General features: G+C 45.7%; 1 protein-coding gene across 1 annotated transcript; it reads right to left on the bottom strand.

The window, feature by feature from the left end:
* Positions 1-18052: 18052 nt before the first annotated feature.
* LOC138516947 (zinc finger protein 605-like) lies at positions 18053-42508 on the bottom strand. The gene is made up of 2 exons (XM_069632426.1): positions 42360-42508; positions 18053-21500 (listed from the first exon to the last, which is right to left on the bottom strand). Exon 2 carries the CDS (start codon positions 20903-20905, stop codon positions 19745-19747), a length of 1161 nt encoding a protein of 386 aa, XP_069488527.1. The 5' UTR covers positions 20906-21500; positions 42360-42508; the 3' UTR covers positions 18053-19744.
* Between the last annotated feature and the right edge of the window lie 29581 nt (positions 42509-72089).

A 72089-nucleotide genomic window follows, 5' to 3' on the forward strand; every position in this document is an offset into this window, starting at 1 on the left:
TTAGATATGGTACAGACACTAATGGCCCCAGTAAAACCTCTAGGGGTAATAATTGACCTTCTAAGGAGGCATTAAAGCTAACGATGGCCTGATTAGGGAGCCAGTTTAACTAATAATCGCCCAATTATTAAGGCAATATAGTTAATGATCTCATTAGAAAGGCAGTAGAGATAATAATGGATGCAATAGGGAGGTAGGACAAGCAATATTTGTGCTGCCATCTGGACACAATAGGGAATAATCACTGTTAGCTGGTTAAATAACAGTTTGGAGGCACCTGCTTGTGAGGAACACATTTCCAGAGCAGACATTGAGGCAGGACTTCATTCAGCTCTACAATCTTGGCTTGCACGTCTCCAAATGAAGTGTCCACTAGGCCACCTATGACTTTGAGCTCTGCCGCATAAGAAGCATTATCAGGGATGACATTTCCGCTCATGTTGCAAGGGTAGGTGAGGATCAGGTGTTTATGAGCCTGGGCTGATTCACTCCATTAATTGGGCCTGTGGTGCTCTGGCCTGAGCCTCCAAGCCCCGTATGGATGCACACTGTTTTGGAAGGGTTAATTTTCTAGCTTAGAGTTGGGATTTATTCAGGGTCAAAACACACAGCAAATTTTCCATTTCTTCAATCAGACTACTTCATTAAATAGGGTGCATGGAACTACTGGAGGTTTTTAGATCTACCCTGTGAGGTGAGAGGCAAAAGCTCTGTTCTTTTACCCATCTTATTTTCAGTGGAATATGTGGTAACCTAACATGTTAGTACTTGCCTTGCAAATCTCAATAAGCACAATACATTCAGTAACTGACATACATTTATAGCAACAAACTAAATATTTCCTTAAAAAAGGAGCCAGTACATGTATCATTCTTGAATGAGAATCTTGCATAAGTCTTAGTCACCCCCATGGTTGAAAGCCACATGCTCAAGTGCACCCTCTCTTGTCTTATCTTCTCCCTCAAGGTAGAAGTAAATAGCGCCTTGGTCCCCTCAAGCACTCCAACAGTCTTTATTTTTTATTGTACATGGTTTACATATGAAACCTTTACATTCATATTTAATCAATAAGAACACAATTGTTAAAAGGGGACAGTGAAAAAGTTAGAACACATAACATTTTTCAATACAGTACAAAACGGTTTTAACAAGTATTCAGTACATAGTAATTTAAAACAATGTCACATAGCTCATTGTATAATTGAGTGATGATCGATTATAGACAGCCCGCATTCATATACAGAGTAACCGGGATATAGCAATGTAGCAGGAAAAAGAGTAAAACCAGAGCCTAAGGAGAGGAAGGCCAGACAGAATGACCATCCAAGACAGTCCAAGTCACTCTCAAGACTAAGCAGAGCCCAGTTCCAAAGGTTTAATGAAACTGACCACTGCCAGACCTTCCGACACATTGTTGACTGAAACACATCCAGTCCATATAAATTTATCATCTCCCAGGAGCCCTGAGACCCAAAGTTTCCTCAGGTATAAATTCCTGTTTTTTGTTAATTCGGGGCAGTCTAGGAGAAGATGGCAAGCTGTTTCTAAGACCCCTATCCTATTGCAGAATCTGCAAAGGATGTTGGAATCATCAATCAAATTCCTTCTTTTCAGGAGCTCCTTAGTTAATAGTGAGTTAATAGGAGGGAGCGGTAGTACCGATTGGGGAATTGAAACATCATAAACGATGGAGTTCCTCTTTTTCTGTGTTCGTCTTTGATATTAGTCATAGAGGAGTAGGAATGAAGACATGCAATCATTTTGGACCAGTCTAGTGTGTAAAGAAGTTTCTTAACCTTGTCTGGGTTAGTCATAAGTGTTTCCCTATCAGTAGAGAGATCGACAAGGGTTCTGTCACATAAGACCTTACATTTATTCAGATAGTCGTTCCCTACAATACCCTCCTGGGACAGAAGGAAGATCCCCAAATCCCCATATAGGGAATCAATTATGGGGCAGAGGAATGAGCGAAACAGGGCCAAGTGCTGCCACAGGAATTTGGCTCTAAGAGAGACCAGTCCCAGTTCGTATCTAATGCTACCACCGGGATACTATTAGGAACCTTTAAAACCTTTCTCCAAATTGTTCCTTCTATGGTGTTCCAGTATGGATGAATATCATTGTAGTGTAGCTCCATACCATATAACAGTTTAGGGACAACCTTCCCCTCATATAAATACACCACTGGCTTTACAGAGAATCTTCCAAATGGTCTTCTAGTTTTGTCATTTGAATGGCAATCAGAATCGCCTTTTGTTTAATAGCCAATTTCAACTCAGAGACTGATGGTTGAGCTAGAATTCGAAAATATAGGTACACAATTTTTTGGGCTCTCAGTATAGATTTCCCCTCTATTTTCTAAGCATTTGGTCTTTTTTCCTTTTGAAATCACCAAAATACAGGTTTTATTGGGATTAATCTTTAAACCATTAAGTTCAGCATATAGTTGAAATTTGTTGATCAGCCGTTGCAACCCATTTTTGATATGGTCAAACAAAAGGAAATCGTCGGCAAAGGCCAGCCACGAGAATCTAGAGGCCCCCAATTTGGCCCTCAACAGCCCAGCTTCAGAGAGGAATTCACCCACGTCTGCCAAGTAGAGGTTAAAAAGGCAGGGTGCCAAAGAGCAACCCTGTCAAACCCCTATCCAGGTTTTAATTCTTTTGGATAGAGTAGCCTCCATATTGAGCCTAACGTGAATCCCCAAATGTTCATACATGGCCATTCTTAGATTCAAAAGTCCTTCTGGAATACCCCACTTTTTAAGTTTGGCCCAAAGTCGACCTCTAATGACCAAGTCAAAAGCAGTTGACAGGTCAATAGAGGCGACATAAAGAGTTCCCCCATATTTGCTCCAAGTGGAGGTCTGGAGGGCCGTCACAATCAAGCCATTTAAGTTTGTAGAATGGCCCACCCTAAACCCAGTTTGACATTTATTAAGGATTTGGTTCTTTGTGATCCAGTCATTGAGATGGGAAAGCAACACAGAGGAGAAAAGCTTGCAATCAGCATCGATCAGTGTATTTGGATGTATTGATTTATAAAGCGCCTTATACCAAAGCGCTGTACAGTGGAACAACTTAATACCTAAAAACATAAACAATTAGTGCGATCGTCGATAGTTTTGAGCGACCTTTCTATCCCTTCTCTTAAATATGGGAACAATATGGGCAGTCTAAAACTACATTATTATATAGCTTGGTAAGTATATGGGCCCACCTTTCAGGCTGCCCTTTGAAGGTATTATTCGTAAGACCATTGGGCCCAGGCGCCCTGGAGTTTTTGGCTTTCCAAATGAGTGAAAGTACCTCTTGATATTCAATATTGGGTTCCCAAGGCGTCTTCTTGGACCCTCCCCCTATATCGAAGGCATGGCATTACTTGTAATCATATTTATAGAGATCAGAGAAAAAAATAACCCATTCAGCCTCCGAGACCCCATTCAGTTAGATAACAGAAGAGACAGGATTTTGTCCATTAATTGCCCCCCAGAACACCTAAGGTCTCTTTTTGCCAGGATATTGAGCATCAGCTCTGTGTCATCTTGTAACATACAATTTTCGTTAGAAATACAAAAATTCTTGTATTTCTGTCTGATCGCTATACACAACTGTTTGTTCAACGTTTAAATTCCGGGTCTCTCTATGCAACTTTCGGACCGAAGCCTTTTCTATGGCCACTTCTTCAAACAGTCTCGACCTCCTTGTGCCTAAATCACTAATTCACCATATGCAGGTCATTCTAAAGCCAGTGCACTGGTCCCTGGTTGATGCCTATATCTCTTTCATCTCTTTGCATCATCCACTAGGCCATTGGGGCACTAGCTCTATCTACCGCCACTGTAACGTGACTAGGTACTGCCCAGCTAGGCTTTTAAGATCTGCCTCTTCAGGTCCTGACTTTTTGGCACCCACAGAAAATGAACTCAGCGGTGTGAGTCCCTGGGGGTCTCTCTCTGAGGTGGCCACAGGGACCAGCCATCGCCTTTGGATCCAGACCCAGGGGGTGGCACAGTGCGGGAGGATCACCTGTGTGAGGGGTCTTCGGGGAGTGGGAGACCTTATGGCGACGAGACGTGGTATCCCCCATAACACCTTTACTCCATCCTACCCTACACAAACACTTTCACTCGGACAGCCCGCTCTGGGAGAAAAAAGACTGATACCTGAGCAGTGTACCCAACATGTCTGACTAATATGATCAGGGAATTACTGTTAACTCACACCTTACTTACATTAAGTTTCCCCAGACAGGTAAAAGGCGGAGCACGAGAGCACACTCTGAGCGAGGCAAAGCACATGAAAGAACAGCGTTTTCCAGAGGGCAGCTGAACAACGGGAGAAAGGCAGCAAACCGAGAAGGGAGAGCAAGGAAGGAGGTACCCTTGACCTTTCTGGCGAGAAACGGACTTTCCAGAAACCTTCAGCTTCAACAGCATAAGGCCAGAAACCATACTGAAGAATCATGCATTGTGTATCTGAGATATCCGGGACCCTCCTGCATGAATGTCTGAGTCGGGGAGAAGCAGCAGCTGCCTTGGTTCCATCCTTGGCTCTAGAATCAAAGCAGCGCTAGAGAGATCAACACAGCCGGTGAGTTGGGGAGACCGATGCAAGACCGGTCTGTGTTGAAGTCAAGGTTGAATCAGAAAAGGTACGGGACAAAGTAAAAGAGTGGTCCGGCGCAGCAGGTGTGCTCAATCCAAGGTCTTTGAGTGATGTACCCAGCCAGGAAGTGGCAGAAACAAAAGCAATAAAGTAAAACTCATGGATGGAGTGAATCAAAGCAGTCCTGCGATGGTTCATGAAAAAACCATCGCACAGTCTAAAGTCTTTGAATTTTGATAACAAAAAAACCCCAAAGAAAGTGAGATTATAAAGTCCGAGCCTGATTGAGAGAGACCTGTGGTCCAAACTCGACTGAGGGAGACCCGTGGTGAACAGTAAACTCAAGTACTTGTGAATGTGAAAATCCTGATGAGAAAGGAACTTTGGTACTTGTTTGCTATGCCAGGCACTCTGCAATAAGAGACTTTTATTGGGAAAGAGACTTTGGCGCAGAAGGCCCATATACCTATGTTTTGAACTGCATCCTCATGGCAGAGAAGCCAGAGTGTGTGTGAAGCTCGAGTGTGCCACCTTGTCCCGTGCGGAAAACGTGGGGAAGGGAAGCCAACTGCTCAACTATCCTGACATATTGTTTCTTGAACACTTTTCTTTTGCATTCAACATTTTCCCAAACCATTTGTATTTAGAAGTAAGGATTGGCAGTAGGTTTATCAGTATAGGTCCTTTCATGTTAACAGAGACTCCACCAGGACTGCTTTATTATTTGATGGTCGTAGCTTGCTGCCATCCTTAGATTTAGAGTTAGATGGATGTTCAATCAACCCATTGAAGTTCAATAAAAACCCTTGAACTGTGATTACATGTGTCTGTCTTCACTGTTTGATACCATGCCTTCATTACATGTGGTGTTAGTAGTGGGATGCAACTCAATTGAGACAAATAGGGGGACACTAACATTCCAGAAACTCAGGGCCTGATTCATGGAACATTTTCTTATGGGAATGCACCATTATAAAACACCTCCATGAATCAGGCCCTCAGTTGCAGAAACTCAGATGCAGCTACCGGCACAAAAGTATCCATAGGCGTTGTTATTTGTAGCAGCAGAGAAGCTACTATCCCTCCAGTGAAAAGAGGGATGATTTCCACAGAATTAGTCCTAATACCCCCTGCGGGATGTTATATAAGAAAGGCCCCAAAATATGTCCTGTCCTGGAAGTTTGGATGAAATGTCCTAGCAGGCAACATAGATCCAGACTTCCGGGCAGACAAAGGTTCTGCTATAGAACCATGGCGAAACGCCATTTGAAATACACCATGGGGACAACATTGCACAGGGAATTCCTGAGAAGGCTCAATTTCCCCGTTTTAAGGAAGAAAGTGAACCATTGGAAACAGAGAGGTAACTAAGGCTTTGGAAACACCCATCACTGAGGCCAAGAGGGAAGAAGAACCTACCACCCTTCCCGATCTCGCTTTCACCCAACGAAATGATCCAGCACTCGCAGAGGCATTCTTACAAGTGATTCCTGAGGGGGGAAGGACTAGAAAAGGGGAGCCCCTATTTCTTCCTGAAACAGGGATTACTATATAGAAAGAAAACCTCCAGAGAAGACCTAAGTAAAATTCAGTTAGTAATCCCCAAAACCCATCGCAAGATTGTGCTAGAGATTGCACACTCATTTGACAGGGAGTCATTTAGGACAATCTAAAACCCAAGCTCACATCATTGGGAAATCCTACTGGCCAGGTATCTATGCTGTCATAAAGAACTTCACTGAGACATGTGAAATATGTGGGAAAACCAGCGCACACATTCCCTTACCAGCCCCTCTGAACCCCTCACCAATAATAGAAGTCCCTTTCTCCTGAATTGAGATGGATATCATTGGACCGTTGGAAACCTCTAGACTGGGTAATAAATATGTTCTAATAATCGTTGATTATGTAACCCGGTACCCAGAGGCGTTCCCCATGCAGAACAATACAACCCAGCAAATCCTAAAACACCTACTACCATTCTTTTCTAGCGTTGGATTCCCCAAGGAAATTCTAACAGATGAAGGATCCATTTTCATGAGTGAATTCAAGGAATTACTACACATTACCACGTTAAGAACCTCCATTTACCACCCTAAATGGACGGATTTGTAGAGAGATTTAACAAAACCCTTAAAATGATTTTGAGAAAATTGGTAGATAAGGATGGGAAGGACTGGGATCGCATGATCCTATGGGCCCTATTTGCAGAATGAAAGACCCCTCAGTCATCTACCGATTCTCTCCTTTTGAACTACTTTACGGTAGGGAATTAAGAGATGTCTTAGACATGCTCCGTGAGACCTGTGAAGAGAGAGAAGAGGCACCTATTCCGCTCTCACAAAAAGCTACCCGATTGCGAGAGCACATGAAAGTCGTTCAGAATCTAGTCCACACTCACATGGAAAAAGCTCAGGCCCAACAGAAGTCCACCTATGACTGTTCAATCTTCTTCATAAAGCTCTCCAGTTCCAAAATCTTTACATTGGCCGCTGCATTAACTGTATGCAAGTCTTGTAGGGAGATATCAATGGCCTCATATAATTTTATGAAAGGAGCAACTGAGATCGTCTGAGATTGTCTGAGCTGCCATCATCGTGTTTTGAATATGAGCATATTCTTCCTTTTTCCTTTTCCGTTTTGTCAGATTTTTTCTTCACACTTTCTTCCTCCTCATCTTTTTGTTGGGGCTTCCCTTCTCTAAAATCACCAGCTCCCTATTACAGCTCCCCATAACTTACTTTTCTGCCATAGGTAGTCTTTGATATAATGGTAGGCTTGTAGGAGGGCTATCAGTTATTCGTTTCAACTTCTTTTTTTCCTCCCACTTGGGGAGAGATATCACTCATAGTCCAACGCTGCTATTTTTTCTTTTTTTTCTCCAGTACAATCCTTCCTGTAAGGCCAGATATATCCTGGATTAACTTTTCTGCCAGAGCAGAGTTACTTAAATCTTTCCTCTTCTCCGTGGCACTCTTAAAGGTTTCCACATTATTTATTGCATTAGGCTTCTCTCTAAGGCCGTGCAGCACATCACTCTCAGCCAAGATATTGATTGCTAGAACCTCTTCTTAGCAGCTCCTCTTTGTCTGCACCCCATCTCCGCATATCTTGCTCATCCAGATCTGGATACTGGAATATCGTGGATTCACCCTCCAGGGTGTCATGCATTCCTAAATGCCATGATACTTTCTTCATTTCCTCCATCATCTCCCAAGTCTGACTTCCTGAGTCTTCAACACCCCATATCTCTATCTGATCTTCCCACAATATTACTTCCAAGTCTATTTCAAGACGTGTTTTTCCTTTGGGTTTCTTTTCCATATCTATCAGAGCTAGGTAGCTGACCTTCAGTGCTAATGTCTTCAAGGCTAGAATGCAGCAATTCCCCCGACTTTTCTTCCAACTCCTCCTCCTCACCTGGTGACGTGGGTAAATCCGACTTCCTTCTTCGAAGTTTTTGGGAGAGTGGCTTTTTCTTTTCATGCAGATAAGGGCCCTCATTACAACTCAGGCGGTAAGGGGTTTACGGCGCCGTAAACAGCGCCGAGCCTTACCGCCTGAGTACGAGGTCCCTTAGCGCCATGGCGGATTTAACACCTGCTTTTAGCAGGTGTTAAAATCCATGGCGCTAAGGGACCATGTTGTTAATTACGCCACCGTAATTTACGGTGGCGTAATTAACGCCTTCCCCACTCCCATTATGCCCTATGGGGCAAAAATGGGAATGGGGAAGGGTAAATGGGGATTGGGGACTTACCGCCCCGCCGACCTCGGAATGGGGCGGTAAGTCCGCCTACCACCATGGCGTAAACGTAGTTTACGCCATGGTGGTAAAGTCACGGCCCAGGCGGTAACTTACCGCCTGGGTCGTAATGAGGCCCAAGGTCTGCCTCGGAAAGAAGCCACCGTGACCCAGAGTCTGGGACTCACCGTGACCTCCCTACATGACAGCCAGCAGGGGAAAAAGCCTTTGGCAGAAAAAACCCCTGGTTGGAATGGAGTTGGTTGATGAAGACTGTGCAGCAGAAACGATGACTCAAAGAATAGGATGCAGGCTGGTCAGGACCCGATGGTATAGCGTAGAAAGACTACAGGATACTCCGTGAACAGCAGAGAGTAAGCAAAGGGTAAACCCAGGCAGGACAAACGGGGAAAAAATACCCCTACGAGGGCTAAAGTGAAAGAACAGAATGGTAAGAGGAGCAGGGAGGGGTAAAAAATGAGGGCAGGAAAAACAGAACCCAAAAATCAAAGGAAAGGGCTAGCGGGAAAAATGGAAAAGATAAACTAGCAAAGGGGAGGACAGGAGCCAAGAAAAAAACTACAACAACAACAGGTGAAAACAAATGGCCAGAGAAACACACTATGGCGCGCAAGCAACGGGGAGGAAACAATTCGTTGCAACGCGCCGAGCCGCCAGAACGCCGTCTAGTAAATACTATCCAGCGGTGGCCATCTTGGAAAAAACACTAGACCGCTGCCTGCATGTAGCGAATATGTGGTGGCACGGTCTAATGGCGGCCCAACCTCCACCTCGTCCACAACCGCCAGCGGTCAACAGCCGTGACAGTATGCCCCCTCCAAAGGGTATGGCCCCCGGTTTTACCCGGATGTAATCTGTGAAACTTGCGCAGTAAGCGGGGAGCGTGAACATGAGAGAATGGTTCCCAGGTCTCTTCAGATGATGGGTATCCCTTCCAGTGGACTAGATATTCAATACGACCTCTGTTGTACCGGGAGTCGCGAATCTGGGAGACTTCGTATTCATCTGAGGATGGATTTGGTAAGGTCCATAGTTTTGGACGTTCCTGCTTCCTAACGTCTGGGAAATACGGGCGCAGCAGAGAGGAGTGAAACACAGGATGAATCCTTCTCAGTGCCTTAGGCAACTTCAGTCTGTATGCCCCTGGATTAATCCTTGACTGTATCTCAAAAGGACCAATGAATCGAGGGAAGAGTTTTGAAGGACGAACCCAACGAGGCAGGAACCTAGTGGATAACATGACTCTGGAGCCTTTACTCCACGCAGGTACAGGCCTCTGATGTTTATCCGCTTGCTATTTGTAATGTCTACTAGCTTCTAGAAGGCTATCTCTGGCGGTCTTTTGGGCTTCTTTAAGCTGTTCCAAAGTGGATTCAAGAAATGGTGTCTTGGTGTCGTTCCAATAGGTAGGTATGAAGGCTTGTGGATGGTACCCGTAGGTGCAAAAAAAAAGGGCTAATTCCGGTAGCCGTATGTACCGAGTTATTATAAGCAAACTCGGCAGTGGGGAGTAGGTCTACCCAGTTGTCCTGCTGCCGGTTGATAAAACACCTTAGGTACTGTTCCATGTCCCATTTAACCTTTCGGTTTGGCCATTAGACTGGGGATGGAATCCCGAGGACAGCGCTTTCTCAATACCCAACAAGCTAAACATGGCAGTCCAAAATTTGGAAGTATATTGGCTCCCTCGATCTGACACGATCTTCTGAGGGAGGCCATGCAGCCGAAAGATGTCTTTAAGGAATACTTCGGCCATCTTCGAAGCTGACGGTAGTTTGGCTAGAGGGGAAAATGAGCGAGTTTGGTAAAAGAATCCACGGTGACCATTATGCAGGTGTAACCCCGAGATGCTGGCAGATCTATGATAAAGTCAGTAGATATACGTTTGCAAGGACCAGAAGGGGCCTGGTCCTGTTGTAATAACCCCAACGGCCTTTGGGTAGAATGTTTACTTTGGAGACACTTCAAGCAGGCCTGTACATAAGTCTGAGTGTCGGCTCTCATCTCGGGCCATATAAACGACCTCTGAAGCAATTCAAGGGTACCCCGCACTCCTCGATGACCTGCAGTTTTAGAGCCATGGCACCACTGAAGGACCCGTTGTCTAAGTGGTTTGGTGGGGACGAATAGTCTTCCGCCTATAAAATACAAGCCGTCCTTCTCCTCGACGGGCTGGTCTCCGAGGCCTCGGACTGGAATAGCAGTGGTGGCTTCTCTAACATCTTGCAAAAAGGAGGTTGTTACAGCTAGGATCCGAGTATGTGGGAACATCAGCTGCTTCTTGTAAGAAGTGTCAACATCGTCTCGATGAGATAAGGCATCAGCAATCTGATTTTGAGAACCGGGAATAAAAGTGATGGAGAAGTCAAATTGGGCGAAGAAATGGGCCCACCTTGCTTGTCGAGTGTTGTAACATTCCTGCTGTTTGAGAATTTGCAGATTCTTGTGATCCGTTCGTATCAAGAAGGGGTGATAGCTTCCTTGTAGTAAATGCCTCCACTCCAAGCATGCTAACTTCATAGCAAGGAGTTCTTTTTCAATGACCAAGTAATTGCGTTGGCTGGGACTCAGTGTCTTAGAAAAATATGCAATCGGTTATTCCTGGTCTGGGTTGCCTTGAAGGAGAACAGCACCTACAGCAGCTGCCGAGGCGTCAGTCTCCACTATAAAAGGCTATAACTGATCGGGTTGACATAATATCAGTGCTGAGCAGAATCTGTGCTTCAGTTCAAGGAAACTGTCATTAGCTTCTTTGGACCAAACAAAGGGACCGGAGGACTTCTTTAGCACTGAGGTTATGGGAAACGTGAGCCTGGAGAACTCGGGAATGAACTTTGGATGAAAATTGGCTAGACCCAATAACCACTGGATGTCTTTCACTGACGCAGGGGCCGGCCAGGAGACAATGGCATCTACCTTTCTAGGGTCCATAATGATACCATCCTTGGACAGAATGAATCCCAGGTAAGACAGAGAAGATTGGGAGAAGGCGCATTTTTCTGGCTTAATCAACAGATGGTGATGCTGTAGTCGGCGTAAGACTTCCTTAACATGTAAGTGGTGTTCCTCCTGATGGCGTGAGAAGACCAGAATGTCATCCAGATAGACCAACGTAGTTTGACCCAACAAATCAGAAAATAGCCTGTCCATAAACCCCTGGAAAACCGAGGGTGCATTTACCAGACCAAATGGCATGACATGGTAATCGAATAGGCCGTAGGGTGTACGGAAGGCGGTCTTCCACTCATCCCCGGTTCTTATGCGGAGCAGATGATAGGCATTTCGTAAATCCAATTTTGTAAAGACTACCGAACCCTGTACGGCTTCCAGAATCTCTGATATGATGGGCATCGGGTAACGGTCCTTTATTGTCACTTTGTTCAATCCCCTATAGTCGATGCAGGGTCTCAGTTCTTTCGTCTCTCTTTTGGGAATAAAAAACAAAGATGCTCCAGCTGGCGATTTTGACGGGCGTATAAGTCCGTTGGCAAGGTTATCGTCCAGATATTTTCGGAGTACAGTCTTCTCGGACACAGAAAGAGGATACATTCTCCCAAAAGGAACCAATTCCTGGGGGACTAAGTCAATGGCACAGTCCTGGGGTCTATGAGGGGGAAGCTGAATGGGAACCTGCTCCTGCAAGACGTCAGCAAATTCTGAATAGCTCCCGGGAATGCAATGGATAGAACTCCCTTCGGTAACAGCCACGGTCCTTACTTCTTTAGATGAAGGCTCAGGCAGGCATTCTTTTTTACAATAATTTGAGTGAAAACTCAGCAGATTGTTGGTCCAATCCACCATTGGGTTGTGTCTCCAGAGCCATCCTATTCCCAGTATTACCGGAAAATGAGCTGCGCGGATTATGTCAAAGGTGATAGACTCTGAATGTTGCTGTATGGATACTACTACTTCTTCCGTAGTATGTGTAATAAGACCAGAACATAAAGGGGTTCCATCAACACCTTCCACCTTTTGGTCTTCTTTCTTAGCAATCCTTAGAAGACCCACCTTATCGGCCCATAAGGTATCCAAAAAATTTCCGGCTGCCCCACAGTCTAGTAAAGCTAGGGTGTCAACTTCCTTCTTTCGGAAGCGTATCTTAATGGCTATAACCATAAAACGTAAATCTTCTGTCACTTGAGAAGAGGTAACTGAGAGATTAGCATAGGAACAAGCATAAGCCCCTCGATAGTCCGTCCTATCAACTACCGAGGGCGTTCGTTTCCCGACCTCCTTGGGGGCACATCAGGATAATCTCGCAGCAGGTGGGTTGCAGAACCACAGTACAAACATAGATTACCTTCTCTTCTCCTCTTCTTCTCTTCAGCAGTTAAAGGTGCTCTAGTTGTTCCGATTTGCATGGGTTCTTCACTGGTAGCTCGTGTAGCAGATGAGGAGGTAGAGGAGCGTGGTTCAGGATATGATGACACGCTTCGGCTCTTCTTCTTCTCATTCTTCCGTTCTAGGAGTCGGCAATCTATCCTTTGAACAGCAGAAAGGAGATCCGAGAAAGTATCGGGCCAAGCCGTTCTGGCGAGTTCATCCTTTAGCTCCTCCCGAAGACCCCTACGAAATATGGTGCATTGTAGTTTCGGGCCAGCCGGCCTCTGCCGCCAACTTCTTAAAGGTGGATATGTATGTGAGTAAATCCGAGCTACCTGACGTACATCCAGAAGGTCTTCGCTGGCCACATGTGCGCTCTCAGTTCGGAGGAAAGTCTGCCGTACCAGATTTGTGAAAGCAGCATACTCTTGTAGGACTGGATCATCTCGGGACACCAGTGGGGTTGCCCAAGACAGGGCATTACCCGTCATGTGAGTGATCACAAACCCCACCTTTGTATGATCAGTTGAATATGCATTCTGTCTAAACTTAAAGTGAATGTTACAGGCTTCCAGGAAATCCTTCACCTTACATCCTGAGCCATCGAACTTTCCTGAAACCAGAGGTAAAGGGGGTAAATCTTGTGCTTGTTGTTCCCTGGCGGCTACTCTTTGCTGGAGAGCCGCATTTTGGGTCTTTAAAGCTTGAACCTCGGCACTGAGGCTTTGGACAGCGGCCACCAGCTCTTGGAGCTGTTGTGGGGTGGCCATGACTTCTTCGTGGTATTGCAAACTATCAGTGTTAGGTAGCTGACCTTCAGTGCTAACGTCTTCAAGGCTAGAATGCAGCAATTCCCCCGACTTTTCCTCCAACTCCTCCTCCTCACCTGGTGACGTGGGTAAATCCGACTTCCTTCTTCAAAGTTTTTGGGAGAGAGGCTTTTTCTTTTCATGCAGATAAGGTCTGCCTCGGAAAGAAGCCACCGTGACCCAGAGTCTGGGACTCACCGTGACCTCCCTCCATGACAGCCAGCAGGGGAAAAAGCCTTTGGCAGAAAAAACCCCTGGTTGGAATGGAGTTGATCGCTGAAGACTCTGCAGCAGAAGCGATGACTCGAAGAATAGGATGCAGGCTGGTCAGGACCCGATGGTATAGCGTAGATAGACTACAGGATACTCCGTGAGCAGCAGAGAGTAAGAAAAGGGTAAACCCAGGCAGCACACACGGGGAAAAAATACCCCTACGAGGGCTAAAGTGAAAGAACAGAATGGTAAGAGGAGAAGGGAGGCGTAAAAAATTAGGGCAGGAAAAACAATACCCAAAAATCAAAGGAAAGGGCTAGCAGGAAAAATGGAAAAGATAAACTAGCAAAGGGGAGGACAGGAGCCAAGAAAAAAACTACAACAACAGGCAAAAACAAACGCCCAGAGAAAAACACTATGGAGTGCAAGCAACGGGGAGGAAACAATTTGTTGCAACGCGCCGAGCCGCCGTCTAGTAAATACTTTCCAGCGGCGGCCATCTTGGAAAAAACACTAGACCGCTGCCTGCACGTAGCGAATACGTGGCGGCACGTTCTAATGGTGGCCCAACCTCCACCTCGTCCACAACCGCCAGCGGTCAACAGCCGTGACAATATCCTCCATTAGATGATCATTCATGCTTCCCTTTCTGCAGACGTGTTCTTACGAGCATATTTGCATTCACCTCTTCCCTTTTCATTAGATCGATGAGAATCAAAAAGGTAGACTTGACTTACTGCCGTTTCATTTTACAGGCGGATATAACTCTCCACGCACCACTCACTCCCCTTTCTCTCATTCGTTTCTGTCCTCCATTCCAATTTGTTCCCATCTGCCTCTGGTTTTTCATACGTGGCCGAGGAGTGAGGTTTCTTTTCTTTTCCGCTTACCCCCTCCTGTTTCAGCTCTATTTCTCCATCCTGGGCTAATTTTAGGTCATCAGTACCAGTTATACCAGTTATAGGGCTTTTCCCCTTCCTGGTAATCTCTATGCTACTTGAGTCCGTCTCTCGATGCTCCTCCCACTGATTTTCCTGGGTAATAGCAGGGGCCAGAGCTGAGCTCATATGGGAGGGGTTTAGTATGGCTGATCTTATTTGCTCAGTGAGTACACTGTCCGTCAGAGTTCATCTCTTACCATATCATCTCCTGTTATTTCTAGCCAACAGCACGGGGCAGGGCTTTTATATAGCTGCCTCTCATTTCTATTCTGAGGCTGATTTTTGATCTTCTGCTCAGTCACCCATTTCCCACTAATCACTTCAGAAGGAGTTTTAGCCTTTGCCGACTCCAGTGGGGACTCTTGTGATTTAGACACGAACCGGGGCTGCCTTAATTCCACACTTACCGGCGGGGGAGACAGCACCATCGTTGTATGCTGTCTCACCTGGAGTCTTGTTCTAGTGCCAGTCGGCTCGCTCCCAGTCTGAGCTGCGACCGCCGTCAATCTTCTCATCGTCGTGCAGCACCTCTTCTCATGCAGCTCCTCTTTAATTATGCAAACCTGGCTAATAACGCTTGCTGACCACTTTTGCTCCGCTTTCGGCGGGGGATTAGGTGCAGGTTACACGGCCACACTGCAGCTATTCCTCCGAAAATTTAAAGGGATAACCAGAAGTCTCTCCAAAAACCGGACAACACCACTTGCTCACCATAATATAAATAACAATATAAACTACACATTTCAAGAACCTATTTCTATGTGAATACTTTAGGCAATATTTTGACCTATCTTGTGTTTTATATATTTGAATGTTGTGTATGATCGTGTATGAAAGTATGACATTGTAATGAAATTGAAATACTTTTTAAATTTTGATTCTACTGAGTGTGAAAATGAAAACCAATTCAATAATAAAACAATAAATCAAAATCTATCTTGGTTGAAACATTGTAGTTGTAACAATACTACTTTAAAAGATCTTTGGCATATGGTTGGGGTCGAACACTCACTTCAAGAAATTAGTAAGGTAGTAAATGAATTTCTTGGTAGTATTATATATACAATCTCTATGAGCACATTCGTTTTCCTTGATGTTTTGATAAGAAATGTGAGAGGGGAATTTTAAACAACAAAATGTTCTAAACACAGATCAGAACTGTTTGATAGTGGCAACTAGTTTGCATCCCAGAGCAACCAATGAAGGGTTACGTTACACTCAATTGCTTTGAATTAAAATAATTATCTCAGAAGAGTTGTGACTACACACACATATATGTGTGGTCTAGGAACCCTGCGGCTGTTAAATGATGAAGCCTGATAACACCATTTAGACAGATCCAATACCCCAATGGGCCTTTGGTCTAGAACAGAGAGGAGAACCTTCCTCCACACAATATATGATATGAAATATGATATGATATGCCATTTGTAACGCGCCTATACACAAGTGTTTCAAGGCACGACGAGGCAGGGGGGGAACAAGGGGAGACAGACAAAGATCCTACTAGGCCAGGTGTCATTCAGATCGCGCAAGTGCAAGGGTAAGAGGATTGGGAAAAGTGCAAGGGGAAGGGGAGAGGGGGGAAAAGTGCTGTACATGGTTAGTAGAATACAAGATAAATAATAGGGCCAGGTGGTGGCAAGTGCAAGGAAAGTGCAGTAGATGGTTAGTAGAATACAAGATAAATAATAGGGCCAGCTGGTGGCAAGTGCAAGGTAAGTGCTGGGAGAAGGGGCTGAAGGATACAGAGACAAGCCCGTAGTGCAGGTAGGCAGTGCAGGGAAGAGTGGCTGGGCCAAGGACCAAGATCGGTGAGTGGCCCAGTAGCAGATTCAGTGCAGGTTCTGTGAATTTAGCAGGGGAGAGAGGGAGAGAAAGCGGAGGCAAAGAGGAAGGCTTTGAGGTGCTTCCGGAACCGAAGATGGTTATCCTCAAGTTCCAGAGGGAGGCCCCTGCTGCGGAGAATGATCTACCCCCAGCTTGTTGCTTGGAGAAGCGGCTGACCCTGAGGTAGTTGGAGGTGGATGAGCGAAGAGCTCGAGAAGGAAGATATTTCGGAAGAGAGAGTTGAAGGTATTTTGTCCCAAGGCCCCAGAAGGCCTTGTGGACAATGCATAGGGTTTTGAACTTAATCCTCCTAGCCACTGGGGGCCAGTGTAGTGATTTCAGTCCTGGAGAGATACGGTCCCTGGGCTTGAGGCCAAGGACAATTCTCGCAGTCCTGTTCTGGATGAGTTGCAAAGGACGGAGAGTAGAGGCAGGAAGATTTAGATAGAGGCTGTTACAGTAGTCCAGCTTCGAGAGAACCAGGGCTCAGTGAGACAGACAGTGAGCTTCTGAGGGAAGGAGAGGAAAGGAAGGATACCCCTGAGGAGGTTTAGCTGGTAGTGTGACTTCTTAGAGACGTCAGATATGTGAGGAGAGAAAGAGTGTGTGGAGTCGAAGATGACCCCAAGGTTTTTTGCCTTGCAGGTAGGCGCAGGAAGAGCCCGTACTGACATTCAGAGATAGGGGCAGATCCCATAGAGCATGTGTCAAAGGTCATAGGGGAGAAAATTGACAATGAACCCACAAGGGTCTTCCTGGGCATATCGGGTAATATAGACACTAAACATTCCACTATGGTTTTGATTTAATTGGGTGCCAGGGTTGCGAAATGAGACAAACTGACAAATTGGTCAAGCGCTGATGGTCCTGTCTTGGAGCAATGGCTCAGAGGAATTGACAGTTCTGTAGAACTTGAAAATGTGCTATACCACAGACTTGACTACTTAGTCAAATTCAGAAAAACATAGGGGAGATGGCTGGGGATGTAACACTAGAAGCAGGCAGTGTGACAAAGTCCCCAGCATAAACTGGGGGTGCTAACAGGGGCTGCATGTCAGCCTGCGCTAGCGGAGGGTGGACCTGGAGGAGGTATACAAGGGATCCGGAGACCACGCTCGCTGGATTCTCACACTAAGACAGGGCCATTCACAGGAGCATTCACACTTTTTCCAAATCTAAACATCTAAAGTGGAACAGGCAAAAACCGTTTCAGGACGGACTTCCCTATCTATAAGGATATAATCCCAGAGATCTAGTCCAACCCGCTATCCAGAACCAAACAATCTGCATAGTAACTAACGCCTTTCCATTTAAAGGAATTGAGTTACTGCATTTAGAATTCACTGATGAGTGTTTAGATACATTTATGGCAAAAGCATTTGATAAAGGGGTCCAGGCACGTGCTGATACAAAGTCACAATTAACAAAGGGTTCAAAGCAAAATAAATGGATTTTATGCATGCGAGAAAAGAAACACACACTGTTTGCTCCTGCTTGAGGTGTGTAGATTCCAAAGATGCCAGTTCTCAACAACAAAAGCATTCTGTCAACAACAAAAACACGTTTTCTTTGCTTACCAAAGGTTTACTGGGCTGGAGATCACATGATGGGGAAATAGAGGGACACTTTTCAACATTGGCAATGACAGCAGGTCCATCACCCAGCAGATCACCCACAGCTCCATGGGTTATTTTGGAACCCACCATGTCGGCAGGCTTTCACATAGCCTCAAGACCACCCTATTCAGAGCACAGGACCACAGACACATGGGCAATCACTCTTCACGTGCGGATGGTCGAATCCTTCACAAGACCAGGAGTCGGTACCAAATGTTTCTCAGGTATTATGGGTGCACGTTCCATAGCTGCAGTGCCTGAAAGGAGAAGTCTCTTTCACCCTTCAAACACGATGACCAAAACATTAAGGAGGTACATTTAAGGTTTCTGGGTGGCAGAAGGTCAGTGGGTGGGACAGAGTTTATTAATCTCTTCTCAGGCGTGGTGTGGCAGAATTATGGAAAACCTGATTGTTAATAGTGATGCCTTATGTGAAATGCACATATCCTATGACTTGGGAATAAGGACTTCCAGTTCTTCGATAGCTGGCAGGAAGTGGAACACTTTAGCTGATGCATGAATGGTCTCATGTTGCAATAGTTCATATGTGTAGTGTTTCATTGGTGTGAATGGTCTCATGTTGCAATAGTTCATAAGTGTGGTGTTTCTTTGTGGTGAATGGTCTCATGTTGTCATAGATTACTCTTTTGCATGAAGGAATTGTCACAGATTACTTGAATGGTTTACCGCCAGTGTGTTTTCTCTGACGATGTACCAGGCTTTCCCTAATGTTACAGCAGAGCACTTCTCTGTTTGAAAGCCTTGTCGCATTCACTTTTATATAGTGTCTCACCTCTGTGTATTCTCAGATGCTTTGCCAGGATTTGCTTCATAATGAAGGCTGTCTCACATTCAGAAGATGTGTGTGGCTTCTCACTAGTGTGGGTTTTCTAATGCTACAAGCGAGCATGTTTAGGTTTGCACGCCCTTGTGGCATTCAGAACCTTCATATTGTTTCACGACAGTATGACGTCTCTCATGCACAGATAGACTGCCCCTTGCTTAAATATATTTTTTTCAAATTCAGAGCATTTATATGAGTTCAAATCAGTGTTATTTTTCCGATGTACCAACAGACTACCCTCTTGCATGAAGTACCTAACACATTGGGCCTCATTACGGGTCTGGCGGTATCCAGGCCGGTGATACCGGCGGGTTTCCGCAGGACCCGTGAGGATTTACCGGTGCCTGACTTCCCGGTCACACCGGGGGATTACAACCCAGGTAGCCCAGAAAGTCAGGCGCCAGTAAATTGGAAATCCCCATTCCCATAGAGTCCCACAGGACTGGTGTTTCCGTGAATACTCTGCGGGCGGGTGCCGTTCCGCCTGGCAGGTCTGACCTGCCGGGCGGGACGGCACCCATCCGCAGAGATGTAGTCGTCTGGTATGGAAACAACGGGGCCAGTAAGCTTAGTTGCACTTTTGTTTCCGGAACGGCATACTTAGAACGAGGCCTATTGTGACTATTTGAATGTTTTCTCACGAGTGTGAATTCTCTGATGCTGAATCAGTTTTTGCTTTGCAATGAAGGATTTGTCACAGACTGAACATTTATATGGTTTATTATTAGTGTGTGTTGCCTGGTGATACAAGAGACTCTGTTTATGCCTGAAAGCTTTTTCACATTCAGTACATTTTTATGACTTACCACCAGTGTGTAGTCTCTGATGCTTTATCAAGGAGTGCTTTGTAACGAAGGCCTTGTCACATTCAGAACATTCATATGGTTTCTCTCTAGCATGTGTTGCATTGTGATATAGGAGACTTGATTTACACTTGAAAGCCTTGTTACAATCAGAACATTGATATGGTTTCTCACCAGTATGCTTTCTCTGATGTACCAATAGCTCACCCTTTGTAATGAAAGCCTTGTCACATTCTGAACATGTAAATGGTTTCTCACCAGCGTGATTTCTCTGATGTATTAATAACTTACCCTTTACAATGAAAGCCTCGTCACATTCAGAACATGTAAATGGTTTCTCACCAGTGTGATTTCTCTGATGTACCAATAGCTCACCCTTTGTAATGAAAGCCTTGTCACATTCAGAACATTTAAATGGTTTCACCCCAGTGTGGCTTCTCTGATGTCGCATCAAAGTTTCCTTCATAATGAAGGCCTTGACACATTCAGAACATTCATATGGTTTTTCCCCGGTGTGGATTCTCTGATGTCGCATCAAGGCTTCCTTCTTAATGAAGGACTTGACACATTCTGAACATTTATATGGTTTCTCCCCAGTGTGATTTCTCTCATGTATTAATAACTTACCCTTTGCAATGAAAGCCTTGTCACATTCTGAACATTTATATGGTTTTTCATCAGTGTGAATTATCTCATGTTGCGACAGATGATCTTTTCGCTTGAAAGCCTTGTCACATTCTGAACACCTATGTGGTTTCTCATTTTTGTGAATTATTGCATGTTGTGATAGATACCATTTTTGCTTAAAAGCCTTGTCACATTCTGAACATTTATATGGTTTCTCATCAGTGTGAATTCTCTCATGTCGTGACAGATGATCTTTTCGCTTGAAAGCCTTGTCACATTCTGAACACCTATGTGGTTTCTCATTTTTGTGAATTCTCCCATGTTGTGACAGACACCATTTTTGCTTAAAAGCCTTACCACATTCTGAGCATTTATATGCTTTCTTGCCAGTGTGAATTCTGGGATGTACCAATAGAGGATTGGTTTGCTTTAAAGCCTTGCTATGTTCAGGCAATGCACACTCGGCCTCCATTGTTTGGATGGTATGTTTAAATAGGTTCTCCTTGGATGAAGATCCTTGCCACATTCAGTGCATTTCAGTCCCCACAGTATTTCCCTGGGTAAGTGTCACCAGGCGAGGCACAGCTTTGCATATATACGTTGAACCTCAATGACTGGGCAGGCTAGGATAGCGTACAGCAGTATATGCATTATAAACTGCAGCTTCTGTTCTTAAGATGTTTCTCTCAGGCTGCCGCTGTTGAATCATCAACATTTACAACAGACTAACACTAGAACATGAATAGCATTGATTCTGAAGGAATAGCGCAGTAGCAACCACTTGAACCAGTGTTGAGAACCTTCACACAATGAGCTGATCCACGTTGATGAGATGTGGCAAATATTTTCCACAGAACTGCACTAAATGAATGTACTCTGCTCACTCTTTAAAGTGGCAGTCCAATTTATCTCTTCTCTCCTTTCTCTCCAGCATGGAATCATTGGTGTGGCCTTAACTGGCCCTTACGAATGAAAGGTTTGTCAGTGCTGGTACAATTGTCTCCAAGATTGGAATATGCAGAGAAGACCTTCCACAGCTATCACGGGGAGAGCTTTCTTTGGCCAATGTTTTAAAAAAACTGTTCACTTTTCCATTCTTGCTCCTTTTTTCCCCTGTTGGACTGATAAAGGTAATCTGATGTTAGTTATCCCGAGAACTAAAAGTACAGAAAACATATTCGGAATCAAGTATACTTGACACATTGGCATGAGCTAGGATTAACACTGACAGCAAGACACATGTTACCAATTGCCATACACACATCACAAATAATAATAAATTGACATTGATGTTAAAATACTGGACAGCCATTGACTATCAGCATCAATAAACCCAGACACCAATATAAATGGGACCCAGTGACCTTTATTGTTTCCTTCAATTACAGGCTCCAGGGATTCTGCAGCAGGGAAAGAGATCAACCAGTGATGACGCGTCTGGTTGCAAATGTGTGCAAAAACCATTGCACATGGTAGGCTGGGGAAATATGTCGTGAGTTATAATGAGGCATGCAGGCTCTTCAGAAGTAGAACATCAGTGGAGAATGAGCGAACACTCATTCACAAATAACAAAGGATGGATTAGGGGAAAAATATAGGCATCTAGGGAAATGCACCATCTTCAAACAGGAGACTAACAGATGGCAGAGGAACCCAACATGGACGGAAGCAACATGCATCACCTGTGTTGCAGGAAGGCAATATTATGGCGAGGGACCAGATTTCTTGGCTTGTCAGTGTTTCATATCGTGTCACCTGTATGTGCTTGGCACCTAAAAACATTTGTGCACAGGCACGTTATAAATGCCATATCATATGTGAATATGATATGATATGACATGGCATTTGTAATGCACCTGTGCACAAGTGTTTCAAGGCACGACAAGGCAAGGAAGGGGGAACAGAGGGAGGACTGGGACAACAATCTTACTAGGCCAAGTGACATTGAGGTCATGTAAATGCAGCGGAGGGAAGAAGTGCCAGGGGAAAGAGGAGGGGGCAGTGCTGTACATGGGATCAAAACAATAACAAGAAGTGCGGCTAGCATGTGGCAGGTGCATGGATAAGTGCAGACAGCAGGTATCCAAAAGTGTAGGTAGGGGGACTGTAGGGTTACAGATACAGATCCAAGTGCAAGGGTTGCCATGAGGCAGTCTGGGTGTGCAACTGGGCGGGCAGGTACCTGGGCCTGAAATCAGAGGGCAGCCAGGTGACCAGTGCAGTATCAGACAATAAATAAGCAGGAGAGAGGAAGAGAGAAGGCAGAAGCAAAGAGGAAGGTCTTGAGGTGCTAGCCAAAGAAAGAGATATACCACCAACTCGTTGCTTGGAGAAGCAGCTGACCGTGAGGGAGTTGGAGGAGTGAAGAGCTTGAGTAGGAAGGTATTGAGGACCCAGGCCTCAATACCTAAAACGGCACACACCCTTTGTCGCGCTAGCTCCCTAACCCACCTGAAGAAAAAGGAATCAGGATGTTTTTGTTTTAAATGATCTCAAAGTGCACTTAACCTCAAATGGAAAGGTGGTTAGGGAAAGGACAGACACAAAATAGCAGTGCAGCGCTGCCAAGAGAAGATTTCATAATATACAGGATATTGCATAAATGCACTTTTATTCCATTAATTCAAATATGGCCATTTAATGGCTCGATATTTAAATGACAAGACAAACTATTAGGAACCAGACCCTATGTGAATACAAGCATCCAGCCATCCATTGCTTCTGTATCTAGAAACCACAAAACCAGCAGTAGTCCCATTATTCCAAACTGTATGGGCATAAAACAGATTCTTACAATTTATGTCAGCCCAAATCTATATCGACATGGTTTTATTTCAACACTCGTAATTTCTGTTCATTGAATTCAGCATGAAGTTCGACAAGCAATTCAAAAATACTCAAAGCTTTCATCAATGCAAAAGCTCTTTGCTTGAAAAGTGTTTAAGTTAGAACAATGCAGAATATCAAGTGGCCCCCAACCTAATCATTTTTGTTCTATATTCAAAACCAGCTAAATTATAGCTTGTCCAACATTTTGTAAAAATCCCAAACAATGAAAATGTTTCTTATGGAGAATAAGCCAACACAATATTTACAGCATTTTACATACAAAACATAAATCTCTATTTAGGGGCGTAGTGGAGGCAAGTGGAGTTGCCGGGAGGTCACTCTCAGTGAGCTTGCTATGTTTTCTGTCATTCATTCCGGCGAAGGCAGAGTCTGCTGTAAAGTGAAACTGCGGCGTGCATTGAGCGGTGTGTCTCTTTAAGGAAAGTGAAGGCGGTGCGGCTGCAGTATCCCTCTCTCCCCCCAACAAGCTCTACTCCCCCATCTACTTAAACCAATTCCTCTGTGAAGTGGAGGCAAGTGGAGGCAAGTGTAGTTGCCTGGCGATAGCTGGAGTGCAGCTGGTGGACGGCAGGCGAGGTGTGTACGGTGGAAATGCCAGTGGACTCGAGCCCTCCGATTGCAAGGACGCGGCAGCAGGTAAGGAGAGGGGGACCTACGATGTCTATGGAAAATTTTACCCAGGAGTACCTGGGGGAGAGTCAGGAGTCGGAAACTAATGCACTGGCTTTGGATTTAACAAACACTGTCCATGAATGAGAGAGACTTGAAAAAAGGGGGAGGAGAGTGTTAGGCAGAATCACATGCAGTACCCTTTGGGAACACTACATGCAATTAGGACTACAAGTGTCAGTACAATTTCACCTTTGGTACAAGCCTGTGCTACACAGTGATGTGGTAGCAGTGGCTGAGCAGCCAGACTTATCTCATGAGTTTAGTGAGCAGTAGAACAAGTTACACAATGGAGCAACAAATACAGTGGTTCAAACAAACACTTCTTCAAGGTTTCTTGGTAAAAGAATATACATTTATTTACACAGTCAGTTTGAAAACATTACACTAGCAAGAGCAGCTCAATATCATACACTAATACACCACAAATACACAACCAATAAGTTACTGAACAAGTTCAGCTCCCCTGAAGTGGGAGCAAAATGGCACTTTAGATACTTTTAAAAGGGATAAAAAGACAAGGTTATAAGATTCAGTAGCACAAATACTTTCATAGGGAGAGCAAAGGGTTTCAGTGAACTACAACCAGCAATTCAGTTCATAGGCCTGGGCCAAAGTCAATGGTTCAGAATATTTGTATAGCATAGCACAGTTTGGTAGCAAACGGTTAAGTCTTTACCACAGAGTTTAGAAGAATTTGGCTAGGCGAAAAGTTACCAAAACAGCAAATTCCCACAAGCCAGCTTCCTATCCTTTTCACTAAGAGTGAGTGTTCACAGATACCACTGCATCAGGTCATGATAACCCCCTACTCAAAAGAAGGGCGAATAACCATGTAGTTTATAAAAAAATATACATATTTTAATTTTATCAACAACACATTGTACTCAACATTATTGTGCTAAAAACAATTATACAACAACACCATTTGGAATTCATTCCTCTGATTGTATCTGACTTGTCTATCTGGACTAGGAATTCATATATCAAAAACCCTTTCTGTACCCCACTAGTGGGTTTGTGTATTAACCCTCAATGATATTATTTATGCCCTTCCTAATTTACATGGGCAAGGAGAGTGTGCCAACACTGTATTCATGTGTTTCAAGGACCAGCATAAATCTAAATTGCTACAGAAATATATACAAGGAATCATCCCCAATACATATTCTGCTGGTTCTGCCTTCAGGGCACTTGTATTTTTCAGTGTATCACGTGTAACATTACGTGCTACCAGCCATAGTTCCAATAATTCTAAACAAACAAAAAAAAAACATATAAACATTCTAAAAAACATGGTAATATAACTTAAAACATGACATTTCATACATTGGATCTGTAGCAACTTCATCTCTATTTTATAATACCAGTGAAAGGATATGTTACATAATGGTATCTTTGTACACCACTCAAATTTCATTTCTTTAACAGGCGGTCTCTTTATATTTCGCATATCTCAGTCTTTCTCTGAGTGTTTTCATATATATCACTTATAGCCAATGTGATTGTTATATCAACATTTCCCAAAATGTCCTTTCCTCAACCATTGTCATTAAATGTTCTGAACACAGGGTAACTCATGATACAAACTTCATCAAAGTTTACCTAGACATGGCTTCATTCGCCAAAATGAATGAACCCACTGACGGACAGGATACTGCAAGGACGTATATATATAATTGATATATATGAAAACACTCAGAGAAAGACTGAGATATGTGAAATATAAAGAGACCGCATGTTAAAGAAATGAAATGTGAGTGTGCCCTGAAGACAGAACCAGCAGAATATGTATTGGGGATGATTCCATGTATATATTTTTGTAGCAATTTAGATTTATGCTGGTCCTAGAAACACATGAATACAGTGTTGGCACACTCTCCTTGCCCATGTAAATTAGGAAGGGCATAAATAATATCATTGAGGGTTAATACACAAACCCACTAGTGGGGTACAGAAAGGGTTTTTGATATATGAATTCCTAGTCCAGATAGACAAGTCATATACAAACAGATGAATACATTCCAAATGGTGTTGTTGTATAATTGTTTTTAGCACAATAATGTTGAGTACAATGTGTTGTTGATAAAATTAAAATATGTATATTTTTTGATAAACTACATGGTTATTCGCCCTTCTTTTGAGTAGGGGGTTATCATGACCTGATGCATTAGTATCTGTGAACACTCGCTCTTAGTGAAAAGGATAGGAAGCTGGCTTGTGGGAATTTGCTCTTTTGGTATTTAATTGTCCTCACCCACGCAACCCCGAAAAAGAGGACTATCTGTACCTCATAAGGACGGATGATAGGCTAAAAGTTAGACAAATATTTAGGGAAGGACAAGCCTTTGAAGTTGGGAAAGCCCCACGAACTTTCGCAATGGCCGAAAAGGTTTCCGGACCGCATTTGCACAGTACCTTTAAGTGAAGGAGAGCTGTAGCTGAGGCAGTTGTTCCTGGCAGTTCGAGCAGATCTCGCTGTTCCTGAGCTTCAGTCGTGGGGACAAGAAGGAGGACGTTTGGAGGTTCCTGCACTGCCCAGGGATGAGACACAAGCTTGGCAAAATGTCGGTTTAAGGTGTGAGTGCCTTAAAGTCCACAAGTTGGTTTCCTTCCCATGGATATCCGGTTTTCAACAGCACTCTGAAGAAAATTAGACCAGGATGGGGACAGTGTCCAGGTGGCTTGCGAGTTGGTTGTTCCCACCAAACTCAAGGGAAGAAGTTAACATTGAAGGGCTTCTCTGTCGATGGAGTTTCAGGCAATTTGGACCTGCACCAGGACTTCACCGGTCGTCCAGGCGTGGCAGCAGTCCTCTTCCTTCAGCTCGTCTTCGGTTCTTTCATTCCAGTGGTCGACTCTGCTTTCCAAGTCCCAGAGACCTGCTTTTAAACAGTTTTCCCTCATTCATTCCAGCCTGGCTGTCACTCACACAGCAGGGTGGCTGTCCTTGCCGGACAGCCAGCCGGCTAGTCACGCCAGAGTGCATTCAGGTCTCCTAGAAGACTAAGCACAGGGAGTTTCGGGCACCTCCCTCACATCCTGTCCACCCCAGACACCCTGGCGCCAGAGGAGGGCTTCAGTACTGAAGCCCGACCAAAGGCCAACAAACAAAGGGACCAAACCTGGTTTGGCGCACAGAGACAAACACAAGAAGGACCTTTCCTAAAAGAAATGGCGAAAAAAGTCGACCGGAGTCTGTTTTTACAGATAGGTCTTGGGCGCCATATTGAAAAACATGGCTGACCCCATTTTTAGCTACCGTTGTTCGCGGTCGGGAAAAATCATGGTAGTTTGATCTAAACCACTGCCACCAGCCATTTAAAGTAGGAAAGGATAACATTTGACTGTTACATGAGTGTTTTGACTCAGGGGAAGCTAGGCAACACCTCTAGCACTCTATAGGAAGATAGTGTGTAATGGGTCTGTAAATCTAAAGAGACTAGTAAAGCCAATTTAACTTTACATGCTCTGGGAGACAGTAGTCAGTCCCAGAGAAGGTATTTAAACCTTGGGAAGTCTGAAAGACATCCCTGTGCCGCTGCACTGAAGGTGCTGTGTGACACACAGAAAAAGTTGATGCCTATGGAGTTGTGTTAATACTCCATAACCAAAGAACACAAAAGTAAAACACACATCAAAATACATGGAAGAGTGCGGAAAAAAGGCTCACACTCTTCCCTGGTAGAAAAATCAAATCCTAGAAATCCAGCAAAGTTGCTAAGGGTCTGAAAAGGTAAGGGACATTAGCACATTTTGAGAATTCTCCCTAACAGAGAGAATTGGTGAAAGATTTGGAAATGGAGCAAGTTGAAGGGAATAATGATCCAATGCGAGAGCTCCAGAATTCCATAACAGCCAAACATGGACATATACAAACTCCCAGGAAAGAGAGTGAACTCAATCTGGGATTGGCGATTGAAAACAGTCGCCGCCAACTGCCTCCTGCAGGGGAGTTTTGCGGGCCAGGCGATGAAATGCGTCCCGGGTTGGCTTTCCTCCCTGATAAGGTTGTTAATGAGGCAGAGGTCCAGAGTCTCACGAATGATACCCCTCTGGGCTCTACTGCCATGATTAATGAGGGGTGCTGCAGTGTTAATGCTGGACTGGCGGCTTATTTAGCTAAGCAATTGGCAGATCTATCTATAAAAATAGCGAAGCAGAAGTGCCAAAGTATTTCACGAGTGAGTGACTGACTGCCTGCGAATTTTGGACTAATCATTGCTGCAGGCCGATATAACTGTGGAGAGGTTGGAGAAAGAAGGCATGGATGTTACGTCTGTCACCCCAGTAAAGTCAAGTCCTGGGGAAATGAGTCCCTCTATTTCCCCGGCGCTATCCCACTCTGAAGATCTGAGCAGAGAGTGGATGGATTCAAACAACGCTAAGAGCCCTCTAGCCCAGCTAGAAAGGATAGCAATGATAGAGACAACTCTGCCGAGTTCTGGAACGGGAGACTTGACCGAGAATGGGATACAGAGGGGGACGAGGTCTTCAATAATTCAGATTCCAGATCCTCATCCTCTTCGTGTTCATCCTCCGAGGCACGTTTGGAGTCTAGGGGAAGATCCCAAGATAGAATGGTGACCATGAGAGCTGAGATGAGTGCTCACTTCCAACAACTGATGATGGCATCATTGACCACCATGCTCTTCTAGCGGATATGAGTAGAAAGATGACTGGTCTGGAAACACTAGCTAATAGGGTAGAGAATAGATTGGATAGAGAAGCAGAAGTTTCTGCATCATGGCAAAATTGCTTATGCAATTTAACCAGGAGAGAGATGATGGACAAAAGCCCGATGATGGAAGCTCTGCTCCTTGACTGTAAATGGATGAGAGAACATTTTAAAGACGCTCAAAGATCAGGGAATGCTCCTCAAAATAGCTCTGCCAAGGCAGTGGTTCAGTCTGAGTTGGGTGTGGCCAAGGAAAGGGAGGGAGGGTTGGTGATAATAAAGGATACCCCTACTCCCGAGCGGACCCCGTTGAAAAACAATGCATTTTCCCTTTTTAAACCATCGATGGTGGGGGAGGTTAGTAAAATCAAAGAAGGGAGGGGGGGGAGGAACGGTTGCTTCGGGGAAAAAGTCAAAAAACATGCCTGGACCCACTAAAAGGAAATCAAATGGGTCCAGGGTTTTCTTAACACATCTCTGCCCAGTCTCCCACCCACCCCCGCCGCATTGGACATCCTCCCAGTTGCAAAAAAATCAAGGAAAGTACTGACCATGCAAGGTCCGTTGATGAGTACGGAACCGGAAGAAGGTTGCAAGGAAGATGGAGAGGAGGGGGATTGTATCCCCATTATGGATCTCAGTGACTTAATTGAGGAAATTGAGATGGTGAAGAAAGATGACCAGTGGAAAGAAGTTAGTACCTCAGAGTGGGAAACCATTGAGAGTGAACTTGCTCTAGCTACCAAATTTCCTGCGGGCTCAGACAGGAAGCAGGGGAGGGTAAAAACCCCGGAAATGGATGATGGCTTGAAAAAGGCTACCCAAAATGGCAGCGGGAAAGTGCTCCCCACTGCTTTTAAGGAGAATGGATCCCAAAAGCTTCAGAAACTCCAAATGTAATATGGCCACAATGGGTGTGGGAAATCATTCCAAATCTCAGGGAGAATGTTGCTTCGTCTTTAGAGGGACGCTTGAGGGGTGCATCACCATCAAACCCACCCAGAATAGGAAGGGGATTAATCAAAGGACTACAAATAATTCCGCTAATCACATCAAGGTGAGTGACGTCGAAGGAAAGGACGCATGGCAGAGGGCCAATGAGAGAAAAGATAATAAAAATAAAAATAATAGGAAAGAGAGCCCCAAGAAAATGAAGAACAAAAGTGCAAGAATTTATGTAGAAAGAGTAGTGGTTGGGTCTCCCATGCCTGTGTTAAATAGACAAATTATGTTAAGGTTACTAAACTGTATTATACCCACCTACAAATTGGCCTCAAGGGATGTCAGAATTGTAGAGTTTATGGGTGAGAAGCGGACCGACTGGGTACTTTTGCACTTGCACTCAGAATACAAGAAAGATCTCCTGCTATCAAACAAAGACATTTCTGAGGCTGGGGTATGATGTGAGTGATTATGAAGATATGATCCTAGCAAGTTGGAGAGAGGCAACTATCCCTAGAGAAATAAAGATTAATCCAGTAAATATTTTGACTCAACCCTCAGGCAGATGTAAAAAAAACTAGTGCAAAAGAAAGAGGAACTTGTTTCTTCCTATGACAAGAAGGATATTTGAGCCCTGAACTTCAGTGTCTAATCAGGAGAAATGCAGTGAAAGAGAGCTAGCAACAAAATAAAACTGAAAATTCTTGTGAGGAGAATGGATGGTCGTGGTTGCAGGTGCCCTAAATGAGCCCAGGCCCGACAAGACTAGTATTGCTAGGAGCCAGGACATCTTGAGGATTGGATGCTGGAACACAAGAGGGTTCAGGCCTTTTTTAATGAAAAAATCAGATCTAGACTTGTTTGAAATTCTGTTTTTTCAGGAGACATGGCTAATGGAGAAACTAGAGTGTGATGGCTATCTAGCATTTATCAATCTAGCCTTGAAAGGAATAATAGTTTCGTCAGGCTTGTGGACACTGATTAAAATTGAATCCGGATGGAATGTCACAGAAGTTGAATGTCCCAATCCATATGTCCAGGGGCTCTTCTTAAAACAAAAGGTGGATGCCTTGGAGCGATCCCTTCTGCTGATTAATATCTATTGGCATTACAATGTACCCAGGGAAACAAAGCTGGTAGCTTCAGTGATGGGAATTATAGATGAAGCAATGTGTGAATGGGGTGAGATCAAGGTAGTAATTTGTGGTGACCTGAATATTAAGTTGTTGGATAAGGTGGGTACCCCCCCTCAAGGAGGGTCAGTGGAAGGAATAAGAGCGGGAATGAATGTGTAATATGTTTATGAGAGAAATGCACCTTCTAAATGCCCAAACACCGGGGGATATATCGGATGGTACCACATGGAGATGTGGTAAATTGAGGTTGTGTATAGACTATTGCTTTGTGTCTAAAAATCTAACAGAGACGGTGGTGTGGTTTTCAATCAAGCCCCAAACTCTTAGTGATCATGATTTACTGGCCATCCATATTGTGGGATGTGGGGCCTGCCGTCCTCTAACAAAAATGGGGGAGGTTGAATTAGGATAGGGGGGGGCAATCGATTAAGATTAAAACACCAAGAAGTCACTATACACGGCCCAAATCCAAGAGGATCCGAATAAAATCGATTAACTAGGAATTCTAAAGGAATTCACTACGAGGGTCAAAGTCAAGGGGATGAAGGTTCGGTCCCAAATACATGTGTACGATTCTGAATTGGTGAATAGGAGAAGAGTGTTGATAAAGGAGATAAGAACTATTCGGAGAGATGTTTATCCTGCCAAATTAAAACAAATTAGGAAAATCCGGCAGAAATTCAGAAATTGGTGCAATAGTTCTAAGATTATTAGATTATAAAAAAATGATGCCGAGCGAGTTTTGAAAGCGGTCTGTACAAAAAAATCTAAACACATCTCGGAACTAATGAACAACGGGGGCTTGTTTAAAGAAGCAAATGCCTTGAGTATGGTGTCTGAATGCGATTGGGTCCAGCATTATTCTTCTTGATTTGCAGGTCCTTAATGGAAGGATGAGGTAGTGATTAAATACTCACACTTGAGGTGGAACTTCAAGTTCAATGAACATGACGCAGACATGATGATTGGCAATTTGAGCTCCTTGCGGGCGTCAGGGCCTGATGGCCTGTCAAACTTGAAATTGAAAAAGAACAAAGTACAGTGGGGCAAATTGCTATTATGTTTTCACAAATCATGACGAACAAAGAGATACCAGCTTCTTTAAAAAAGGCAGTCGAGCAGAGCCTGGGAATTACCCTCCCATTACTCTGCTCAACTCAATTGGAAAGCTGTTTCAACTATTTTGCTGAGAGATCTAAATGCTTGGGCCTTGAAAAGTGATATTCTGGATCTGCGACAAACAGGGTGTGTGAAAGGGGTGGGTACATCCCTCAATATCTGTATCATAAATCTACTTAAAGAGAGGGCGCTGTACTCTGGTAAAACACTCTATCACACCTTTATTGACCTACATCAGGCCTTCGATGGAGTCATCAGGGGGAGGCTATGGGCAAAGTTGAGGAAATGGGGATTGCCGCTAGATCTGGTTGAAGCCATGGAAGCTCTGTATACCAACACTTCTGTTTGGATTCGAATGTCTACTAAGGGGCTACTCTCGAATAAAATCAATACCTTCCGTGGATTAAAAAAGGAGTGTGCATTGGGCCACTTTTGTTTTGCTTATATGTAGCGGACCTGGCGGAGTCACAATGTGCAGTAAGGGCCTTTCCTCCTAAGATCAATGATAGGGAGGTACTAAGGATCCTTTTTGTGGACAATCTCGTCTTCTTAGACCAGACGCAGATCGGTTTGCAAAGGAGACTCAGTGCCTTTGAGTCCTTTTTGAGCTTGAACGGCATGAAAATCAATGTTGGGAAATCTAAAATTGTGGTTATGAAATCAGCCGGTAAAAGGAAGTGTGGGAGGTTTACTTGGAGAGTAGAAGGTACTCCTTTAGAAATGATCGACACCATTATATATCTAGGAGTAACGATAAACAAGAGAAGTGAAATAGATCATTATCAATATTTAAGATCTAGGCTGTCAATACTAATACATCAGGGAAGGAGCTTCCAGCGGAAATATGGGAAATTCACACTTATCCCAATGATCTAATTTTATAAACAAAAAGACTCCCAAATTCTAATTTATGGAGCCAAAGCCATTCTCCATCTTTCCTTCTCTGTATGGGAAATGTTGGAGGGTTGGTTTTGGTGCAAGGTCCTGAATCTCCCAAATGGATTGCCAACTTGTGCAATAAGGCAAGAGCTGAAATTGCAATCATTAGAATCTATGGTGATATGGAAAACGATGGCTGAGTATCGAAAATGCACCGAGCAGCCTTTAATTCGACCATTTGAAATCTTGGCAAATGGCCCGGCGGCATTCGATAAAAATCTGGGCTGTTGGAAATTTAAAGTGGAGAAAATCTTGAAGGGGAGAAACATTGAGGTTGATGATCTAATGTGTAATCCGTCGAAGGTTAAGAAGAAGCTCCAGGTTTGGGATTGGATAGACATTATAGAGTGTTGTGAGAAAGATAAATTGGGGCGCATGAAAATTGAAGATGGGAAAGGTCTTAATATGCTCCCTGGCTATTTGCAAAAGATCCTCTCGCCTAAAATTCGAGATATGCTGCTCCGGTGTGGATTAAACATTTTGGACATAAGGGAGGTGCAGTGGAGGTGGAAGTTCCCCGGGGTCTTAAACCCAGAGTGCAGATTTTGTAATGTGGCCAATTCAGTGGAATCTCCCATGCATTTGATAATGGCTTGTGACTCACTAAATAAAGTGAGAAACTTCTTTCTGAAAGGATATAAGAATATGGGGAGGACTTTATGTCCCCTTGATTGGTGGAAGTGGGCGTTGATCGGTGAGCAAACGGGCCTGGTAATTGCAGTAATGAAAATGCTGGAATTTGTACTAGTAGGGAATGGAGAGGGGGAGAAAAGAATCTTTTTACCAACTTCACCACTGAGATTGACGACAGTGAAATCATAAGAGCAAACTGTTTATGAACTCTTAAAGGTGGAGAAGGATAGAAAATTGTCCAACTGTGTTTCTCTAAATGAGACTGTCAAGGTGATGATGCTGTAAATGTTAAAAGGTTTAATTGTGGCTTGTTAGCAACATTTTTGTTATTGATTACGAAACCAAAAAACATATATATTTTTTTAAATCTCTCTTTTTACCTATACCTGCCAACATGTGCTGCATCCAGAGAGAGCCACTTTGGCAGGGACAAGAACACACGGGGAAACAGCAGAAACAAAGCCACTTGCAAATATGAACAGGGACCACCCTATGCAACCCCACCAGGAAGGGTCTCAGATACACCAGTCACCCTGGTCACCAGATGCTTCTTGTACCTGGGAGCATCTTAATGGCGTAGAGCTCACCATGCACACAAGCTCAGCATCTGGCACATGCTGCATGATACTTGTGATACACAGTATGGATTAGCACAGAAACCAAGATATTCATGACTCATTCCACTACAGCACAGATGTGCTGCCTTTGGCAACGCCCACCAAATGAAAGTGGTGGTGAAAGAGACGTGTGGGTCGTTCACCTTTGACACCAATGTGGTGAGGCATGGAAATGATGTGTGTATCTGACAACAGTATTCTTTCTTCTGAATCACTAATAATCTGTCACTTCCTTTCTCCACTTTTATGCCCACATCACTTCTCTTTCCTTGAGTGTGACAGGCATGGAAAGAGTACTGCAGACATAATCCACGGCTCTTCCACAAGCCATGTATGCTCTGAATTTCACACGAGCAGCAGTGTCTGTACATCACTGCTCGGAAAAAAAAGTGCCTCCCTCCCCCTTCAAACAAGTGTAAGAATCGGTATCAGGCAGTAACCCTGCACAAAGTGTGTGTGCCATTACACGGTTCCATCGCTCTTGTTATGTATGTCCCTGATCAGAGGACACTTACTTTGACTCACATGACAGAGGCGCTCAGGGTGGGCGGTGGGTCTCAGTTAAGCTTAAAGGTTCTGCAACACAGAAATAAGGGAGAAACAGCAGTGGCTCCAGTCCTTCAGCAAACACCTGCAAGGAACAGGGAAGCGGCACGAGCATGCCAACTCTTAGTCACACTGCTGCCAACTGCTTCCCAGTACATTTCCTGCGGTTTGATGGTTCAAAAGGATGCCATTTGTGTGAAGGGCCTGTGAGGCTGGAGTACTTATGCTCAGGTTGGCTTTACACTCCATGTCTCAGGAGTGAAGTGGTTCAGGTGCTTATGGCCAGGGTGGCCATGTGCTTGATGTGGTATTGTACAAGAAGACCGTTTCTAAACAGTCGCATGAACAAAATGTTCTAAAAATGCTACCACCAAAGGTTCGAACACCAAATGTTCAAACCTTAGGTGGTAGCATTGCAGGTAAGAAAAAAAAAAAAAGACTGCGGGGGCTGCAGACGTGTCCCCCACAACAACCTGCTCACTATACTGTGTGGTATAGTGAGCAGGGTGTTGCTGAGAACACCCCCGCAGCACACCCGTGGGAAAAAATAAATAACATTTAAAAAAAACGGGGGCTGCAGGGGTGTCCCCCGTAACACCCCGCTCACTATACCACACAGTATAGTGAGCGGGTTGTTGTGGGGGAACCCCTGCAGCCCCCGTAAAAGAAAAAAAAAGAAAAGGACCCTGCGGCGCCGGTTACCGATAACGGAAGTGAAAGGGAACTGGTGCAGCAGGGACTTTGCGTGAAGAAAAAGGTAATAGGGTTTGTTTATGTTGGGATGTGGGTGGGGGTGTGTTGAGGGTGCGGGTGGAGGGGGTCTTATGGGTGTGTTGTGGGTGTGGGTGAGGGTATGTACATGTGTTCGCATGAGAAAGGTGCAAACCTTTGGTGGTTCGCACCTTTCTCATGCGAACTTTCCGGCCGCGGCAAAATCAGCCGCGGTCGGATCACGTAGATCCCTTGATGTATGCAGGGTTAGGGTAGGGTTTGAAATTAAGGGGAGCTGGGAGCCATTTAGCTCCTGCTTGTAACCTAGTAGAGCCAGGTTAGCTTGGCACCAACAGCTGCCAGGAGCTACTTCTGGATCCCTAGATCCCTGGATCTCTAGACCAACTGATTTTGAACAAACACACCTATGTGTATTTAACTCTGTATGTCTGGGACAATCTATAATTACCCACTAAAACACCTGTATACAACTTTGAAAGCTTTAAGGTTAATACACAATGGCCAAAATTATATATTTGCATTTTATGTGTAAGTTATGGGGAATGCTATATACTGCCTTCCCGTTCTCCAGTGGTAGCTCCTGGTCACTGGCTAATGAGGGATACCCAGGAGCCACTTTTCACTCCTGTTTATCCAATCTGAATTGTAAAACTTGTTAGGGGTACCTGCGACTAGATTTAGCATGCTCTTGATCATTGTGAGACCTATATATATAGGCCTACAATAAGCTCACTTTACTTAGAAGAAAATAAATATTTGAGGCTTAGTCTTGTTCAAATTTAAAAATCAAATTCTGTCTCAATTTTGGAATTCAGGAAATAGACATCCAGGGCCCGATTTAGAGGTGCATGCAAAATTAGAAAAGTGTTTTTCCTTGCTGGAACAACATTTTCTAAACAGGTTCATTTTAAATCTGAAAGTGGTAGTTTGGATTACAATCCGGTACTTTCATGAAACATGTGAATACTGTGCTTTATGGCTTGCCACCTTTATTGCCAATAGCTGTAAGTTGCTGTGTTCGTTGCAAGGGGTCTCTCCTTCCTTTACACTCTCTAAGCACTGAGATAAAAAAGGTACTAACTCCCAGCACTGGGGGAGGTCTCTCTGGTAAGCAGTTGCTTTATTCTCAAATCCTCAGTAATCTTGAAAAGACAATATTTATATTAACCTGGCTTCAAAGGGAGTCTATCTGGGCGAACGTCATTGCGGCAGCCATCTTGCCTGCTCTGTGGTCAATGCTTTCCGATTGGCCATTGCATGGCCTAAAACAGCCCACCCCATTGATCCGGCTGACGAAGCCGGCCAGCTCCAAAGGCCAGATCACATGGCCGAAGAAGCTTGTGACTGCCTGTCTCTGCCAGACAAGCATGCAGGCCGTCTCACCAGAGTCGCTCTCGCTTTCCTGCTGCTATCCCCGATCCCCGGACATACCGTGAAGGTAAGACTTTGCACCTGCTTCCAGCCTGCGCATCAGCTCTGCCCTGCAGTGTATTGCACCACCGCTCAATATGCCTTACATGTGCAGTCATTGTTCCTCACTCAAGCCCACCTGATTCCTCCCACCGCCCTGCTCATGGCCAACAACTACTGCCCAGCAACTTTCAACCAACATCTTCTCAGAACACCCCGCCCTGAAAATACTCTGTTGCCTTTCGCTCATGACCATGACACCAACCTAGGAGGTTGAAGCACTTGGCTAGTCTGCTATGCAAACCTCACCAGTACCGTGCACCGCCAGATATGCCAGCCTACCTCATCCTTCCACCAATCTGCCAACAACTTCCAACAACCCTGTACACTCTACCCACATGGGCACTAACTGCCAGCTACCTGATCTATGCCGCCCACTGGGACCATATGCTCTCGCTACCTAACAGCATACAGCACCTTCCTTCTCCCATTGTCACTTAACTCCTTCCCGATTTTATTAGCATCTTTTGGCCTCTCTGCCACCACATCACCATCTCCTTACTGCACCCAATATCAGAACGCTCCCATCACCTGTACGCCCAGACCCTCACCTCCCCTACCGAACCTCTTCCACCTGCGATTGAGATATGCAATGCCAACCTCAGACTCCTCACAACCTTGCTCAGCCCACCTCAATCTCCGGCAGCATCACCCTCTCTCACAGTAACCTCACCCTAGGCATCCCAGGCCTACGCCACACAAGCATCACCCCTCCGGTGTATCTTACATAACACTAGATCCTTGGTGGCCCATGCTCCTGACATCCTGGATCTCATTGTCCTGAACAATGTTGATATCCTAGCCATCACAGAAACATGGCTTACCCCAGCAGCCAGCCCCTCCCTAATCATCGCTGTGCCCACAGGCTATGCCCTACTTCATTGCAATAGGACACTCACAAAAGGTGGCGGAGTTGCTCTCATCTACAAGGACACCCTCTCACTTCACTCCATCAGCTCGACCCTGCTTCCCAACTGCAAATCTAGGCCAAACTCAATTTCTCACCAAACGCAACCATCACCCTCCATTTTATCTATCCACCTCTCGGCCCAGTCGCGTCATTCAAGCATGACCTCATCCAACTTATTTCAACGAACCTTAACCCTACCACCCAGCTTATTACTATGGGCGATTTGAACCCATCTGACACAGAGGCCACCAACCTCGGCTAATCAACTCCCGCCTTGGGTTGCACTCAACGTATTCCTCAATCCAACGCACTCTCAAGGATGCACCCTAGATCTCCATCCAATCCGTACTTCACTTCACATTTAACCGGATCGGGGTTGAAAGCCAGTGATCCAAATGTTCGAGTGAGAAAAGAATGAAGATTATTTTTCCAAAATAATCTTCAATCTTTTCTCCCCTGAACATTTACAACTTGACCCCTGCCCCCATCAACACCACACCGCCACCACACCCCCACCCCCTACTTACCTTGTGTCCCTGCAACGCCTGTTCCCTTTCACTTCCGTGATAGGGAACTGGCACTGCAGGGTCCTTTTTCTATTTTGGGATGGCTGTGGGTGACACCCCCTCAACCCCAGCTCACAATATAGTAGCAAGGATGCAGGGGACACCCCCACAGCCCCCAGCTCGAAGGCGTGAGCTCGTCAAACCTTTTGGGAGTTCGTAATTTTCGAATGGCCGAAAATTGGCCCAATCACGCATTCAGACATTTGTTATCGTTCATTTTGGCCTAAACGCATTTAACCTACTGCATGAGGCGTGTCCATCACGCATTCCACAGCCATTGTGACCTTGCAGGTGCCAGCCCAACCTCACCTTCCACAGTGCCTGAAGAGAAGAGATAAGCACAGTTAGTTCTAGTAACTTGCCCTTCCCATGGTCAAATAACCATACTATCACCTAAACTATCCCTATCCCAAGCAAACGCATCAAAACATGCATCAACCTAGGCACCCCTTCACCCCTCACTCTCACCACCGAAATTCTCACAACCTCACCAGTGCCTGCATCCGCCCATTACTCAGCTATCCCTCGCCCCTTTTCCATGAAACTGGCATCTTTGTGGACCACTACAACACTGTGCAAGGCACCTTAAAGTTCAGTAAGCTAAAAACTTTAGACACCATAACTCGTGGTTCACCATTGATCTCCACATTAACACATGCCTAAAATAGGGCAGTCGTAAAAAATAAAATACAAAACACTGCAGTAAACAAAGCCCTCTTCTCTAAAATGTCCTTGAGTTACAAGCAAGCCATTCATACTACCAAAGCTGCCACCTACAACGAAAGAACCTCCAACTCCTCCTCCAGCTCAGGAGAACAGTTCACTATCCTCTGAGAGCTAGTAACCCCTATTGCCTCCTATCCTCAGTTGTGAAAGACAGCACCTGGTGCTGCAACGCCCAAGATGCCTCCACTGGGAAAATCACTCGCCTGCAAGCCAAAATCAAGACTAAGCTTTCCTACACACTTTCCCACCCAGTCACTCACACTTCAGCCTGGAACATCAGCCGCCATCCCCCTCTTCCACTTCCAACCCATCTCTGTCTCTGAACTTGCCACCATAATCAAGGGACTCAAACCTTACAAGTGTAAAGGTGACATGTGTCCAGCCTTCCTTGTAAAGGAATGCGCAGAAACCCTGCTTCTACTCATCACTGTCCTTCACTACCTGATTTGTCCCTTCCATCCTCAAAGAATTCTGGATCACTCTGTTACTCAAGAAGCCCTCTCTGGACCCAGCAATTCCTACCACCTTCCAGCCTATACCCACGTTCCCCTTCCTCTTGAAATTTATTGACAGAGTCGCATATCTCAAAATTCAAGACTTCCTCGAATCGCACCACAATCTGAGCCCCCGGTAATCGGGTTTCCACCCCAGACATCGTACTGAAACAGCCCTCTTGGACCTTAACAACCAACTGGATGACGCAAATGATTCCGGAAATCTATCTCTCCTCCTACTCCTCGACCTTTAACCTCAGACCGCATTGACCATTTGAGTCTCTGCTATCACCTCACTTCCTCTGCTCACTTTTCCCCAGACGTCACTAAATGGATTTCCTCCTTCATGGAAAACAGAACTGAGTTGTCACTGGTGATGCTTTTGCTTGCCCCACACAAATTTTGTGCAGTGTCCAAGACTCTTGTATCTCACCCACTCACTTCAAAGTCTATACTAAGCCGCTATTTGACCACATTGATTCTCTTGGTATCTCTTAGACAAAGTACACCAGTGACACCCAAATTCTCATCCCCCTCTCTGTTGACTATACACAAACACACCCTCAAAGGGAACACCATCTATGAAACCATCCAAACCTGGCCTCTGCCTGAATTACAAGAAAACTGAGCTTCTCCTGATCGGTACTTCCAGCCGCCTTGCCAAACTAGGCAATGCATTCAAGTTCTTCATCATCAATGGCCACAAAATCCCTGTCACCTCATCTGTAAAACCTTGGGTGCATACTTAGGTGCAACGCTCAACTTGACTCGGCAGTTTAACCACATTGCCTCATCCTCAGGCTATGCCACAAAGCTTATTAAGGCTAGGAAACCATTTCTTTCCATCGAGTAAAATCTCGCAGTTGTGCCAACTCTCATCGAATCCAAACTAGACTATTATAACACATTACTCTGTGGCACTACAATAAAACCTAAACAAACCTAAACCAGAATGTTCTACTGCTCTACTCTTCTCTTTGGACTCCCCTACCTTCATCTCTCCCCCCTTAAATCTGTCTACCACTCTGCCATTCGCTCCCTCTGCCTCCTCTCACCTCACAACTCCATCTCCTCTTCTCTTAACTCACTAGGCTGGCTGCCATTCCACTCCCAGCTCAAATGTAACTTCCTCTGCCTAGTCTTCAATGCCCTCTATGGTCTTGCCCCTCTGTACCTCTCCTCCCTTCTCACTTTCTATACTCCTTCTCGTTCTCTCCATTCTGCGGATCTCTTCCTTCTCTCTACTCCACCTCCACCCTGTGCCCCCTCCCATTTCCGCTCCTTCCCACTTCTCGCTCCTTTCCACTGGAACCGCTTTCCTCTTCCCGTCCGCTCCATCCCTTATTTCGCACTTCTCTAAAATCCTATCTCTTCCACTCTCCCCCCTAGCACCAATTGTTTCCTCTCTCACCACCTAACCTACCTACACCCTCTCCTTCTGTCCTTCTATTAGTACTTAGCCTCATGACAAATGTAAATTGTTTGTTGTACGTTTTTCTGGTTTAGATTCATTGTCAACTATTGCTTGTTGTATTCACTTGTTCCTCTTGTAAAGCGCATTGGATTAAAGCACTATATAAATTAAAATTAATACAAAATACAAACTCCAAGTAATACAAAACAACGCTCTCTGTGCGCATTGGACTTGGGAAAGCACAACCACATCTTGGAAGACAGAAAATCTGTTCAGTGGCTCCCTGTCAAAGAAAGAATCAAGCTCAAGATTCTCTCGATCATCCACCTATGCCTGTCTAACGAAGAACCCTCGTACCTTGCGCAGAAACTCAAAAGACATAGTCCTGTGAGGGCCTGGCAATCTGCCTCATTACACCAAGATTTAACCGCAAAAGAGAGCAGGGGATTCCAGATTCCCAGTCTGTGCTGCCACCCTCTGCAACAATCTCCCCTCCTGAATCGGGCCCTCAGTGTGGGTAAAAACATCAGGGCATTGTTGTCTCCTCTGCCTCATCAGTCCAACAAAAATGGGAATTCAACCTTATTCAGTGCTACAATAATTGACACTATAAGAAGACTAAATACAGCTGAGGGTCACTTACGCGTTGCTCACAATCCCATGGCTGGCACTTCAAAAAAGTGCATAATTTGCATAGCTACTCCCACCTCATTAAAAGGTGAAAAACCACTGTGAACCCCCATGTTGAGTACAATTCCATTAGCAAGAGAAACAGGCACAATTTCCTTTTGTAACAGTGCTAAGTAGCATAGATAGGTCTATTTGCCGCAATGCGGGTGACAGTTGTGATTTGTGAGAGCACTTCATCTTACTTGCATCACTCAGCTAATGTGTGCAATGCACTGTACTTTTGATCTACCATTTTATAGGTATTCAGAAGTGATGGGATTGCACTGGAGTGCCTTGTGATCTTGGGCAAAAGTGTTTTGAGAACATTGCTTCACTAGCAGCGACTTGGTTGACAAATTGGACAATCAGTAATATATGTAGTGGTGTGGCAAACACAAGTATATGGACTAACAATGTACCCAATTGTAAACACTTGTATATCAGTGCATGAGTTATTTTCAGAAATCAGAAATGTACATTGTATTCAACCCAGCCCCACCAATAACCTGTGCGCCTGACTCCAAAGCACTTAAGTCTTTTTTGGGGGGGGGGGGCGCTGTGGCTGCAGGGCTAAAGTCTGGGCTTGAAATCTGCATACTTTAGGAGGTTACAGGTCAAAGCTCTGTCATTGGCAGAAGCAGACCTAATTAAAGCCATTGCATGGAAAGGAGAGGCTCGCTTTCCATGTGAAATAGTCATCACTTTAGTAAATAACCTTTTCTCTCAGCCTCCCCTGCTTGAGGGTCGCCTGACACATTTGCACAATGGTGGTTATTTTTTTGAGGGGCCAAACCCGCGAGTCATGGGTCTGTTGGCAGCCTCACAGGGATGACTGGGGGCATTGGAACAGGGAAGAGGCCTAAAACTCACCACTTCAAATGTTCCTGGAATGGAAGGTCTCCCTGGTTTATGTTGCTTCCTCAACTTGTAATTCTCGGGGGTTGAGCTGCAGCTGAGAGACAGAAACAGGGGCCCAGAGACAGGGGCCGATACCTCACACGAGCTCTCCAAACCCGCTGTCTGTGCCTCTGAAAATAAACTGCGCATGCGCGGAAAAGAAGCGTATCACCATCACATGCTGGGCCATGTGCCCAGGATCCTCACAATCACTTGCGCATGCTCAGGAAAGACCCGCACACCATCACATGCTCGGCCACGTGCCCGAGACAGACACTAGTCGCTTGCGCATGCGCAGTCAAACTCCACACACTTATCTCTGGTAACAGAGCTGCACTTATGCAGCCCCTGGAAAGGAACATGGAAGGGCAGAGGGAAGAGTTATTTCCGTCCTTGGCAGCCATTGCGAGCATCACCCATTCCATTCGGCAGCCACGACCTCGCCCAAGTTTAAGTTTGCATTATGGGACTTGTGCTACTGGAAATAAAATGACACGCGTTCAAAAGATGGGTTCATTAGCACATGCTCAGGAAAGACAGGAATTGCTTCCACGTGCCAATATACAAACACCATTCACTATCATATGCTGAGGAAAGACACTTATCACTATCATATGCTCGGGAAAGACACTCATCCCTAGTCTGTTCTCTAATGACAACAATTCCAACATTACCCATTACATTCGCGAGATACCAGACCTGCAACGTTTAAATGTGCATTCTGGGACTTGTAGTCCTGAATTTCCTCATTATAAATCCAGCACTACAAGTCCAAAAAAGCAAAGTAAAAATAAGAAGTAGTGTCTCCGGAAATTAATGGATAATGTTGGCATGTATGTTTAAACTGACTGCGACCGTCCAACACCTTGTTTTGTGTTTTCTTCAGGTGCAAGCTTTGCGCGCTATGAGGTTGTGGCAGAGGAACGGGCAGATGGCAGTTATAGACTTGCCGTTCAGCCTCTATATAGGGGGGGGGGGTGGATCAGAGGGCATCAGGGTCATTTGCGAGAACTGGCCAGTGAAAATGATATGATAGGTTATTTATAACAGGCTTAATACCCAGGTTTCTAAGCACAGAACCTGGGATCGAACCTGGGTTGCTCCGTGTCGTCTTTCTTCCAAGGTGAGCATGTTGCCCCTGAGCTATCTTCCCGAGACAAATGTAATAATGTACTTGGAAGGGCAGGCATTTTTTAAATCCACACCCAATCAAATGTGTTTATAAAAAGGGCACACAAGTGCAAAGGCGCCACTGTTAAGACACAGTTTTGGATGCTGCTGGAGAACACCGTGCGACAAAGTATCCAGCGGATGCAGCGTGTGATTAGGGCTGGACGCTCTGCACAACGGACAGCAGGAATTTGAAGCAGCTTACAAGGAGGAATGTATTATCCTTTCTTGTGCATAGGTCAGAGCAATGAATGAATATGATATATTACGGACAGACACAGTCCAAGAGCGCACATGGCCTCAATCATGCATTGGAAGTTCTCCTTTAACATGGTACCACAGCAGACTCTTTGTAGCCACCCTCCAAATTGTATGGGGGCAGGAGAATGCCTGCTGACACGGAAGTGGACAAGTGTTACATATTGAGACTATCAGAGCGTCGCTAAGCATGCCGCAGAGCAAGGGCGCTGTTGAATCGATACCATCTCAGACGGAAGATGCACAGCGCATGCTAGATGGAGACCAGTGAGGACGTGCCAACGGTCCATATTAATATTGACCAGTTTCTCGAGTTGGCAAGGGTGGCGTCCCAGGACCTTGGGGCAAACTGGCTTATGGCACGGCTGCAATCAGGTGCAGGAACAAAAGAGATCAGGAGTAGCTTTCTCCAAAGCAAATGCCACCCACCAGCCACACTAGACCCTCACAAAAGAGGTGGATGCAGCAGAAGAAAGGAGTAAGAGGGGACGAGACTTCAACAGAACATGTCAAGGTGGCAAAAGCAATGAACACGGCTGGTGAGTAATTGGGGAACTGTTACTGCGTAACATCAAAGCAATGGTTGCTCAGGGTCAGGGTAATGGGTTCCAGTCTGTTAATGTTGGTAATGTCAGTGCATGCTCAATAAACTTTCAGGAGATAGCACCGGGTTGGAAATGAATACAAAAGGTAAGTGATAGGAGCAACAAATGGGAGGAGTGTATGAAGTATGTGGGGACAAAAGGGGTGCCACAAACACAAGGGTGATCAGGAATTGAGAATGCACAAGGAGGGGCTTGCACAGGGAATTGGACAGAGGTAAAAGTGATCAGACTGCCACCTGACAAACGGCTGAGGGTGCAGATATGGAAAGTAGTGGTCAAAGGTTCAGCTGTGGATGGGGACAGGCGACCACAGGCATTCAAGTGCAATGTGGCAGGCCACCATCAGGGCCAGCCTCTTTGCTGGCAAAGGCGCATGAGCTGGCATGGCATAGTCCTACTACAATCAAAGAAAATATTTCAAAGAAGGAATTTGTTAATACAATTTCCTTGTTAGAGAGTGAACAGGAGGGGCTAGACTTAACACAGGCCACAAAGAAGGAAGAGGATGGGAAAGAAAGGAACAATAATTATTGGCTGGCGTTTTTCCGAATGCTGGCGTCCATGATATTGGAGGAATTCGCCACAGGCCCAGGGACACTGTTTGCATGTGAGCAGGGAGAGCACAATGCCTTTTTAATGTTTGGTGGTTGCATGGTTAGAATATGACCAAGGATTTAGATTGAAGATGTGTGTTCACTGATGCATCAGTACACATGCATACATGCCAACATTCTGTGATCAGAAATCTGTAGCAATCTTAAAGTTTCAAAATGTCAGGAAATGTCACGTGAACATTGACCTTATGACATCACAGGAAATGGCCTCAAGTGACATATGGCCTTGAAGAGATCATAGGAAAGTCCAACATAATTGTTATCAAGACAGGGCCAGCCAGCAGTCAGCTGAAACAAGAAATACCCATTCAAAAGCTATAAATCCTTCTATGTCAGCAAGTGTCTGTTGTGGAGGAATGGGTGTGAAAAGTCAACGAAGTGATATCACTTCTATACCCCAAGGGAAGTGACGGCTACAAGGGCTCCTGCAAATTATGCTTCTAAGGCAATCCCTAGAACAAAAGTAATATAGAGACAAATATAATGCTGTGCCCTTTAGTCCATAACATGGATGGAGTACATACTGGATGCTGCGATGTGAAGCAAAAAATAGATAATTGACATAACTTGCTGCAAAGTTGTTACACAAAAAATGCAAATGTTTTAAGACACTAAATGAGTGCTATAAATACAGGTGGATCTCTAATGGGATGGCTCTGCCTTTCATATTGCATGCAACTACTCAGAAAGCAGTTTCTAAGGCACATTTTCCCTTGGGCAGAGGCGCACAGAGCGAAGGACCTAGTGATTGAGTATAGTGGCCTTCACCACAACTGGCCCTCCTGAAACTCATGAGTGCCTGCACTCTGCAAGTTCGAATCTAACTCAGCCGCTTGTTTTCGCCACTTCTTATTGCATTCACAAAGAGCTTTCACCCTCATCCCGAGAAGCAGCCTGTGACAGTACCAAACAATTTATCATCACAGGTAGCTTCCTGTACTACTTGGCTGTAGGTATTCAATTTGGCCTGTGGTTTAGCCTGTGGAAAGAAAGCCAGAAATGTCCCACAATCCAGAGAAGAGACCCCCAGATTAGCATCCTCCAGAACCTTTACCACCTTGTTCGTTAATTGGAATACTTGCCTTTACTTTTAATTTTCTTCACAGAGCATGCAATACTCTTATCGCAGGGGAAAGTCAATTAGCAGTCACTCAGCAGAATCTATTCAGCACAAATAAAATCCCAAGGGTTCCAAACGTTCAGCTAATTTTCAAAAGTGTGAACGTCTATCCACCACAGAGTAAGAGCAAAGTCAATTAACTGGAGGGGCTAAGACTTAATTAAAATCATCAACTCACAGATGAGCCACAATAATGTAAAAAATTCATTAATCACGTGAAGGTTGGTGCAGAAGTGCTAAGAGAAGGAGCACTAGCATAACTGAAATGGGGGCTGTCTGAATCATGCTTCCGCACATCCTGGGAGCTGTGGGTTCACACTGCGGCATTGCACACATGCAGGGAACTGCGATTCTTTGGTGCAGATGCAGAAGGAGGAGGCGAGCAGCTGGAGGCAGCTGTAAAACGAATTCCTATTGACAACCTGACGTCCTTTGTACACGTGCACTCAGAGTTACATCAGATCAGTCTCAGTTCTGCCAATCAAAGAAATTATGTCTTCAAACCCACCAGCCGAAATCAGGTTTAACTCTTTCTACAGCTCTGAAGCTACTGGGTCTGTGCCAGATCTCGTTCCGTGGGAGCAGTGCCTGGGGATCCATAAAGCAATTTGACAAACTGAGACACTAAATAACGGTTGGATCAAAGATCCAATTCTGTAGGCGGTAGGAGTGCTTAAAAAGCTGTAGCCTACCACATAAATATTTAGGATTGGCAAGTATGTACATGTATGAAGTGCTGCCAGTAAAGGAGGGTGTGCAACCATATGTGGGGTGTCAATTCTCCTTCTGGGTCCACTTCCTTTCATCAGAAGCAAAACTAGAGCAGGTGTTCATTTCAGGGAAAGGTTCGTGGAATTTTCAGATACAATTTACCCAATAGAATGGCCACCATGTGCTGGAAATTTACAAAGGACTTTGCCCATAGGATACAGCAAGCAAGTACAGGCATGCTTGCGGCAAGTGCAGGGCGGTACACGCAGTAACACATTGCGAGGGGAAGACAAGTGCTACCCCCAGTAGGTAAATACAATAATTTAGGCAGATAGGCTGAGGGTGGGGTGGAGCAGATGTTAGGTTTCTTAAGTGTGGCCTCCCACCCGTCTTAAGTTTGGAGCCCTGAGACCCACCAGAAGAAGATAGTGTGGGGTACATTTACCAGCCCTGCAGACTACCCCTGGACCACCAAACTGCATTTACAGCAGTTACAAGAATAATGGCTGCGCTGGCTCTGCTGAGTACATATGGGGCGAGATGGAACATAGAACGACCCGAGAATGTCTGCAGTTATTTTCTACATGTGCACCGAAAAGAAGAATTCAAAAGCAGCCTGGCTCAGCGCTGCTATGCTGCCAGCTCAAGACTTCCAACTGAAAGAGAAAATGTTCTGTGTTTTAAAATGGCTTTGCACTGGTGCTGTTTCCATCTTTCCAACATTACACAGTTTGATTCCAGTAAAACATATCCATGCCCATCTATCTTCAAGATGAACACATCAAATGAGGGCCATTCCTTCCAGAAAAGCATTGTATGTCAAGTAAAAACTGTGAAAGAGCAGAGGAATGTGTTTCAGGCTGTACGGCAAGTGTTAACTCTTGCAACAAAGTTACAATGCCAAAACTCTTCACAAGAAACTCGCTCTCTCCCTTTGTTTATGCCAGTTTCAAAGAACCCTTGTTTTAAACAGATTCCTGTGTATTAGAAATTGACCAGAGCTATGTAAATGTTCAGAATAAAGATGCGAGAAAAATCACATTTGTAAATGAACAGGGAAAGTAAAATGAAGCCGTGTTGCACTACTCTGCAAAGCAGTGAGTTGATAGTGTACAAACTCAATGGGAATAACACTGTGATAGGCCCAGAAACACAACGTGTACCTCTTAGGAAGTAAAGCTGCAAAAATTTAGATATATTTAACTCTGTGAGGCCGATTCATGGAATTAATGTACGCTGAAATTTTCAGCGCAAGCGTGCGAGAGCGTGCAAATCGCAGAGCCAGTGCGAAAATTGCAGCGAAACCCGCACACAGCGATTCATGGAAGTCCATGCATGTGGAAATCCATGGATGTGCGCTGAAATCCTGTTCGGCGCACGCTGGCGCACACGCCTTCAAACAGCGTGCGCTAAGCGCACAGCGAGAGTGCACATAGCGCGGCGCACACAACAAAAGTAGGCGTAACACGGGGCGTGACACGCGGAATGGGGAACAACGTGTGAAAATGTGGGCGTCACGGGGGAAGTACAGGAGGCAAGTGCGTGGAACGCCAACACGCTTGCCTACAACACGTATTCATGGAATCGAATAGGGAAAACCAGCGCACGGGCAAAGACACGCACAGGCCTAAACATGTCCGCCACACGAAGGCAGGCGGTAGTGTCCCTGCGCAGGAAAAAAATGTGCGCTAACAAAAAGCACGTACATACAGCTATGATGAATGTCCCATACTGTGTCCCTCTAGGACAAATGACGTGCAAAGGGGTACGCAACAAACACGGACACCCGCTATGTGAAAAATAGTGTGTGCGTGTATTTTGGGGGTGCGCGGGAAGTTTCACAAGCGATAGGACTTGGGCGAGTGGGGTACGTGTATAACTGGGGTTCGCGTGGAGTTTCATACGTGATTGGATCCGGGTACGTGTATTTCTGGGGTGCGCGGGAAGTTTCACACGCGAAAGTGCCTATGCGAGTGGGGTACGTGTATTTCTGGGGTACGCGTGGAGTTACACACGCGATAGGCCCTGTGCGAGTGGGGTACGTGTATTCCTGGGGTTCGGGGAAGTCTCACATGCGATTTCAGCAGGGTACGTGTATTCCGGGGGTGCCGGGGAGTCTGACACGTGAATTGGCAGTGTGGGTCCTCCCAGGTGTTCCCTCTACACCCTCCACGGCCCCTGCAGGCAGCCCACACTACAGGAGACTACCCTCCACCATGGGCATGCCCCCCAGCCAAGCCACATGTCACCTTGCACTACTGATCACCAAGCATGACACCCTGCATCCCCACCCCCCAGCAGTGCAGGGCACCTGCCAGCAGGCCCCAACACATGTCCCCCAGCACCCCCACCCCCCAGCAGTCAGGGGCTCCTGCCAGCAGGCCCCCACACATGTCCCCCCAGCAGTCAGGGGCACCTGCCAGCAGGCCCCCACTGATGTCCCACTCATGTCCCCCTGCACCACCACCCCCCAGCAGTCAGGGGCAACTGCCAGCAGGCCCCCACTCATGTCCCACTCATGTCCCCCTGCACCCCACCCCCCAGTAGTCAGGGGCACCTGCCAGCAGGCCCCCACTCATGTCCCACACATGTCACCATGCACCCCCACCCCCCAGCAGTGCAGGGCACCTGCCAGCAGGCCTCCACACATGTACCCCAGCACCTCCACCCCCCAGCAGTCAGGGGCACCTGCCAGCAGGTCCCCACACATGTCCCACTCATGTCCCCCAGCACCCCCACCCCCCAGCAGTCAGGGGCACCTGCCAGCAGGCCTCCACACATGTCTCCCTGCACCCCCGCTCCCCAGCAGTCAGGGGCCCCTGCCAGCAGGCCCCACACATGTCCCACTCATGTCCCCCAGCACCCCCACCCCCCAGCAGTCAGGAGCACCTACCAGCAGGCCCCCACAAATGTCCCACACATGTCCCTCTGCACCCCCACCCCCCAGCAGTCAGGGGAACCTGCAAGCAGGCCCCCACACATGTCCCCCTGCACCCCCACCCCCCAGCAGTCAGGGGCACCTGCCAGCAGGCCCCCACTCATGTCCCACACATTACCCCTGCACCCCCACCCCCAGCAGTGCAGGGCACCTGCCAGCAGGCCCTCACACATGTCCCCCAGCACCCCCACACCCCAGCAGTCAGGGGCACCTGCCAGCAGGCCCCCACACATGTCCCACACATGTCCCCCTGCACCCCTACCCCCCAGCAGTCAGGGGCACCTGCCAGCAGGCCCCCACACATGTCCCCCAGTGCCCCCACCCCCCAGCAGTCAGGGTCACCTGCCAGCAAGCCCCCACACATGTTCCCCAGCACCCCCACCCCCCAGCAGTCAGGGGCACCTGCCAGCAGGCCCCCACTCATGTCCCACTCATGTCCCCCTTCACCCCCACCCCCCAGCACTCAGGGGCACCTGCCAGCAGGCCCCCCACACATGTCCCCCTGCACCCCCACCCCCCAGCAGTGCAGGGCACCTGCCAGCAGGCCCCCACACATGCCCCCCCGACAGGTTATCACACTCCAGACCCATGCCCCTCATGGCCACCCAATCCCACCCCAGTCCAAACACCCCACATTGAATTCCCAAAGTCATGATAGAAAATACATAACCAGCATGGCCATGAATCAATGTCCCTCAGACCCACGCAATGGTGACACATGACTGTGAAAAGATCAACATTGTGACATGCACAAAACAAATGAGATAAGACCACATCAGTAAAGTATATAATACATGTGTATTCAATAATGCTCTGGCTAACTGAAGGAGTTTATGTGTTCATTTAGACACTTTTACCCTCATCTACCCGGCACTGCGAGCAATAACGAAGCTCTTGTCGGCTCTTCTGTGCTTCCTGGGGGAGGCGGTGCTACAGCGGGCACGTGACTCATCACGTGGCACAGGCCGCCCACAAAAGATCGAGGCTGCCGCCCGAGCGCTGTGCTCTAGCTAACTGAAGGAGTTTATTTTTTCATTTAGACACTTTTACCCTCATCTACCCGGCACTGCGAGCAATAACGAAGCTCTTGTTGGCTCTTCTGTGCTTCCTGGAGGAGGCAGTGCTACGGCGGGCACGTGACTCATCATGTGACACAGGCCGCCCACAAAAGACCAAGGCTGCCGCCCGAGCGCTGTGCTCTGGCTAACTGAAGGAGGTTATTTGTTCATTTAGACACTTTTAACCTCATCTACCCGGCACTGCGAGCAAAAATGAAGCTCTTGTTGGCTCTTCTGTGCTTCCTGGAGGAGGCGGTGCTACAGCAGGCACGTGACTCATCACGTGACACAGGCCGCCCACAAAATACAGAGGCTGCCGCCCGAGCGCTGTGCTCTGGCTAACTGAAGGAGGTTATTTGTTCATTTAGACACTTTTACCCTCATCTACCCGGCACTGCGAGCAATAACGAAGCTCTTGTTGGCTCTTCTGTGCTTCCTGGAGGAGGCAGTGCTACGGCGGGCACGTGACTCATCATGTGACACAGGCCGCCCACAAAAGACCAAGGCTGCCGCCCGAGCGCTGTGCTCTGGCTAACTGAAGGAGGTTATTTGTTCATTTAGACACTTTTAACCTCATCTACCCGGCACTGCGAGCAAAAATGAAGCTCTTGTTGGCTCTTCTGTGCTTCCTGGAGGAGGCGGTGCTACAGCAGGCACGTGACTCATCACGTGACACAGGCCGCCCACAAAATACAGAGGCTGCCGCCCGAGCGCTGTGCTCTGGCTAACTGAAGGAGGTTATTTGTTCATTTAGACACTTTTACCCTCATCTACCCGTCACTGCGAGCAATAACGAAGCTCTTGTCGGCTCTTCTGTGCTTCCTGGAGGAGGCGGTGCTACAGCGGGAACGTGACTCATCACGTGACACAGGCCGCCCACAAAAGACCTAGGCTGCCACCTGAGCGCTGTGCTCTGGCTAACTGAAGGAGTTTATTTGTTCATTTAGACACTTTTATCCTCATCTACCCGGCACTGCGAGCAATAACGAATCTCTTGTCGGCTCTTCTGTGCTTCCTGGAGGAGGCGGTGCTACAGCGGGCACGTGACTCATCACGTGACACAGGCCGCCCACAAAAGACCTAGGCTGCCACCCGAGCGCTGTGCTCTGGCTAACTGAAGGAGTTTATTTGTTCATTTAGACACTTTTACCCTCATCTACCCGGCACTGCGAGCAATAACGAATCTCTTGTCGGCTCTTCTGTGCTTCCTGGAGGAGGCGGTGCTACAGCGGGCACGTGACTCATCACGTGACACAGGCCGCCCACAAAAGACCTAGGCTGCCACCTGAGCGCTGTGCTCTGGCTAACTGAAGGAGTTTATTTGTTCATTTAGACACTTTTATCCTCATCTACCCGGCACTGCGAGCAATAACGAATCTCTTGTCGGCTCTTCTGTGCTTCCTGGAGGAGGCGGTGCTACAGCAGGCACGTGAATCATCACGTGACACAGGCCGCCCACAAAAGACCTAGGCTGCCACCCGAGCGCTGTGCTCTGGCTAACTGAAGGAGTTTATTTGTTCATTTAGACACTTTTACCCTCATCTACCCGGCACTGCGAGCAATAACGAAGCTCTTGTCGGCTCTTCTGTGCTTCCTGGAGGAGGCGGTGCTACAGCAGGCACGTGAATCATCACGTGACACAGGCCGCCCACAAAAGACCTAGGCTGCCGCCCGAGCGCTGTGCTCTGGCTAACTGAAGGAGTTTATTTGTTCATTTAGACACTTTTACCCTCATCTACCCGGCACTGCGAGCAATAACGAAGCTCTTGTCAGCTCTTCTGTGCTTCCTGGAGGAGGCGGTGCTACAGCGCGCACGTGACTCATCACGTGACACAGGCCGCCCACAAAAGACCTAGGCTGCCGCCCGAGCGCTGTGCTATGGCTAACTGAAGGAGTTTATTTGTTCATTTAGACACTTTTACCCTCATCTACCCGGCACTGCGAGCAATAACGAAGCTCTTGTCGGCTCTTCTGTGCTTCCTGGAGGAGGCGGTGGTACAGCGGGCACGTGACTCATCACGTGACACAGGCCGCCCACAAAAGACCGAGGCTACCACCCTTGCGGCGTAAAGCCCGAGAGGGGTAAAGGCCAACGGCTGTTGTGCGGCTGTTAGGCGCTGGTGGCTCAGCTGGAAGAGAGACTGCAGAGGTATCCCCTCTTTGATCACTTCCAGACACTTCCTTATTTATACGAGTATTGATCGATTGTGTTCAAATAGCACTTTGCACCTTGTAATTTATTATGGTCACTCGTAAATTCACATTGAAAACCGGTATGCCTGGAAACATGGCGAGTCAATAGACCGCGGTATCCGGTGCATTTTTAAAACAGTCAACTTTACATTTTGCCAGTTCTACTGGTAATAAGCATCAATGCTCAAAATCGCTCTCATCTGGGGTCGGTTGTCATCGGGTGTATGAAACCCTTCCTAGTGAGACAATGATTGCTGTGTCACAAGGGGTACGAAGGGTTCACCCGTTTTCGCTTATTTGTGGGGCACAAGAATTACCATCTGTAGTAGCAGATTGGTGCTTCTAAAGTTCCTGTCTGTAACATCCCAGTTCAACCAGAAATTCCACTATCTATCTCAGGTGTGGAGTTAAGCCATAGCAATCTAGAAGGTTGCCCAAATAAACATTCCATTACAGAGGTCACTGACACAACTCTAGAAGCCTCTTGTCTGGCAGACGAATTACATGCTGATGTCCATCAGAAAGCATCCTTGAGTTGGCCAAATCAGCTATTGACATAAATAATAGTAGCACTTCACAAGGCACACCTAACATAGCAGTTTACATGAAGCCTGTGTTGTGTTCAGTGGCCGCCCAAGTGCAACTACGTCATGCCCATGAGCAACTCTGTATTATGGGGAGATTGATGAGGAGGCCTTAGAGTTTATGAACATGTCTAATAACTCATTTTGTCCTACATCCGATGTATTATATATATGCTCAAATACAGGGAATTTAATACAATTACAAGTACAAGAAGACATGTCACATAACACTACCGTTATACCTGCAAAAAATTTGCCTTCTCACCAATCCACATCCAGTAACTCTCCAGCCTCAGTTATTTTGAACAAATCCCAAACTGATATTGTAAATGAATCAATATCTTTTATAGCGCCGACTCCCCGTCAGACAAGATTTCGGGAAGTCGACAAGACATCAGAATTTTTCATAGAAAGAGCACAGGACAAGCGTTTTTCATTTCCGGAGGCACCTGCACTGAATAATACCCTGAGTGCAATGAACACTGCCTTACTAACCATTGCTAAATTGTACGAGGTGCTAGATACAAGGTCACCCGTCAATCAATACTTATAGAGCAATTTTTTAATAAGGATCAGGTTGGTGAAAATAATAACTCCAAACCGAATGTCCCAATAAATCCTAGTAATTTAATGACCGTAGACCTTGTAACTCAGATTCAAGAGGTTAGGTGTCCACAAATCGCGCAAATATTAGTGGTTGAAAAAGATAAATCCATCGTCTTAGAAGGTACCACTAATGCATGCCACCTCTTACCTGCACAGATTAATGTTGACGATCCCATACAATTATCAAGTAAAAGTATCCTAACATTGGATCCCAAAGTGCCACATAACGACCCTGCAAATATTTTTGAAGTATTTGCGCCAGTTATCACCAATCCCTTATCCAAATCCACTACTTCTCGTCGTTCGAGAAAGGATTGGAAAAAAATGTAAAGTCTGTGCAAAAAACACATTCTTGTGTAAATGTAAGTGAGACTTCCCGAAAATGTGTTAAAATTCCATCTAGACCAGAAAAATCTGTACCATCTTCTGCTTCTGAAGCTCAAACCAATGTGACTCCAGTGGCTATACCTTATCAGCCACTTGAGGATCTTATAGCTTTAACAAATCAAGCTATTACTATTTCTACCATGCCACCACTTATGTTTCAAAATAAATCTGGACCTGATCTGCATTTGCCTTCCGACTCAAGAGTTCCAATAACCAACATCCAATCTACACCAGCAGTCACTGTATTAAATACCAGTGTACAGGTTGATTCAGTTATTGCACAATTAAGAGAAGAAATAAGAGCTTCAATTAAGGCCTATACTGCGCACTCTACCTTGACTTCGCAATTGACTCTGCCCCCTTGTGGAGATCAAACACAGGACATGATGAATCCAACTATACGGTCATCTATGAGTCACAGTGAACAACTCCCCATTTTAAACCCTACTGCTGCACACTTATCCAATGGCCCACATCTAGATAATGTGCAGCCTAATGAAGCTATTTTTGGGAAACCTACACCGATGCAAGTAGCTTCTGAATCAAATGATATACCAAGTAATGATCTGTATATTGAATCTGGCTCTCAATTTCCTATCGTAAACCAAGATCTAGGGGAAATATATTAAAGCCTCCATTGAATCATGCTTTGCAGAATTAAAGTCCACTAGTCAGGACCATAAACTATCAACTGCAACCCTTATTCCGAAAACAAATATGTTGCAACAAAATTCAAAATTATCAAATAAACAGTTGACTCATGCTCTGACCAAACCCATGTCCTGTGACACAACTATGCAAAAGTAAATTGTGAGTCCACAAAATTTGGGTTCTAATGTCAAATTGCAATTATACTGTTTGAGTATGAAATGTCGTGCAGCACCTTTATCAGCGTACGTACTTAACAGATCAAGTATATTGAACATCTGTGCTGATATTGTGATTCTTAAAGATCTGTCCACTACCGACATTGAATTCATTGAGTTTGTCAATCAAGATGACTTGTCGGAAGTGAAGATATATGTGCGCTCAGGTCTAGTGTTTAACACGTTGTGGCAAGCGCGAATGTCATTATTTGATTTGGGATTCATCTTGTCACAAGACATTAAACCAGTCACTGAAAAAGTGGAGAAACTCCAAGTTCCAACGTACCAATCCAAACAACATTCCACTTCTCAAAGTTTAAGCTCTTATCATGCCCCAATGGTTATGAGGCCCCAAGAGTATGTGAAGCAACAATAACTATCTCTTGGGGAAGATGCTGTTTCCCTGCTGTGCTGGAATACCAGATTCAACCACAAATGATTTGTATCAATATGATATCATAGCCTTACAAGAGACATGGCTTACGACTGCCCCAATTTGTGCGTCGCATACAATTGTCTCTTCATTTGCGGTGAAAAAATGTATGGGACGTCCCTCTGGTGGCTTGATGATAGCAGTTAAGCATAATAGTTGCTTTAAAGTGCTCCAGCATCCCTCCTTATCCCCGTATTTCCAAGTGGTGAAACTCCCTCGGGGTATGGCGAGTCTAGCCATTATTAATATATATTGGAGTAGACAGAATATGACGGATGAGATGTTTTTCATGCACTTGACCCTATATTTAGATAAATTAATTGCAGATACGAGTATCATGTGCTCCATTGTTCTCGGTGTCCTAAACTTACATATTTTACCAACGGTCAATAGTAGGTTTGGGACCGATGAGCAAAAGTGGTGCTCTACTATGAAAGAAAGGGGGTATGTGATGGTAAATAACACTGTACCCGGTGATGTCCCGGCCAGTGTAACTTGGTCCTCCGGCTCTCGGCAGGCAGTTCTAGACTATATCTATATAAACAAGAAATGCTTATCTCAAGTGCAGTCCATGAATGTGATTCCCTCGCTAGTGAGCGATCATAAAAAACTTGTTATGTATTTTGATTTTGTAGTGGGGCCTCATTTGTTAGATCAAAATAGATACCCATACTCTCTCAAGGTGAATAACAGCAGAACCCGTTTGTGTTGGAATCCAATGACATTGAATCAACTTAAGCGGGATTTGATCAACTCCTATAGTCCTATATCTTCTAAAGATTCGCAATGCTATGTCACTATGATGCAAAATTTCAGGCAACTAAAGATGCCGGATTCTAGCATCAGACATAAGCTTACACATAGTTATGATGCTGAAATACGACAACAAAAAAAGCAAAGCTAAGACACGCCATACGTAACATAAGGGATGACCCAGCTGTCAAAATAACAACAACTAAGAGGCTTTTGAAAACAAGACTGGCTGATAGGTCATACGTGTTTGCGATATCAAGAAGATGGAGAGAATATGCTGAGGCAATTGCTCACTAAATCCACCAGTGGCATATGGAACTGCCTAAATACAGCTACTCATAGGCTACAGTCTGCCGTCCTCATTTCTGCCCTCCCAAGTGACAAATGGTCTGAACACTTTTACATCATATATCGTTCTCCATTCCCAGATATCCCATTGGAATTTCAGAATATAATATCACCTTATGCTTTCAGAATAGACCAGGTAGATATTTTAACCTGCATTAAAAATCTTAGTCGATCTAGAGCGGTTGGCCCTGATGGCCTTCATAATGGCATGCTCAAAGATCACCCTGTTGTGTGGGCTTCTATTCTCCATGAAATTTTTCAACATATTTTTTAGGTTGGAGAAATCCCTAAATCATGGAAGCGTTCCATCATTTTGCCAATTTTTAAAAAGGGCGATAGGGCTGACCCTTCAGCTTATCGCCCTATCGCCCTTCTGGACTGCCCAGGCAAAATTTTTGCCCGACTCATTCTAAGGCAGCTCAATTTTTGGCTTGACTCAAGTGAGTCTCATGATCCGTTTCAAACAGGGTTTCTACCTGGTTTAGGCATCGCCATTAATGTCATCACCTTAAATTCCATCATTCAACAGGCGCGTCAACGAGGTCAAGTATTCTACATGGCTTTTGTTGACTTTCGCATGGCATTTGAAGCAATTCCTAGGGAGCTAATATATAAAAAACTTATGGACAGAGGCTGTCCTTGGTTTATCTTGAAATGGGTTATCCAGTTACACACAGGCACCTCTATCCAGGTCAGATTAAATAGTGAAGGCTTATTGTCGGAACCAATAGAGACTGCACGAGGCCTTAAACAGGGCTGTATTCTGGCTTCAACAATATTTATTTTTTTTATTTCTGATGTTAGACAAGTTTTTGCCTCACTTGTCACAAACTCCCCAAAACTTAATGACATCCAAATTAGGCATTTGTTGTACGCTGATGATATGGTTTTACTACCAAAGACTGCGAATGGCCTTTGTGTCTTATTGAAAGATTTGGATCGCTATACTATGGAAAATTGCATAACTGTCAACATAGCGAAAACCAAGGTCATCCAATTCGGCACAAGGAAACAAAAATGTATTAATCATCAATGGCCCTTACAATGCACAACTTTGGAAACCGTACCATCCTATATATACTTAGGCACTTTTGTTACAAACAACATGAATCTTAATACTCATGATCAGCATGCAAAACAAAAGGTTACGACAGCCGTCTCACAGGCACGCCTCATTAAAGCCAAATACTGTAAGTTCTCTTTGGTTCCCATAATTGTTTATTATAAACAAATGTTTGTTCCAGTGATAACTTATGGAGTTGAAGCCTCACTGAAAAAAACCTACATTTACTGGACTGCCATAGAAGGAGGCTACTGGAAACAAGTTTTACCTATACTACTTTCTTATCCTATGTGTATCGTGAGACACGAGTTGGGTTTAGTGTCCTTATATGCCATTTGTAAATGGAAAATGTGTTCATTTTATAGAAAATGCCTTATGGCAGGTAATAAATCCGGTTTGATTAAAGTCATTGCTAAATATCTCCTACAGTCAATGGATGAATTTCCTTTTAGGTGGAGGCAAAAAGCGCAGGAGATCATTAGTGAAGCCGGGTTTACAGTGACATTATTGATGGACAACCCAAATAGAGCAAGATTACGCCTATGGGAGTACGACTGGATACAGACGCGACACGCGTGCACCCATTACCAGGTTTTTTCGGATACTCCATTCAACTTGAAACGTTATGGTTAAGTTGAAAGTTACCTGGCCCTGTTTCCTAGCCCACGATTGCGTGATGATTTCCTTCGTTTTCGATTGAATCTTTGGCCCACAAACGATATATTATTTAAATGGAAATTGTTATCTGAGAATGAGCGCCTATGTCAGTTCTGTAAGGTCTCTCTAGAAACTTTGAAACACCTGTGCTCAGTCTGCCCTGCGCTACTCATGCAAAGAATCAAGCATATGAAACCTTTGTTGATAGATCACATAATACCTACTAGTGATAGGTTGTGGGAACTGCTATTTCATACCAATATCCAGCCATTGAGATTTGCAATCATGAACTTCTTATACAGTTTGAAATTGACAGACAAAACATCGACTCAGAGTAAATTATGATTGTATGTAATTTCTTCCTGTGATTACCATCTGAATAAGGTTGTCTAGTCTGTTGTTTGCCATTATAACTATTCAAAGAAAGAAAGAAGAGATGCTGTTCTTGTTGCTTTATATAGTGAGTGTGTTGGAATAAGGTGACATGTTAAGATTATTTTATATTTTTTTATATTGCATTAATGATTCTTTCTAATAATATGTAATTGAATTTGTTGAAACAAATCAAGTTTTCTTGATTAAAACAACTTTCTAAATAAAAAAAAAAAATAATTAACCAAATGAATAAAAAAAAATCACACAATAATGGAAATAATGAAGAAAAAGCTGCATGTCCAAAATATTAAAAAAAAATGTGTGAAACCAGAATCCAAATCAATCCAAAAGCAAATGGGTCCAAAGAGTCCGTCCGTCCAACCAAATCCAAAGTGTAAAAATAAGATACATCCATTGATCCATGGTAAAAAAGAAACTTAAATGAAGTGAAATCCAGTGTAGAACTATATACAACGTACAAATCCAGGGTCCATGAGCCCAACCATTGAAAGCAAACCTACAAAAACCCTACCTAATGAACAACTATATACAAAAAGGTGGGGCATTGTCCAAGCGTCCCAAATGAAATGAAAACCAAAAGGAAACCTAACACTAATTAACTATATACAATGGCAGCGGGCTAGTCCGATGGCTTACTTCCTGATTTCCCGGGACAGGGCATCATCGAACTCCTGCTCGATATCCCGGAGGCGGTCCTCTTCTAAGGCCCCGAGGGTTCGTAGGGACGATGACATCCGGACCTCCAGGTCCCTACGAATTGCCTCGAGGCACTCGCCCCGCCTCAGAGCCCTTTGGATGGAGTTCACTACCCTGACCATCATGAGCTGTGCCTCTTCCACCCGCTGCCGCTCCGCATCTATAGCATGGCCTAACCGCTGCCACACGGAAGACACTTCCCGTCCTGGGTCCTCCTGCCCTCCGACCGATGCCTGCCCCTCCTATGTCAAAGGCCCCGAGCCATCATGGCTCCCACCTTGTTGCTGCTGCTGCTGTGCCTCTGCCTGTGCCCTGGCTACTGCTGCCTGCACATCCTCCTCCGGCTGGGGTGCAGTTGTTGAGGTGGCCACCCCTGCTGGACGTCCGACTCCCGACTGTGGCAGGGATGTGTCCTCCACCAGCCTGGCCGCACGGTCAGAGGCAGCTCCACAGGGTACCCAGGTGATAGATGGGTGGGAAGATGTCACGGAGGATGACTGGCGCATAGGGGGTTCAGGTGAGGAGGGGGTCGAAGCAAGGTTCAGCAAACGGAGGAATCCGGCCTGGGTGACCTGTCCCAGTAGGCTGACGTGGTCAACGAGCCATTCGAGATGACGTGCAGTCTCCCCATGAAAAGACTGCAGGTCAACGAGCATGTCCTGTTGACACAACGCCACCCCACTCAGGACAGGCTCAACCCGGTCCCGGATAGCCACCTACGCAGGCCAGTTGTTGTAAGCGGATCCCCTCCCTGAAAACGGGTCTGGACGTAGGCATCCCTGCTGGTGCGGGATGATGCAGTCACAGGATCGGGGACAGGATTACACACAGGCACCTCTGCGGCAGCCTGTGCTGCCTCCTGCCCCCGCCCCTGCACTGCACCACTGGCACCAGTGGAATCCCCACATCCAGACCCCGTCTCTGTCCCTTGCGTGGCCTCCTCATCCACCAAACCCCCCACCAACCTGGATGACTCTGTGCCATCTTCCTTCGTTGGACCCTGTGGGGTCTCAGCTGCCCCTTCTGCTGCCGAGGAGTCCAACTCCGACCTCCGCCTCTTGGACCTGTCCTCGGCAGCTGCAGCCTGGGACGCTGCACCGGACTCCTCACTCCCTGACGAGATCACAACCTGGGAGGGGAGCCGGGCCTTGCATCTCCAGCTGGTGGTGTGATCCCCGCTGCTGTGCTCCACAGCACCTTCTCCGCCCTCTTCACCAGTTGACGCTGCAGACAGGGAGATATAGGAGACAGGCATCAGGACACTGTACAATGGACTGATACACACATGCCAGTTGCACATGAGTGGCAGTGTCAAACTTCAGACATGGCATCACAATCCCCAACACACATGGCATGTCTACTCACACACCTGAACAATTCCACAGCCATATGGCAACAGCCAGCACCATCTATACACATACAACAGCATGAGCAGCCAAAGGTGAGCCAGACATCACATGAAACTCAGGGAGTGCACTAGACATGCACACACGCCACCACACTTACATGCATGTATACACCTCCACCAACTGTCGCAGTGATGAGATCGGCATCCATGTCACATCTGGCAATCAGTCTTCTACATATCAGTGTCCCAAGTATACATGTTGCATCACTGTTGCATCCTTGTGAAATACACACACATGCACATGTACACGGTGCAGATACATGCAGCTGAACCGACATCCATGTGTGACACTACAACCATGCCAACTTACATACACAGTCATTCAAGCATGTGTGCTCACACATCTGCATTTGGCATGCAAGCTTACACACACATGCACCATCCATGTGTCTCACACATGAGAGAACTCGTATGGTTAGCCTCACGGCCCTGTACATACACATCCATACATGGCACTACAAAACCACATGTGCAACCTGCACACTACTGGCACACCACCACACGCACAGCTTACAATCAGTATGCATGTACACTTACCGCTCGACTCCAGACGGGTCTGCCTCTCAAGGACCTGGACGTGGAGTGCTGGGGATATGCGTTCCAGGACCCTCATTTGATGTACCGACAGGTGGCCCCGGCGCCCCTTAGCATCCGCTGCCTTCAAGAGGCGCCGGGCCTTGTTGAGGGTCCTGGACCTGAAGTCCTCCCAGCGCTTCTTGACATGTTGGAATTTTCAGACTGCCACCCCCTCCGCGTTGATGGCAGTCACGATGTCCGTCCAGATCCTGGTCCGTCCTTCCTTGTTGGCGCGTGAACTTCCGAAGAGGGCATCATACTGCCCCAGGACTTGCTCCACCAGGACACCACCAGGACACCAACTTCGGTGGCAGTGAAGCTAGTGGACCTCTGCCTCTCTGGCTGGGGGTTGCCAGTGGTCTCAGGTGGTGGTGTGCCCGACATGGCAAACCCAGAGGCAGGCGTGGCTGGGCAACTGGGTCCTGGGGCTGGGCTGTGGAGCGATGGTATCCCAGTCGGGAGTCTTCAGTTCCAGCAGGGGTGGTCACAGCAACTGCACCCCTGCAGATGGCTGGTGGGAGCGTGCTCGGGGCTCTTGGGGGCAGGAAAATGGCCTTCAGGGCAGGAGCGTGGTCTTCCATGTGTTTTCGCGTGGCCAGCTTGATACAGAGTGATTTAGCACGTGAAACAATTGCACATCAGCGTGTGATTCGAGGAAAGGGCCTTAGCGCGTGAGCGCGTCAGCGCACGCACGCGATTCCATTGGACCAAAGGCCCTTAGCACGTAAACGCGTCTGTGACGTATCGCGCTCGGGCGTTGCCGTGGCAGGGCTTGAATTTCCCACGTGGATTTCCATTGCTCTGTACGTGCTTTTCGTGGGGTGCGGTGTGTGTGTTTTCCAGGCGTTGGGGTTCACACGCTATTATCCAGGCCCAATTGTGTGTAAAACTTCCCGCGCACCCCAGAAATACACGTTCCCTGCTCGCCCAAGGCCTATCGCGTGTGAACCGACAAGAAGTACAGATTTCACCAACTCGCTCTTCACGAAAAGCACGTACAAGAAAATGGCGTCCTACATGTACATTTGAAACCGGCCCACATGTACACTTCATTTATGCGTGGATGCGCCCTTTCATCCAATTACACGCGATGCCACATCGGACATGCAGTCTTTCCACGTGTGCTCTGTCATCACATGCTATGAGGGAAACGCCCGCGCGCGTAATGTAACTTACGCGCTTACGCGCTAAGGGCCTTTGGTCCAATGGAATCGCGTGCGTGTGCTGACGCACTTACGCGCTAAGGCCCTTTCCTCGAATTACACGTTGACGTGCAATTTTTTCACATACCAAATTACTCCGTATCAAGCTGGCCATGCGAAAACACACGGAAGACCATGCTCCTGCCCTGAAGGCCATTTTCCTGCCCCCAAGAGCCCCGAGCATGCTCCCACCTGCCATCTGCTGCTGCCTGCCTGCTTGCCGCCCACGTGCCCTGCTATTTGGTGCCTGCCCATCAGCCATCTGCAGGGGTCCAGTTGCTGTGTCCACCCCTGCTGGAACAGAAGACTTCCGACTGGGATACCATCGCTCCACAGCCCAGCACCAGGACCCAGTTGCCCACCCACGCCTGCCTCGGGGGTCGCCATGTCGGGGCAAACACCATCTGAGACCACTGGCGACCCCCAGGCAGAGGGCCACCAGCTTCAGTCAGAAGGAAGTTGGTGTCCTGGTGGAGCATGTCCTGGTGCATTATGATGCCCTCTTCGGAACATCACACGCCAACAAGGAAGGATGGGATAGGATCTGGGACGACTTTGTGGTTGCCATCAACGCTCAGGGGGTGGCAACCCGCAACATCAAGCAAGTCAAGAAGCACTGGGAGGACTTGAAGTCCAGGACCTCAACAAGGCCCGGCGCCTCGTGGAGGGGGGCCGGGGCAGCATGAGTACCATCCAGATGAGGGTCCTGGAACGCGTAGGCCCAGCGCTCCACGCTCAGATCCTTCGGTGGCAGACCCGTCCGGAGTTGAGCGGTAAGTGGCCAAGTATTGCTGTGTGAGACAGGGCATGTTGCAGGGTGCTGGTTGTCTGATACTTGCCTGTATGTGTGACATAGGCCATGTACGTATGTGTGTGTGCAGGGACATCATGGTCATGCATGTGAGACCAGTAATGTGTGAACCACATGGTTGGTGCATGTGTTACAATGCAACATGCGGAGGAGCATGGGGAATGCACACATTAATGCATGCCTGTCTCTGTTATTGGACATGGATGGGGTGTGAGAGATGGGTGCTGCTGTCACGGACATGTATGGTGTCATTTGTTCACTTAGACACTTTTACCCTCATCTACCCGGCATTGCGAGCAATAACAAAGCTCTTGTCGGCTCTTCTGTTCTTCCTGGAGGAGGCGGTGCTACAGCGGGCACGTGACTCATCACGTGACACAGGCCGCCCACAAAAGACCAAGGCTGCCGCCCGAGCGCTGTGCTCTGGCTAACTGAAGGAGTTTATTTGTTCATTTAGACACTTTTACCCTCATCTACACGGCACTGCGTGCAATAACGAAGCTCTTGTCGGCTCTTTTGTGCTTCCTGGAGGAGGTGGTGCTACAGCAGGCACGTGACTCATCACGTGACACAGGCCGCCCACAAAATACCGAGGCTGCCGCCCGAGCGCTGTGCTCTGGCTAACTGAAGGAGGTTATTTGGTCATTTAGACACTTTTACCCTCATCTACCCGTCACTGCGAGCAATAACGAAGCTCTTGTCGGCTCTTCTGTGCTTCCTGGAGGAGGCGGTGGTACAGCGGGCACGTGACTCATCACGTGACACAGGCCGCCCACAAAAGACCGAGGCTACCACCCTTGCAGCATTAAGCTCGAGAGGGGTAAAGGCCAACGGCTGTTGTGCGGCTATTAGGCGCTGGTGGCTCAGCTGGAAGAGAGACTGCGGAGGTATCCCCTCTTTGATCACTTCCAGACACTTCCTTATTTATACGAGTATTGATCGATTGTGTTCAAATAGCACTTTGCACCTTGTAATTTATTATGGTCAACTCGTAAATTCACATTGAAAACCGGTATGCCTGGAAACATGGCGAGTCAATAGACCGCGGTATCCGGTGCATTTTTAAAACAGTCAACTTTACATTTTGCCAGTTCTACTGGTAATAAGCATCAACGCTCAAAATCGCTCTCATCTGGGGTCGGTTGTCATCGGGTGTATGAAACCCTTCCTAGTGAGACAATGATTGCTGTGTCACAAGGGGTACCAAGGGTTCACCCGTTTTCGCTTATTTGTGGGGCACAAGAATTACCATCTGTAGTAGCAGATGGTGCTTCTAAAGTTCCTGTCTGTAACATCCCAGTTCAACCAGAAATTCCACTATCTCAGGTGTGGAGTTAAGCCATAGCAATCTAGAAGGTTGCCCAAATAAACATTCCATTACAGAGGTCACTGACACAACGCTTGTCTGGCAGGCGAATTACATGCTGATGTCCATCAGAAAGCATCCATCCTTGAGTTGGCCAAATCAGCTATTGACATAAATAATAGTAGCACTTCACAAGGCACACCTAACACAGCGGTTTACATGAAGCCTGTGTTGTGTTCAGTGGCCGCCCAAGTGCAACTACGTCATGCCCATGAGCAACTCTGTATTATGGGGGAGATTGATGAGGAGGCCTTAGAGTTTATAAACATGTCTAATAACTCATTTTGTCCTACATCCGATGTATTATATATATGCTCAAATACAGGGGATTTAATACAATTACAAGTAGAAGAAGACATGTCACATAACACTACCGTTATACCTGCAAAAAATTTGCCTTCTCACCAATCCACATCCAGTAACTCTCCAGCCTCAGTTATTTTGAACAAATCCCAAACTGATATTGTAAATGAATCAATATCTTTTATAGCGCCGACTCCCCGTCAGACAAGATTTCGGGAAGTCGACAAGACATCAGAATTGTTCATAGAAAGAGCACAGGACAAGCGTTTTTCATTTCCGGAGGCACCTGCACTGAATAATACCCTGAGTGCAATGAACACTGCCTTACTAACCATTGCTAAATTGTACGAGGTGCTAGATACAAGGTCACCCGTCAATCAATACTTATGGAGCAATTTTTTAATAAGGATCAGGTTGGTGAAAATAATAACTTCACACCGAATGTCCCAATAAATCCTAGTAATTTAATGACCGTAGACCTTGTAACTCAGATTCAAGAGATTAGGTGTCCACAAATCGCGCAAATATTAGTGGTTGAAAAAGATAAATCCATCGTCTTAGAAGGTACCACTAATGCATGCCACCTCTTACCTGCACAGATTAATGTTGACGATCCCATACAATTATCAAGTAAAAGTATCCTAACATTGGATCCCAAAGTGCCTCATAACGAACCTGCAAATATTTTTGACGTATTTGCGCCAGTTATCACCAATCCCTTATCGAAATCCACTACTTCTCGCCGTTCGAGAAAGGATTGGAAAAAAATGTAAAGTCTGTGCAAAAAACACATTCTTGTGTAAATGTAAGTGAGACTTCCCGAAAATGTGTTAAAATTCCATCTCGACTAGAAAAATCTGTACCATCTTCTGCTTCTGAAGCTCAAACCAATGTGACTCCAGTGGCTATACCTTATCAGTCACTTGAGGATCTTATAGCTTTAGCAAATCAAGCTTTTACTATTTCTACCATGCCACCACTTATGTTTCAAAATAAATCTGGACCTGATCTGCATTTGCCTTCCGACTCAAGAGTTCCAATAACCAACATCCAATCTACACCAGCAGTCACTGTATTAAATACCAGTGTACAGGTTGATTCAGTTATTGCACAATTAAGAGAAGAAATAAGAGCTTCAATTAAGGCCTATACTGCGCACTCTACCTTGACTTCTCATTTGACTCTGCCCCCTTGTGGAGATCAAACACAGGACATGATGAATCCAACTATACGGTCATCTATGAGTCACAGTGAACAACTCCCCATTTTAAACCCTACTGCTGCACACTTATCCAATGACCCACATCTAGATAATGTGCAGCCTAATGAAGCTATTTTTGGGAAACCTACACCGATGCAAGTAGCTTCTGAATCAAATGATATACCAAGTAACGATCTGTATATTGCTTCTGGCTCTCAATTTCCTTTCGTAAACCAAGATCTAGGGGAAATATATTAAAGCCTCCATTGAATCATGCTTTGCAGAATTAAAGTCCACTAGTCAGGACCATAAACTATCAACTGCAACCCTTATTCCGAAAACAAATATGTTGCAACAAAATTCAAAATTATCAAATAAACAGTTGACTCATGCTCTGACCAAACCCTTGTCCTGTGACACAAGTATGCAAAAGTCAATTGTGAGTCCACAAAATTTGGGTTCTAATGTCAAATTGCAATTATACTGTTTGAGTATGAAATGTCGTGCAGCACCTTTTTCAGCGTACGTACTTAACAGATCAAGTATATTGAACATCTGTGCTGATATTGTGATTCTTAAAGATCTGTCCACTACCGACATTGAATTCATTGAGTTTGTCAATCAAGATGACTTGTCGGAAGTGAAGATATATGTGCGCTCAGGTCTAGTGTTTAACACGTTGTGGCAAGCGCGAATGTCATTATTTGATTTGGGATTCATCTTGTCACAAGACATTAAACCAGTCACTGAAAAAGTGGAGAAACTCCAAGTTCCAACGTACCAATCCAAACAACATTCCACTTCTCAAAGTTTAAGCTCTTATCATGCCCCAATGGTTATGAGGCCCCAAGAGTATGCGAAGCAACAATAACTATCTCTTGGGGAAGATGCTGTTTCCCTGCTGTGCTGGAATACCAGATTCAACCACAAATGATTTGTATCAATATGATATCATAGCCTTACAAGAGACATGGCTTTCGACTGCCCCAATTTGTGCGTCGCATACAATTGTCTCTTCATTTGCGGTGAAAAAATGTATGGGACGTCCCTCTGGTGGCTTGATGATAGCAGTTAAGCATAATAGTTGCTTTAAAGTGCTCCAGCATCCCTCCTTATCCCCGTATTTCCAAGTGGTGAAACTCCCTCGGGGTATGGCGAGTCTAGCCATTATTAATATATATTGGAGTAGACAGAATATGACGGATGAGATGTTTTTCATGCACTTGACCCTATATTTAAATAAATTAATTGCAGATACGAGTATCATGTGCTCCATTGTTCTCGGTGACCTAAACTTACATATTTTACCAACGGTCAATAGTAGGTTTGGGACCGATGAGCAAAAGTGGTGCTCTATTATGAAAGAAAGGGGGTATGTGATGGTAAATAACACTGTACCCGGTGATGTCCCGGCCAGTGTAACTTGGTCCTCCGGCTCTCGGCAGGCAGTTCTAGACTATATCTATATAAACAAGAAATGCTTATCTCAAGTGCAGTCCATGAATGTGATTCCCTCGCTAGTGAGCGATCATAAAAAACTTGTTATGTATTTTGATTTTGTAGTGGGGCCTCATTTGTTAGATCAAAATAGATACCCATACTCTCTCAAGGTGAATAACAGCAGAACCCGTTTGTGTTGGAATCCAATGACATTGAATCAACTTAAGCGGGATTTGATCAACTCCTATAGTCCTATATCTTCTAAAGATTCGCAATGCTATGTCACTATGATGCAAAATTTCAGGCAACTAAAGATGCCGGATTCTAGCATCAGACATAAGCTTACACATAGTTATGATGCTGAAATACAACAACAAAAAAAGCAAAGCTAAGACACGCCATACGTAACATAAGGGATGACCCAGCTGTCAAAATAACAACAACTAAGAGGCTTTTGAAAACAAGACTGGCTGATAGGTCATACGTGTTTGCGATATCAAGAAGATGGAGAGAATATGCTGAGGCAATTGCTCACTAAATCCACCAGTGGCATATGGAACTGCCTAAATACAGCTACTCATAGGCTACAGTCTGCCGTCCTCACTTCTGCCCTCCCAAGTGACAAATGGTCTGAACACTTTTACATCATATATCGTTCTCCATTCCCGGATATCCCATGGGAATTTCAGAATATAATATCACCTTATGCTTTCAGAATAGACCAGGTAGATATTTTAACCTGCATTAAAAATCTTAGTCGATCTAGAGCGGTGGGCCCGGATGGCCTTCATAATGGCATGCTCAAAGATCACCCTGTTGCGTGGGCTTCTATTCTCCATGAAATTTTTCAACATATTTTTTAGGTTGGAGAAATCCCTAAATCATGGAAGCGTTCCATCCTTTTGCCAATTTTTAAAAAGGGCGATAGGGCTGACCCTTCAGCTTATCACCCTATCGCCCTTCTGGACTGCCCAGGCAAAATTTTTGCCCGACTCATTCTAAGGCAGCTCAATTTTTGGCTTGACACAAGTGAGTCTCGTGATCCGTTTCAAACAGGGTTTCCATTAATGTCTTCACCCTAAATTCCATCATTCAACAGGCACGTCAACGAGGTCAAGTATTCTACATTGCTTTCGTTGACTTTCGCATGGCATTTGAAGCAATTCCTAGGGAGCTAATATATAAAAATCTTATGGACAGAGGCTGTCCTTGGTTTATCTTGAAATGGGTTATCCAGTTACACACAGGCACCTCTATCCAGGTCAGATTAAATAGTGAAGGCGTATTGTCGGAACCAATAGAGACTGCACAAGGCCTTAAACAGGGCTGTATTCTGGCTTCAACAATATTTAATTTTTTTATTTCTGATGTTAGACAAGTTTTTGCCTCACTTGTCACAAACTCCCCAAAACTTAATGACATCCAAATTAGGCATTTGTTGTACGCTGATGATATGGTTTTACTATAAAAGACTGCGAATGGCCTTTGTGTCTGATTGAAAGCTTTGGATCGCTATACTATGGAAAATTGCATAACTGTCAACATAGCGAAAACCAAGGTCATCCAATTCGGCACAAGGAAACAAAAATGTATAAATCATCAATGGCCCTTACAATGCACAAATTTGGAAACCGTACCATCCTATATATACTTAGGCACTTTTGTTACAAACAACATGAATCTTAATACTCATGATCAGCATGCAAAACAAAAGGTTACGACAGCCGTCTCACAGGCACGCCTCATTAAAGCCAAATACTGTAAGTTCTCTTTGGTTCCCATAATTGTTTATTATAAACAAATGTTTGTTCCAGTGATAACTTATGGAGTTGAAGCCTCACTGAAAAAAACCTACATTTACTGGACTGCCATAGAAGGAGGCTACTGGAAACAAGTTTTACCTATACTACTTTCTTATCCTATGTGTATCGTGAGACACGAGTTGGGTTTAGTGTCCTTATATGCCATTTGTAAATGGAAAATGTGTTCATTTTATAGAAAATGCCTTATGGCAGGTAATAAATCCGGTTTGATTAAAGTCATTGCTAAATATCTCCTACAGTCAATGGATGAATTTCCTTTTAGGTGGAGGCAAAAAGCGCAGGAGATCATTAGTGAAGCCGGGTTTACAGTGACACTATTGATGGACAACCCAAATAGAGCAAGATTACGCCTATGGGAGTACGACTGGATACAGACGCGACACGCGTGCACCCATTACCAGGTTTTTTCGGATACTCCATTCAACTTGAAACGTTATGGTTAAGTTGAAAGTTACCTGGACCTGTTTCCTAGCCCACGATTGCGTGATGATTTCCTTCGTTTTCGATTGAATCTTTGGCCCACAAACGATATATTATTTAAATGGAAATTGTTATCTGAGAATGAGCGCCTATGTCGGTTCTGTAAGGTCTCTCTAGAAACTTTGAATCACCTGTGCTCAGTCTGCCCTGTGCTACTCATGCAAAGAATCAAGCATATGAAACCTTTGTTGATAGATCACATAATACTTACTAGTGATAGGTTGTGGGAACTGCTATTTCATACCAATATCCAGCCATTGAGATTTGCAATCATGAACTTCTTATACAGTTTGAAATTGACAGACAAAAGATCGACTCAGAGTAAATTATGATTGTATGTAATTTCTTCCTGTGATTACCATCTGAATAAGGTTGTCTAGTCTGTTGTTTGCCATTATAACTATTCAAAGAAAGAAAGAAGAGATGCTGTTCTTGTTGCTTTATATAGTGAGTGTGTTGGAATAAGGTGACATGTTAAGATTATTTTATAATTTTTTATATTGTATTAATGATTCTTTCTAATAATATGTAATTGAATTTGTTGAAAAAAATAACGGAAATAATGAAGAAAAAGCTGCATGTCCAAAATATTCAAAAAAAATGTGTGAAACCAGAATCCAAATCAATCCAAAAGCAAATGGGTCCAAAGAGTCCGTCCGTCCAACCAAATCCAAAGTGTAAAAATAAGACACATCCATTGATCCATGGTAAAAAAGAAACTTAAATGAAGTGAAATCCAGTGTAGAACTATATACAACGTACAAATCCAGGGTCCATGAGCCCAACCATTGAAAGCAAACCTACAAAAACCCTACCTAATGAACAACTATATACAAAAAGGTCGGGCATTGTCCAAGCGCCCCAAATGAAATGAAAACCAAAAGGAAACCTAACACTAATTAACTATATACAATGGCAGCGGGCTAGTCCGATGGCTTACTTCCTGATTTCCCGGGCCAGGGCATCATCGAACTCCTGCTCGATGTCCCGGAGGCGGTCCTCTTCTAAGGCCCCGAGGGTTCGCAGGGACGATGACATCCGGACCTCCAGGTCCCTACGAATTGCCTCGAGGCACTCGCCCCGCCTCAGAGCCCTTTGGATGGAGTTCTCCACCCTGACCATCATGAGCTGTGCCTCTTCCACCCGCTGCCGCTCCGCATCTATAGCATGGCCTAACCGCTGCCACACAGAAGACACTTCCCGTCCTGGGTCCTCCTGCCCTCCGGCCGATGCCTGCCCCTCCGATGTCAAAGGCCCCGAGCCATCATGGCTCCCACCTTGTTGCTGCTGCTGCTATGCCTGTGCCTGTGCCCTGGCTACTGCTGCCTGCACATCCTCCTCCGGCTGGGGTGCAGTTGTTGAGGTGGCCACCCCTGGTGGACGTCCGACTCCCGACTGTGGCAGGGATGTGTCCTCCACCTGCCTGGCCGCACGGTCAGAGGCAGCTCCACAGGGTACCCAGGTGATACATGGGTGGGAAGACGTCACGGAGGACGACTGGCGCATAGGGGGTTCAGGTGAGGAGGGGGTCGAAGCAAGGTTCAGCAAACGGAGGAATCCGGCCTGGGTGACCTGTCCCACTAGGCTGACGTGGTCAACGAGCCATTCGAGATGACGTGCAGTCTCCCCATGAAAAG

The sequence above is a fragment of the Ambystoma mexicanum genome, chromosome 6q (genome assembly GCF_040938575.1).
Source record: "Ambystoma mexicanum isolate Mex_15411 chromosome 6q, UKY_AmexF1_1, whole genome shotgun sequence".
NCBI classification, from domain to species: domain Eukaryota; kingdom Metazoa; phylum Chordata; class Amphibia; order Caudata; family Ambystomatidae; genus Ambystoma; species Ambystoma mexicanum.

Excerpts from the sequence above, each read along its gene's own strand:
- LOC138516947 (XM_069632426.1), bottom strand. The coding sequence starts at position 20,905 with ATGTGGCAAGGATCTTCATCCAAGGAGAACCTATTTAAACATACCATC.